The sequence below is a fragment of the Saccopteryx bilineata genome, chromosome 4 (genome assembly GCF_036850765.1).
Source record: "Saccopteryx bilineata isolate mSacBil1 chromosome 4, mSacBil1_pri_phased_curated, whole genome shotgun sequence".
Classification (NCBI taxonomy): Eukaryota; Metazoa; Chordata; class Mammalia; order Chiroptera; family Emballonuridae; genus Saccopteryx; species Saccopteryx bilineata.
In genome coordinates this window covers 31,030,894-31,102,982 of record NC_089493.1, presented here as the reverse complement: position 1 = coordinate 31,102,982, position 72,089 = coordinate 31,030,894, and the positions used below count along the sequence as shown (strand labels likewise).

Here is a 72,089-nt window from a genome sequence, read left to right as displayed (position 1 = left end):
TCTTACTCCCTATTTCCTTCAGGATTTGGTTATATATTTAGCCAATTTTTCACTCGACCATACCTTCGGGTGTATTGTGAAGCATCTGGAGGCTCCAAGTATAGGTTTTTCTGTTTCTGGTTGAAGATCTTGTTGAGTTTTGGGGGAGATTTATCGGTATCGCTTCCTACTCCGCCATTACTCTGACGTCATCTCCAATAATTTTATTTTTTTAATGGGGCGACATCAATAAATCAGGATACATATATTCAAAGATAACAAGTCCAGGTTATCTTGTTCAATTATGTTGCATACCCATCACCCAAAGTCCGATTGTCCTCTGTCACCTATCTAGTTTTCTTTATGTCCCTCCCCCTCCCCCTTTCCCTCTCCCTTTCCCCCCTAAGGGTTAGGGGTTCCCCCATAACCACCACACTCAATGTCTCTTAGTTTCACTTTTATGTCCCACCTACATATGGAATAATGCAGTTCCTGGTTTTTTCTGATTTATTTCACTTTGTATAATGTTATCAAGATCCCACCATTTTGCTGTAAATGATCCAATGTTATCATTTCTTATGGCTGAGTAGTATTCCATAGTGTATATGTGCCACATCTTCTTTATCCAGTTATCTATTGATGGGCTTTTTGGTTGTTTCCATGTCCTGGCCACTGTGAACAATGCTGCAATGAACATGGGGCTGCATGTGTCTTTACATATCAATGTTTCTGAAGAATGAGTGGGTTTTGAAGCCCAGTGTGTGTTTTTACTTGCCCACCAGGTGCAAGCTAGGATTAAAGATGATGTGTTTAGCTCCGTTGTTTCTTTACCGACTGTCCAAATCCAATGCGAACCTGCATGGGCCAGGCTGCTGTGATGGTGGCCCTGGCCACTGGCTTTACATTTGGCGTAGTCTGTGGCAGGATTCGATACAGATCGGCAAGAAGCCACTACCACCTTTGAGTGGTGGAATAGAGGACTGGCTGGTGTTATGGTTCCCCATGGCTGTCCTTTTGGGGAAGGACTGTAGGCTGGCTGACTTTTACAGCCATGCGTGAGGAAACCGAGAGCTCTATGGAAGAGGCTACCCGGGACCTGCAAACTGAGCAGCGGAAGGAGCTGGAGCAAACGTGGGAAAAACAGATGCTGACCCTGGAGCTGGATGAAGCGCTGGAGAAGGAGGCCGACCAGGTTTGTGAGATTCACCTGGAAATGGAACAGCTGCTGGAGGAGGATTCACAGGTTCGTGAGTTGCAGCTTGCCCTGGATGTTGTGGAGAGCCAGCAGTGGTGGGAGGCTGGGGCTGAGGCTGGAGCTGGAGCTGCAAGGTCTGCGGAGCAGAAGGTGGCAGCAGCCCGGGACTCGAGCCCGGCAGCGGCCCAGGACTTCAGCCCGGCAGCGGGAGCTGGTGTTTTCAGTTCCTCTTTGGAGGATGAGGAGAATCGGGCTGGAGTGGTGATCCGCAGTCTCCAGAAGGTGAGAGCCCAGCAGCAAGAAGTACTATGTTCCTGGTAAGTCTGCGATTTTGGGACATAGCAGTGAATGCCAACATGCTCTCCGGAGCAGAGATGGAAATGCTGACTGCCATTGCCACGTGCTCCTCTTTGGGACAGTGTAAGACCTGCCAGGACGGCAGGGATGAGGGGGGTGGCTGATGCCCCATGTGCGTGGACTGATTTCCTGGATGACGACCGGAGTGAGCACTGGCTCCTTTGTTGAATGGACTTACGGATTTTGGACAATGTGAAATACCCTGATGGGGGCGGGAGGTGGCTTTGCTGGAAGCACTCCCCTGCCCTGGGAAGTTTTTCCCATGGCTAGAAAGAAGGCCAAAGACATTTTGCGCTTTGGGCAAAGTGCTCAGAGACTGGTGAAGTGAGCTTTTGTGATTGTTGAAACTGTATGATTTGTGCTGTTGTAATTTGTGTAATGTGCCTAATTTTCTTGTACAGGGATGCCGGTGGTGTAGATTGTGGGCAGTAAAATGAGCATAGGGGTGGATTGTTGGGCAGATAAAATATATTATGCTCACTTTGTTAAAGATGGCGCTGCCCACACAGAAGCCGTCGCCCAGGTGATATTAATGTGTGTTGGGGGCAGGCAGGATCCTTGTAGCCTGGGGCTTGGTTTTAGGACTAAGCCTTTCCCACCCTTTTTTTTTTTTTTTCATTTTTCTGAAGCTGGAAACAGGGAGAGACAGTCAGACAGACTCCCGCATGCGCCCGACCGGGATCCACCCGGCACGCCCACCAGGGGCGACGCTCTGCCCACCAGGGGGCGATGCTCTGCCCATCCTGGGCGTCACCATGTTGCGACCAGAGCCACTCTAGTGCCTGAGGCAGAGGCCACAGAGCCATCCCCAGCGCCCGGGCCATCTTTGCTCCAATGGAGCCTTGGCTGCGGGAGGGGAAGAGAGAGACAGAGAGGAAGGCGCGCCGGAGGGGTGGAGAAGCAAATGGGCGCTTCTCCTGTGTGCCCTGGCCAGGAATCGAACCCGGGTCCTCCACACGCTAGGCCGACGCTCTACCGCTGAGCCAACCGGCCAGGGCTTTTCCCACCCTTTTTGATGTGGGGTGGTGCAATCCCATCATGCCTTAGCTAACTGACTTTGTATTAGAGACTTCCTTATTTTGTATATTGGATTAAAGGTTTTGATTTCTACTCGATAAAATGGGGGCAGAACGGAAGCTTGCTCTCTTTGTTCCTGAGATTAGCATTAGAGCAGAAGCAGAGAGGAGAGCAGAGAAAGGCCATGTGGAGGAGGCCAGGAGAAGCAGCCAAGATGGCAGAGTATTGAGTGAGAAGTCAGTTTGTGCAGGGAGAAGGAAGGAGATGGGGAACAGAGGTGAATAAGTCTGATGAGCTAGAAACCTTTGATTCTAGGAAACTCGGATAAGTCAGTAGCTTTGTGAGCACTGAATGTGAGTGGGTTTTGGAGCCCAGTGTGTGTTTTTACTTGCCCGCCTGGTGCAAGCTAGGATTAAAGATGATGGCCCACCAAAAAAGAACAACAACCAAAAAACCCACAGCCTCGACCCTGCTGCCTGAGTCAATAAGATCAAGGCCCCATCAGTTCCCAAGGCCAGCTCTCAGGACAGCATCAGGGACAACGTGGTCCTGCCCCTGAAAGCCTGCACCCTCTCTGCCGCTGATGCAGAGGCTGCGTAGCATGGGGAGGAAACATCCTTGGGAGCCTGCTACCCTCACTGTCCCAGCAGGTACAGCTGCCCTTCCTTAAGGGAAGAAAGGTCATGAATAAATTGTCACTAATCTTCAACAAGGTCAGGACAGGTTAGGAAGGGTGTCAACTACATTTCATCCTGACCCACTATTTCTGCCCCAGGAAAGACTGTACAGAGTCTGGGGTACCGGTTCCGGTCCTGGGAGCAGCAGTCTAGGAGCCCCGGACAGAGGCCCGGCTGTGGCTACAGTCAGCCACCCCACCGCCGCGTACCACAGCGGAAGCAAGCAAGCCTGAGGGGCTGCCACTCAGACACCTGAACTTTCCCACCCGAGGCTCAGGGTGCAGATGGGCACATGGCATCTACCTATCGTTTGGCTCTTGCCAGGCTGCTTTTTGGTGTGCTGGGATTTGGGTTAACCCTGGTGGCATGGTGTCAGGGTGATTAAACCTGAAGCCTAGCTTCTGTTCACCATGGTACTGTGCCACGTACCACCCAAAGGTATGCTGATTCTCTCTCCAAGGGAGAATTAAAAAATAACTTATCAAAAAAGTGGTTAAAATGGTAAATTTTATGTTGTGTACTTTTTATCACAATAAAAATAAAACCCGAAACCAGTGCCTGGGCTGCACACTCAGAAATTGTGACTCAGCTGGGGTTGCTGAGAGCTGGGCTGGTTTTTGAACAAGCTCTGCAGGTGAACCTGGTGTGCAACTCAGTTTGACTCCGGTTGTTGGCAGAGGGGGCGAGCAGAGGAGTGGTCTCTCTGAAGGCCTTCTGGAGGACACTTGGAATGTGCATCTCAATCTTCTGTGGGTTTTGCTACTCTGCAGATTCTGATCCAGTGGGTCTGGGGTGAGACCCAAGACTTTGCATTTCTAATGAGCTCCTAGGGGATACTAGTGCCGCTGGTCTGTGAACCACACCTCGAGTACTGAGGCTCTAGAGACCGATGGTGGCCTTGTCTGTGGCGGACAAAGGAGACATCTGAAAAGGAACAGGAGGACGTTTAAGATGATCGCGCAGACTCAGAGTTCAGTGACAAGGCAGGAGCTCAGCCGACGTGTGGCTCAGCCTCTGGGCACAGTTTACACAGGACAGTTTACACAGGCAGGCTGTGTTTCAGCGAAGGGTGTACTGAGGTTAGAGGGTAGCAACACAAAAAAAGTTGGCTCTGATGTGGCTGCCACTTGCCCACCTGGGGGTCCCCTGCACATCTTAAGAGGGCCTGATGGAGAGAGATGGGAGGAGCCAGTCGTGAGCCCTCCTCACAAGCTGCTTCCCCAGGTCTGTCTCTTACCTGGCAGCCCTGGGACCTTTGCTGAACCTCTGAACCCAGTCTTACCTGTGCCTCATGGGGTGCTGGGGAGCTCTATCGGACAAGGCTACTGCCCCCTAGCCCCAAGGAGTTGGGCCATTCATTTCCTTCATCGGGTAGACATCGAACAGCTCTGCCCTTGGTCACTTGTCTGAGATGCCGGTGCCTGGAGTTCCACAGGTCCTGAAAAGAAGGGTTCTTTTGGGAGGTAGGACCCATGTCCTGGAGCAGAAAGAGGAATGGCATTTGGGGGCTAACTGCTGAAAAACAGGGAGAGGGGTCCTCAAACTCGTCCTGGCTCCCCACCCGCTCCTGACATCAGAGGTCAGAGCTCAGGTTTCTGGTTTCCAGGCAGACTGCATTCGCTTCATACTCATTCGCACACTGAAGGCCATCGGCAGGAAAGGTCGGGCTTACCTGGTCCTCAAACCCTGTGCATCCAGGGAAGAAATGCCTGTCGCAGGCTGTGTCTCCCAGCATGAATCACCACTCAGGCAGGTTCGTATTAAGGCTGAGAATTCTACTGGATCTAAAAGAAAGTATATTTCTGGACCATGACCACACCAGGCTGAAGCCAGGAGAGCCAGCCCAAGATGTGACCCATTGGAGGAGCAGGCAGCCTGTGTTGTGTTTAGGGGTCTCCTCCCCACACCCAGTGAGCACTCCAAAGACTCACCTTCCTAGAAGGCTGTGCTGTAGGCTTTTGGAGGTCCTATCTCGACTGCTGCCCCAGCTGGGCAGACAGAAGTGTTGACATGTTTCCTGACTGCTGTCCAGATGGGCCGTCCATGTTCTTGTTTCATTTTTTAAAATTATTTTTGCCTGTTTATTTCTTGTTTTTCATTATTTTTTCTTTTTTTATTTTTATTTCTTTCTTCCTTTTCATTTTTCTTGCTTTTCCCCTTTATCATTTTTTATTTTCTTCTCCCTTTATTTCATTTTTCTCTTGTTTCTTTTATTCCACTTTTAATTGTCTTAGTTATAATTTTGTTTTTTCTTTATTTTTTATTTTTACTTTTTTATTTTTTTCTCACTTTTCCTGTTTTATTTCTTATTACTTCATTTTCTTCTTTTTTGACTTTTATTACCTTTTTTCCTTTAAAATTTATTTTCATCCTTTCTCATTATCTTTTTTCTTTTTTTCAGAGGTCTCTATTTTCCCTTTTTAATATTTTTCTTCCTTTTTTTCCTTTTTAGAAGAGAAGAGGGGTAAGGAGCAAGAAGCATCAACTCCCATATGTGCTTTGAACAAGCAAGTTCAGGGTTTTGAACCACCAATCCCAGTGTTCTAGTTCAATGCATTATCTGCTGCTCACCACACATCAGGCTGATCTGCCTTTTTTTTTTTTTTAGATTTTTTAAATTTATTTTTTAGAGAGAGGAAACAGAGAGACAGAGAGAGAGAGAGAGAGAAGGGGGGAGGAGCAGAAAGCATCAACTCCCATATGTGCCTTGACCAGGTGAGCCTGGGGTTTTGAACCAGTGACCTCAGCATTCCAGGTCAATGCTTTTACCCACTGCACCACCACAGGTCAGGCTGGTCTGCCTTTTTAATCTTCTTTCTAAGCTGGGATATGAGTAGCCCTGCCTGTCCTGTGTCCTTCAGAGAATGAAGGGGAGAGGGTATAGAGGTCTTGAGGACTCAGACTATCCAGATAGGCCTTCCTTTACTTTTTTCTTTTTTAATTTCTTTTTGTCCTTTTCTATTTGTTTCTTGTTTTTCCTGTGTTTTATTTATATGTTTCACTTTTTTTCTTTATTTTTTCCAGTTTTTTCTTTTTTCCTTTTATTACATTTTTCTTTTTTATCTTTTTTATTACTCTTTTCCATTTTAATCTTTTCTTTTTTCTTTCTTTTTCTCTTTTCATTTTTTGTTTCTTTATTTCTTTTCCACTTTTATTTCTTACTTTATTTCCTTGTTCCACTTCATATTCTTTCCACATTTTATTTCTTGTTTTTTATTTTTTCTCCTTTTATATTTTTATTCTTCCATTTCTTTTTTGCATTCCTTTTCCCTTTTTTATTGCTTTCTCATTTTTTATATATTTATCATATTCTTTTGTTTTTTCATTCAATTTTTTTCTTTTTTCTAATTTCTTTTTGATTTTTCTATTTTTGTTCCATGTTATACCTTTTGCTTTTTTATTCTATTCACTTTTTATCTTTTTCTCATTTTTTCTTTATAACTCATTTTTTCTTTATTTTCATTTTTATTTTTTCATTATTTTATTTTATTTTATTTCTTTTTCTATTTCTTTGTTACATATTATAAATTTTTCCCTTTTCATTTTTGTTTTCCACCTTTTTCTTTTTATACATTTTTTCTGTTTATTTCTTTTTTTGTTTATTCCCTTTATTCTTTTTATTTCTTCCTTTTATCTTCCATTTTTTCTTTGTCTCACTTTTAATTTTTTTATATTTTTCTTCTATATTATTTATTTTTCTTCTCACTTGTTTCTTTTTTAGTATTTTTATTTTTTCCTTTTTCCTTTTTCAATTTTTCTGTTCCATTTTATATTTTCTTTTCTAGTTTTTTCCTACTTTTTGTTTTTATTGACTTTTTTCATTTTTCTTTTTTTCTATTTTATCATTCTTTTCCCTTCATTTCTTGTTTTTTACATTTTAACTTAGTTTTTCCCTTTTATTTCTTTCTATTTTCCTATTATATTTTCCCCCTTCCTTTTTTCTTTTCTTTCATTATTTTATTTCCATCTTTTTCTTTTTCCTTTTAATTTTTTCACCTATTTTATTTAATTGTTTTTTCACTTTTAGAAGATGCCAGGAGGAACAGAAAACATCAACTCATATATGCCTTGAATATGCAAGGTCAGGATTTTGAACCACTAACCCAAGCATTTTAGTCTGATTTATTATCTACTGAACTGCAACAGCTCAGGTTAATCTGGCTCGTTAAACTTCTCTCTAGGTGTAAAAGCAAAGTACATGGCTGTTGTGTGATCTGCAGAGAAGAGAGGGAAGAGGGTGGGGAGGTCGTGAAACCTCAGACAGTCCTCACCACAGAGCCCTGACCTCCAGCTGTACTTTCTCGCACATCACCAGAAGCCTCTGGCTGCCACTAGAAAGGATGCAGGTATCAAATCCTGTGCATGCTGGTGAAGGGGTGCCTGTTGCAGGGTGTGTCTCCGAACACACAGTCACCCCACAAGCAATCATGTATTAAGGTTGAGAATTCTATTGGATACAAAGAAAGTATATTTCTGGGCCATGACCACACTAGGCTGTGGTCAGGGAGGCCAGTCTAGGATGTGCGCCATTGGAGGGGCAGGCAGCCCATGTTGTTTTTGAGTATTTAAAGGTCCCACTCCCCACAAGACTCACCTTCCTAGCAGAGCAGTCCTTCTTGCCACTTGTCCTGTGGGGAAGGGAGAAAGGAGGGAGTGGCTTAACCTCCAGCTGCACTTTCTGCCTTAAGCTCAGAAGCCTAGGGCTGCCCCCAGAAATATGCAGGAAGCTGATCCTCACTGGGCTATGCAGACGGCTAGTCCAGCCGCAGGCTCAACATCTACATGGCTGAGTCCAGCCCCTCAGAGACCAGGGCGACTTGCCCAGAGAGGTCCCTGCCCTCCCAACCTTCCAAGCTCAAAAACCTTCCAGCAGAACTTCAGCTTTCCTCCCACAGCCATGCCCCCATCCAGATAGTCTTTGCTTTGCTGGAGGGCCCCTCCAAACTATCTACTGGAGTAGCTGGTTTGGGGTGTGGGGTATGTCCCAAGCACAGGGCAAGGTCTCCTCTTCTGAATGAGGGGGACGGTGCCTGGCCACATAGAGTGCAAGGGGCCCGCAGGGGAAGATGCCCTGAGTTTACCGAGCCCAGCCACCACTTTGTAATGGAAGCTTGGAGAGCCTGGGGCCTAGCATAGATGCACAGGAGCTTATGTTTTCTTTGGCCTGTGCTCAGTCCCCAGAAAGGACATGCACTCAGTGGTTTGGGCCAGATCCCAAAAGGCTGAGAGCTGAATGTGAAAACGGGAATTCCCGGGACACTGGAGGGCCCACCCGGATTACCTGGAAATGATGTCTGCCAAGTTGTTATGCCTGTGCCCATCCTTCGAGTGGCAGATGTATTTTTTGGCTGGATCTATGCACATGGGCACAGGCTCCTGATTCTGGGCACCCCCTTTATTGTGACCTGTTGGTCAAATAAGTTTGTAAATATGATATATTTGTTTGTTCGCTTGTTATTTATATTGAGTGTGGGGGACAGGCTATAAGCAGGCCAGGTCATTGTAGCCTAAGGTTTAGTTTTAAGACTAAGCTTTTCCCCACACCCTTGACTGATTGTATGATCTGGGTAGTGCACTCCATTGAAGAATCCAATTATGCCTCAGATAAGATGTCTCGCCACACAATCAATCAATTAGCCAAGTTAAGAAATTAGGAATCTTTAATTAGCCAGCTACGCAGACCACATGGAAACTTAAGTTGTTCAAAATGCACACAGTTTGGGGTTAGGTTTTATAGATAGAATTACATACTGACTGAGGAATGGGGAGGGGAGAAAGCATAGCAGTAAAACAAAGCAGTGAAACAAGCTTTCTTACAATGTTTATCTATAGGGTTAATTCAGGGAGAAATATTCTGAGAACACCTGCTACTTTGCAAAGCTAGCCCAAGTCACAGTCTGGGAAACCAGCCTCAAGGCCAATAGAGAGTAATTTACTTTCAGAAAAAGTAAGTTCTGCTAAAAGTCTCTTTGTTTTAGAGAAAGTAAGTTTGCCGCCTGACCTGTGGTGGCGCAGTGGATAAAGCATCGACCTGGAAATGCTGAGGTCGCTGGTTTGAAAACCCTGGGCTTGCCTGGTCAAGGCACATATGGGAGTTGATGCTTCCAGCTCCTCCCCCCTTCTCTCTCTCTTTCTCTCTCCTCTCTCTCTCTCTCTCTCCCTCTCCTCTCTAAAATGAATAAATAAAAAGATAAAAAAAATAAATAAAGGTTTGTTTAAAAAAAAAAGTTTGCCAAAAATTATGTTACAAGCCTTTCTTTTCTACACTTCAGAATTACTTATTGCAAAGAATGCCTTCTGGCGAGGAGACCACACAGCTGCTTGGGACATCCCTCCGACTGGCTATTCCAACATGGCACATGTGCAACCCACACACTGCTTCTGGTGCATGAGGAGTGTAGAATTACGAGGAAGGGTTTGAAAAATTCTGTAGCAATTTGATGGAGGGCTTTCATGTCTGTCCTAATAAATTTGGGGTTTATATTGTGCACACCTTTATTATTATTATTATTGTATTTTTCTGAAGTGAGAAGCAGGGAGGCAGAAAAACAGACTCCCTCATGTGCCCAACCGGGATCCACCCAGCAGGCCCACCAGGGCGCAATGCTCTGCCCATCTGGGGCATTGCTCTGTTGCAACTGGAGCCATTCTAGCACCATGGAGCCATCTTCAGTGCCCGGGCCAACTTTGCTCTAATGGAGCCTTGGCTATGGTGAGAACACTTAAAATCTACTCTGGTAGCATTTCAAGTATACAATACAGTATAATTAACTATAGTCACCATTTTGTGCATTAGACCCCCAGAACTTACTCATATTGAAACTCAGAGTATATGCTTTCACCAACATCTCTCCATTTACCGTACTCCTCAGCCATGGCAATCACCATTCTACTCGAGGTTTTTGTGAGTTTGACTTTTTTTTTATTCCAATTATGAGAGAGTGAGTTCATCCAGTATTTGTCATTTTCTATCTGGCTTATTACACTTAGCGTAATGTCCTCCAGGTTCATCTGTGTTGTCACAAATAGCAGAAGACAGCTCACTTAAGAAATAAGAGATAGCCTGACCAGGCAGTGGCGCAGTGGATAGAGCGTCGGACTGGGATGCGGAAGTACCCAGGTTCGAGATCCCGAGGTCACCAGCTTGAGCGCGGGCTCATCTGGTTTGAGCAAAAGCTCACCAGCTTGGACCCAAGGTCGCTGGTTCGAGCAAGGGGTTACTCAGTCTGCTGAAGGCCCACAGTCAAGGCACATGTGAGAAAGCAATCAATGAACAACTAAGGTGTCGCAACGAGAAACTGATGATTGATGCTTCTCATTTCTCTCCGTTCCTGTATGTCTGTCCCTGTCTATCCCTCTCTCTGACTCTCTCTCTGTGTCTCTGTAAAAAACAAAAAAACAAAACAAAAATAAATAAATAAAAAAAGAAATAAGAGATAATACACTGGATCTGATATTGGAATAACAAGGCTTCTCTCAAGAGCAGTGTCTGATAAGGCTAATTACTGTTAAAGCATGAAATGGTATCAGTAGAGAGCAGAAACAACACATTCTAATTTTAAAGAGACTGCTGCCAGTGTATATAAAAGCTGCAAACAAAGATGCAGAGTATATCTTTAACCTGTTGTTAGCAATGGGACAGAATTTTCTTTTGGCAGTCTGAAAAAAAGAGGCTGCCTTTCTGAGGCCAACACTCCAGATTCATTTTGAGGGCAGCAGCACTGTAAATAGAAATGACTGAAAGGAAAATGGGCAGCAGAGTTAGCACACTAGTGGGGGAGCAGCAGGTAATGAGACAGCAAATGAAAACTGCAGTGTGACCTTTGGTAGGGGAGCCCAAAAGTGAGAAATTTGGCTTCAGTAATAGTAGCTTCTTGGTTGTGATGAATAGGAGATATTTAAGGGTTAGGAAATAGTTAATCTGCTTGCTCTTCTCCCTTAATGCTCCCTGGCCTTTGTTTTGAAATGCAGGCAAAAGTTTGCCTTTGTAGGAATGTCTGGGAAAGCTTACATTGGGGAGGGACCTGACAATGGTGGTAGTTTAAATCTCAATAGTTGTTTGTAAAAGCCTAGCCACAGGATTTACTGTGAAAAGTTAAGGCCTATGAATTAAAAACTTAGTTCACCATTATTAAATCTTTATCTGGTATCCTAAGAAAACAGGGAGTCTTTTCCCAGACAATTCCCAGAGGCAGATGGTCCCAGAGGCACAAGATCCTGGCTGTTCTTGGAAGACACCTGACCCTGGCTGTCTTGAAGATTTACCAAGGACACCAGATAGGACCGTGCTAATTGAGCCTATGTTACATCAGAATTTGCAGAGAAGACAGCCCTGAAATTGAACCCCAAACTCCTGCATATTTTTACATGACTAATTTCACGGACTTTGTTTGCCTCTTACAACATTACTAACACTCTAAAAACAGTCAGCATGAGGAGACTGTTAAGGCAGTTCTTTTGGACAGGAGTCCCCTCCCTACTCAAGTTGCTGCAATTTGAATTGAAGATGCTCTTTTACCTACTCAGTCCCTGTCTCTCATGAAATTGGAACTAAAAAAATGGGTGGCAGACAACATGGATCCCAGCTTGTTCTGGTAACACCTTCAGCAAGTGACTGAGTTTATCACTGAAATACATTCATTCGTTGAAGGCCTGCTAGCAACTCTTCTAGGGAATAAAGATAAAGCACTGAACATGGAGTGTGAGCAGATGGCACAGAAAATGCAAAGCTCTAAAGCAAATTTATTTGAGGAATAAAAAAAAGCCAGGGAATATGCACAGTAGTGAGAAGGGAAGGGGGTTGTGGAAGTAGATGAATGAGAGAGCTAGACAGAGGCCAGATCATGTGGAACCTAGTGAGCAATATTAAGGACTTTGACTTTTATTCTAAGTCAGATGGAATTGATCGCACAATTTCAAGCAGGTGCATGGCATGCTCTAATTCAGTGGTTCCCAACCTTTTTTGGGCCGCAGACCGGTTTAATGTTAGAAAATATTTTCACGGACCGGCCTTTAGGGTGGGACGGATAAATGTATCACGTAACCGAGACAAGTGTCAAGAGTGAGTCTTAGACGGATATAACAGAGGGAATCTGGTCATTTTTAGAAAATAAAACATTGTTCAGACTTAAATATAAATAAAACGGAAATAATGTAAGTTATTTATTCTTTCTCTGCGGACCAGTACCAAATGGGCACCGGTCCGCGACCCATGGGTAGGGGATCACTGCTCTAATTGACATTTTTTGCAAGATTCCCCTGACTTCTGTGGGAAGAATGGGTTAGGAGTGGGTAGTGGCAACAAGGCAAACTGTTAGGAAGGCTAACAGAAATCCAGGCAATAAATCCTGGTGATTTGGAATAAGATGGTAGTGGCAGAGATGGTCAGATACAGGCTATATACTTTTTGTATATAGAGACAACTGGACTTTTTGATGGGTTGTATGAGGGGTATGATAGAAAGAATATGATCAAGAATGGTTGTGAAGATTATCATTTGAACTGAGTAAATCAAGTGACCCAACGAAGGGGAAAGACTAAAGGAGGTGTAGGTTTGGAGGCATAGGGATTAGGAACTCTATTTTTATCACGATAATTTAAAGTATCTCTTAGGCATCCAAATCTTGAGATGATATGTAGACAACTGATTTATACAAGACTGATGCTAAGTGAAGAGATGAGGGCTGGAATATCAATGGCACTTATGGTCAGGGGGCTAAGTTAGATTTCTTGGGAAGAGAGTGTACATATGTAAAAGAATATAGCGTTACCAAAGGCTGCTAGAAGGTGAGATCACTGTAAATGCCTTGCTGATACCTGCTGTTATCAATGGTTAAGGTCTGCAGTACAACCTTCCTTAAGAACTTGGAAATTAAAAATCAGTACTGCTATCAGGGTTAAATTGTAAAACTAACAGGTAACAGGCCAAAGCAGACATGCAGTGCCACTTTGAAAATACAGAACGGTTCTAAAATCTGTGAGACATCACTGTGATCAGTGTGACAGGAGAAATTGTATCCTCATAGAACTCACATTTTGAAGCTCTAACCTCAAATGTTAACCATATTTGGAGATAAGGTCTTTATAGAGGTAAGTTAAAAAGAGGTCTTTGGGACAAGCCCTAAAGCAATATGACTGGTGTCCTCATAAAAAGAGGAAATCTGGACACAAGATATTCTGTGCATGCACAGAAGAAAAATCAGATAAACACAGAGGAAGGAGGCAGACATCTACAAGCCAACAGGGAGGCCTGAAAAGAAACCAATTCTGCCTACACTTTGATCCTGGACTTCTAGCCTCCAGAACCAGGAGAAATAAATTTTTGTTGTTTAAGCCACTCAGTCTGCAGTATTTGTTATGGAAACTCTAAAAACAGGTACAATCTGATTAAATGTAATAACACAGCAAGAAAAAATGTGTTGATCAGAAAGACGTTTAATCACTTATGGAAGTGCACACACAAAAATAGGCAACAGTCTGAAACCAAAGAGGTCAGTTACAGGGCAACAAGTTGGAACAGATGTCATATCAACAGCGAGGTGTTTTAAGACCTAAATGCAAGCACATCCATTAGTCATCAGAGACGCTAACAGAATAAAATATTGAAGTAGGAGGGGGTAAGAGTAAACAGGAGATCGGGGAGACAAAGTTAATAAAGGACATGAAATATGCAAAAACAGCCTGACCAGGTGGTGGCGCAGTGGATAGAGCGTCGAGACCCCAAGGTCGCCAGCTTGAGCGCGGGCTCATCTGGCTTGAGCCAAAAAAAAAGCTCACCAGCTTGGACCCAAGGTCGCTGGCTTGAGCAAGGGGTTACTCGGTCTGCTGAAGGCCCATGGTCAAGGCACATATGAGAAAGCAATCAATGCACAACTAAGGTGTCGCAACGAAAAACTAATGATTGATGCTTCTCATCTCTCTCTGTTCCTGTCTGTCTGTCCCTCTCTCTGACTCTCTCTCTGTCCCTGTAAAAAAAAAAAAAAGAAAAAAAAAGAAATATGCAAAAACAGAGCAAGTTATGAGTCAAGTACCTCAAGGTATGAGGCAGCTTCCAATAATCTTGTAAGTAGTAGACTGGAGAAACCAAGATTCATACTTTTCAAATACCTCAAGGTCATAAGGCCTTAAACAGAAAGGCTAGTTCAGACAGAAAGTGTAACTTTGTGTGTCAAAGTTCTAATGGCTTTCCAATCTCCATTCTCACCTTTTAACTTATAATAGTAACCCTGATTTTTCTTAGTTGGCACAGTTCCATTCTACTAACATATAACCTATCCTAGGCCTCCCTTATAGTTAAGTATAACCATAAGACCAGGTTTCTGGCTAATGAGATACAAAAGTATATGAAACTTCCCATGAGGTCTCCATAAAGGTAGGGAGTGAAATGTCACCCTTGCCTTTTTTTTTTTTTAAATGTTTACTGTATTGATTCTAGAGTAGAGGGGGGTCAGGGAGGGAGCGAGGAAAGAGAGGGAGAGAGAGACAGGAACATCGATCTGCGCCTCGATGTGCCTTGACCGGGAATCAAACCAGCAATTTCTGCTGCTTTGGAACAATGCTCTAACCAGCTGAGCCGTCCTGCTAGTGCTACCTTCTCTTCACTAGTTTACTGGAATGTGACAATCAGGTTCAACATTCTAAAACCCATTAAACCATTTTGAACCATGAAGCAAAGGCCACACTCAGGGAGGGGCTGGAGAGAGGACAGAAAGCTGGAAGGAACCTGGGCCCCAATGACTGAGGAGTCTTGATATCAGGCATGAACTATTGATTTCTAGACTTCTCTAATATGGGAGAAATAAACTTCCATCTTAGCCTGTTGCATATAGAATTAAGTGCATAGCTTTGCACTAGTGTTCCTCCGCAATGTTTCTAGCTGACTTTTTCAGTGTCATCACCTACCAACTCATTCTGCTTGTTTCACTCGTAGACTATTATTGTAAGGCTGGTGGTTGTGGCCATGCAAATTCGCATTGAATTCGGGCAGACGGTAAGGTAAAGGAACTTTGGAGCCAGAAAGCAGTAAGCCATACCAATTTATTGGAGGCTTGCAAAAACGTGCAAGCCAAAAGAAGAGGGAAAAACAAAGGACAACCTGTTTGGTTTTTTTTGCAGTGGAGGGCAAGGGATCAGGAAACCACACTTCGCAGAGGTGGGAGCATGATCTGCAGCCCATCATCCCTGAGGGGAAGCACTTATGTCCTTACAGTACTGCTGTCACATGCCCGGGTACTAATTGCACAAAGTTCTTGCAGCTGATAAACCAGCGAGCAAGCCTAACAGTGCTGCTTTCCCCACAACTATGTTGTATTTGCGATTCCCTAAATACCCCCAATGACTACCGATTCCATAATTTTTCTCAATTTGTTTCTCTGAACAGACATCCCTATATCCTGTTTTCTTCCTTCCTACATAGTACTGTTTCCTCATTGTTAAAAAACAAAACAAAATAACTATGGCCTTGGCCAGTTTGCTCAGTGGCTAGAGCATCTGCCCAGTGCATGGACATCCCAGGTTCAGTTCCCGGTCAGGGCACACAAGAGAAGTGACCATCTACTTCTCTCCTTTTTCTCCCCTCTTATCCCTTTTCCCCTCACATAGCCAGTGGTTCGATTGTTAGAGCATGGCCTGGGCACTGAGGATAGCTCTGATGGTCCCAGTGCGACAGTTTCAGGTGCTAAAAATAGCTTGGTTGATTCGAGCATTGGCCACTGACAGGGTTGCTGGGTGGATCCCTGTCAGGGCACATGCAGTAGTTTGTCTCATTAGCACCCCTCCTCTCTCTCTCTCTCTCTCTCTCTCTCTCTCTCTCTCTCACACACACACACACACAAAAAAAAAAAAGTAAAAGAAAAAAGATCCATTGATAAATGCGACAAGTTTTGAATGCCAACACAGAGCTAGGCACAGTTTAATAACACTATTATCTCATTTACTGTATCTGGTATCAAATAGCAAAGTTTAGGAAATCATCATCTATTTCAATAGCCTCACTAACACATTTAATCTATGGTGATATAGAAGATACAGTTTTATGCCAAAGTATCTTCCAAGTTGCTATAGGGCATCTATTTTCTTCTTAGATCCAGACATGAAATGTGACATTAGAATCAACGTAAAACCTGACCAGGTGGTGGTGCAGTGGATAGAGCGTCGGACTGGGATGCAGAGGATCCAGGTTCGAGACCCCGAGGTCGCCAGCTTAAGCGCGGACTCATCTGGTTTGAGCAAAGCTCACCAGCTTAGACCCAAGGTCGCTGGCTTGAGCAAGGGGTTACTTAGTCTGCTGTAGCCCCACGGTCAAGGTACATATGAGAAAGCAATCAATGAACAACTAAGGTGTCACAACGAAAAACTAATGATTGATGCTTCTCATCTCTCTCCGTTCCTGTCTGTCCCTATCTATCCCTCTCTCTCTCTGTAAAAAAAAAAAAAAAAAAGTAGAAAGGAAAATAAGATTCATATAGAAAGGAAAATAATCATTGCAAACACCTAATATGGCCTGGGAGTAAAATGCACATATATCTAGTAAAGATATTCATATTCAAATCAGCATTGCAGATATAGAATTAAAATAGAATTCAGTTTTGTGATTCCATTTGCCTATCTACAAGCTATGAAGGATCATCCCATTTTCCTGTGAGTGGTCAATAAATGTAATTACAGTAACCATAAAGTCCTTTTGTTTACTGTCTGTTAATGAATGACTCACAGCCCTCTCCCCTTCCCTTTTCACTCTGCAAAAAAACATTAACAGTAAGGATATTTAAAACAAAACCGTGTTTGCTAATAACTTAATTAGACACCGCAATGCTTTCTTAAATGTTATTACATTATCATCAAGTGCATCAGGTAAGATCAAGTGCTTTGTGGTCCATATATAAACTTCAACACCGGGCAAGAGTCTATGGCAGGTAAGAACTTGGTTCCAACCAGAATTCCTTAAAATGCCATCTTCCCTTTGTTCACAATTGCCCTTTTGAATGTAAATACTGGTCTCATATTTGCAGATAAGAGCAACAGCAAAAGGAGCTTACCCCAATATCATAAGCAGCTCTAAACCTATTCTCGCTGAGAGGCAGAAAGCTTCATAACTCAATCTTCTGCTTCTAGGTGATGTTAGAAAAATGCTTTATCATAAAGATCAACAAATACTCCGCCACTTCCTGATAATAAAATTTCAGTTTAGAGTTACTGTATCTTAACTTTGCATCTTCAGCACATAGCACACACTCATTTGCTGAATGAAGGGAAACCCTCATCTGTCCAAAGATCAATTTCGATGAAAGTGGAATAAAATCTTTATTGGCTCCACATGAAATTAAACAAACACCGCTCTCTACATACGTGACAGTTTAATGTTCTTGTGTTATTTCATTTCTTTAAATATCTTAAGTTGCTTATTTACACAATAAAAACAATGTCCAATGTCAAAAAACAACTTCTCTGGTTTAGAGCTATTGGAATTAGTCTCAGACGAACTCACTTAGTTGAATTTGGTATTAGCTCTTTGATTATTCTGTGGAATCTGCCAATTATGTTTGATGCTTGCAATGCCCTTAAGCAGCCTGGCAGTTCCTCTGGTCTTTATTTAAGACCCAGAGAGAGAAGATGGAAGTGGACTGAGATAAAAAGGATATTTTGTGTATGTTCACCTGGCAGATACATTCCAGACAGAGCAACTCTGCAACAAAGTCTGTGATCTGGGTTGTTAGCTCGCCTCTCTGAGCCTTGATTTTATCTCTAAAACAGATTCATCCTACAATCTTTCTGGTTCCTTTTGCTCCAATGTTCTACAGCTTGGTTCTAATTTCACAGATGCACAACCTGAAACACTAATATTTTGCTGGGGGTTGGGCAGTCCTTAGCAAATCAGAAGCCAGTGTTCCCTTTCTTACGCCACGACTATTCTTGGGGCAGAAGCTCACGGGAGCTGGACTCTGAAAAGGCCCAAGTGAAATCTTCACTTTTGGCTGGAGCAACGTGCCTGTATTTAACTTGAATGCTGCGTAGGTTTAAATGCCACAGAGGGATTTTTACTGCCACTGCACACTAGAACCACCTGTTGAACTTTCTATTATGGTGCCTGACTCCCACACCAAGAGACTCTATTGGCTTGGCCTATGTACAGCCCGGGCACCAGAATTTTTATAAACTCTGGGTAATTCAATTTTTGGCACAGAGAAGTGATTCTCAAACTACAGCTGAATTAGTCACCTGAAGGGATTAAGACACCAATTGCTGAGTGCCCAACTCAGTGTCTGATTTAGTAGGTCTGGGATAAAGCCCAAGAATTTGCTTTTCTAGCAAGTTCCCAGGTGATATTGATGCTCACTTTGAGAAGCAGAGATCTCACTTTGAGAACTGCCAGTGAGAAAATATTGCTGGTGGTTCCTGACATCCTGAGTTTAAATCCTGATTCTGTATGTAATCATAGGAAAGTAATTTTATTCTTTCCTTTAGTGTCTTTTTAATACTTAGATCCCAGAGCTGTGAGGCATGAAAATAACTGTGTTACCAAATCAGGGGTTATTACAGTACCTGGCACAGAATGCAGTAACAAATATTAACTTCCCTTTTCCATTATACATGGTTAGATGGTGTGATTAACTAAACCAATAGCATGGATTAAAAGTTAGCATGCAGGAAAAATAGATAACTGAAGCAAACAATGTCTTATTAAGATTATATGTATAATAGAGAATGATAAATGTAGAGAAATGTTTTAAGTACACGGTCTTTAAAATACATTCATTTTTAAAAAAACTTTGAACACAGTAATTTAGGTGGTAAGAATAATTAGATACAATCTATAAAAGTGACAGGAATATTAGTCAATTTATAAAGAGCATGGATTTTTTTAATGACCTCCAATGGATTCTGATAGCTCATCTCTGATAATTTAGTCTACTAGAGAATCAGAACTAAAAATAGTATACTTGCCTGAAACATTAATACATTGGTCTTTAAATGCTATTTAAATCCAGAGAAAACCTGAATTATTCAAGTGCATCAGAATCCCTATCATCAACCAAAGCAAAACGTCTACCAATGATGGGATAGGTGTTCTCTTTATTTACATATACCAACAAATAAAAAACTAAAAATAGCTCTCCTTCCTGCTTGTCATTTTGCTTCATTTTGTACTTAAGTCTCCAGTCCTTCCAAGGGTAAATGTCCAAACCCTGAGGTGGTCCTGGGAGCCAGCAGGCCCACTGTAGAAGCAGCTGCACACACCTCCAGATGCAGAGAGGGCCGGAGATTGCATCTCCCCCGTGGGGCGTGTTGAGGTGAGACCTGGAATACTGTCTGTTTTTCTGCAGAACGGCCAGGTGCAGTGCTCTAAGTAAGTCTCAAATGTACTGAACAGCTCAGGTTTAAAGACCGAAGTCACATCAGGATTGTTCAAAGCAAGTTTCTCCCTGCAGGAATAGTTGACCCAGAGGCAAAGTCTTACTGGGCTTTTTATTTTTAAAAGCCTTCCCTTTCTACTCTGGCCTCATGTCATCATGTGACAGACAGCTTTCTTTCCTGAACACCTAAAAAATAAAAATAATAATGCTGGCTGCACATCTTTTCTGCTATATTGTGCTGTGAATAGAACCATTTCTTTTATTGTTTTCAACTGTTAACCGGGTAATATATATCCTTTTAACTTCTCACCTACTTATGAATTCTCCTAATTAGGCTGTGAACTCTCAAGGGTCCTTAACTTGTCACCTTCATGGAATTTCCTCAAGTGTCTCAATTCTCAGTAACTGTCCCCTTTTGCTATCTGAAATATAAATTTGACATCAACTTAAAATGCGGCTAATTCAACTTTTAAGTGTGTAGTGCTCTCTTCCCAACTGGAACCAAAAACACAACACAAAACAAAACAAAAAACCTTTAGGATGAAGTCTATATGTATTTTACTTCTTTGTCAAAGTGCCTTAACAAAGCTGATGTCCAATCAACATTTGTAAATTACTTAATCATCCATACTAGACACAGCCGACTGCCTGAGGGAAAGTCCTTGTGCTTTTGTTGTCAAGATTATATGTATAAACCCTATAGTCTCTAGTTGGTATATCTGGAAGATGGAAATGATTTTCTTAAAAGCAGAGAAAATTAGCCTTGCTTCAGATCTCATTAGTGTTTTAAAACCAACCTCCAATACCACAGAAACAAGACGGTTCTCTCAATACTAATCTTAGTGTTCCCCAACATCCCTTCATCTGTATCTTCTCTCAAGGTTTCCCTATAGAACTTCCCTACCTCTAGAACAAACAAAACTCTTCTCCTTCCCTGCAAAATCGGTCACCCATGTAAAGCCAAAACCAGTGTTTACAGCCTTAGGAAAGAAAGTAGCAGTCCAAACCCTCCATTTAACTGAATCAAAGGCAAAGCTGATTTCACGCCCATCGTCTGGAGGAGCAGCAGTTTCTTCTCTCACACTTTGCCTGTTACTGGAGACCGGAAAGACTGGCTGACAGCTGACACGGACCATCTTGGAGGCAGTATCTTTTTCCTTTTTAGTGTTTTTTCCACTGGGTTGGTCTGGCCTCATCACAGCAGCTCTGACTACAATCATTCCGGCCGATCCTTTAACAGGACTGTGAGGTACCAAAAAGTCACGAGGGCAGACCAGAGACTGGTAAGATTTATCTTTAAATCTCAAAAGTGTTTTTTGAATAGATTGACTTGCGCAAAGCAGGATTATGGCATTTTACCTCAACTTCACCTTAACTACTCTGAGAAGCAATAAGAATTCAAGATGTTAAATTAGTTGCTTCAGTTTTCTTTCCATTTCCTTTTCTTTTTTGACTCAGATTGGGCATCCTGTAAGACTCAATTAAGATCATCCCTTATATCCAAAACCTAGAAACCAGAGTAGCTTCCTACCTCTTTAACTCTCCATAAGGTATCACTATTATGCTATCATGTATGTGTGTGTGTGTGTGTATATATGTACGTATTTATTTTAAAAAGTAAAAACGCTCTCATTCTATTTTGTTTGATACAGGCACCCACGTATCTACTTAGAAAGTAAATTAAGGCCACAAAAACTTCCCAAGGAAGATCATTAAAAAGAAAAAATCCTCTCTTCCTTACATCACACAGCTGGTCCCTGAGGCACGCCAGCTGGGTAAACAGGTGTCACCCATGGTGACGGAAGACCTTTCCCTCTTTGGGTCGTAGCTGAACTTCTATTGGCAGTCCTAGCAAAATATATAACTCTTCTTTTGTTGCAAGCAAGTCTTTTCTTCGGCTTTCCTTCAAACAATGCCTTTACTCTCCCATTAGAATATGAGGGCTTAGAGATTTTGAACAGCACAGTTCTGGTTGGGAAGCAGTCTCTTTAAATCACGTGTGAGCTATACCAAGAGATGGGAAGATATGGGAGAATGACAGGGGAAGGGAGGGTGAAAGGAAGAAATGTTATCTTCATCAGGAGCACTGAAGGAAGAAAGCAAGCTTTTCAAAGTTGTTGCCGGTATCTCATGAAGGCCCAGACTGCTACCATAGTGACGGCAAACAGTGGCACCAGCACCATAGCTATGGGGACACTGCCAGGTTCCCCTTCACCTCGATGTCCTATAGGCCCGTTTTGCACCTGTAACTGGAAGAGAAGAAAAATGTAAATTTTAGTGACCAATGTGTGTTTGCCAAAACTGAAATGTCAGGGTTGACACATTACCTCAGTCTACAGTCCCTAGACCAGTGTTTTTCAACCAGTGTGCCACAGCACACTAGTGTGCCGTGAGACATGGTCAGGTGTGCCATGGGGAAATTAAACATGGGTCCCCAAACTATGGCCCGTGTGCCCGATATGGCCCATGTAGGCTATTTATCCACCCGCCGCCAGCTACCAGCCGCCTCCATCTGAACATAAACATTCCCCTCACAATCCCTCCAGCTATCAGCAACAGGAAGAGTGGAGGCACAGGGAACACTCACTGACCAATCACCTTCTAGGATTCATCCTGACCACTAGCGATGAACCAATAGTAGGCCGCCTCTCATCCACACCCAGGAAGGTCATTGTGTGGCCGTGGCGAGTAGTTGAAGCTGCTACTCTTCCCCATGGTCCCAATTTCTAATCCTGGTCAGGACTGGAGGTAAATGTTGCCACCACTAGCTGAAGCCTCAGCCTCAGCTGGTTATTCTATCCTGATGGTGTATATAGATATTTGACCTTTTTCTTTTTAAAAGAGGCCCTGCAGAGGGTGATATACAATGCATCACAATGTTATCTATATTGTATATGGCCTCCTGAAGGGTCATCTTCTTAAAGAGCTCAAATCTCTATATACACCAAAACAGACAGAACCAAGGCCCCTGCACCCAGCTGACCATGGGATTTGAACCCACAACCTCAGGGAGAACTCTAGTATTTATCAGAATCCTTACCTAGAAAGCAAACTTCTCAATCTGACAGTAGAGATGCTCTGAGGACTTATGATGTTATACAAGTACCCAACATTTTCTAAAATTGATTTTGTCCAGTCTCTATATATAGAGAGTATTTGCCAAATTGATTTGAACCCACAACCTTGATGAAAGCTCCAGTATCTATTAGTGGGACTGTATATATGAGGGGATACATGGGACTGTATATATGAGGGGATACATGGGACTGTATATGAGGGGTTACATGGGACTGTATATATGAGGTTACATGGGACTGTATATGAGGGGATGTTATGTGGGACTGTATATATGAGGGATGTTACGTGGGACTGTATATATGAGGGATGTTATGGGACTGTATATATGAGGGGGTTATCCTTTTTTATTTAACTTCTTTTTTAATAAATGTAATTTATTTAAACTTTAAATAAATTCTAACAGTTAGAGTGTCATTTTGGTAGGTGGTGTGCCCCAGGATTTTGTAAATGTAAAAAATGTGCTGCGGCTCAAAAAAGGTTGAAAATCACTGCCCTAGATTACCCAAAACTGCAAACCCAAGAATTATCTAACAGAGGATGTCCTCTTTGTTTGTCTTCACTTGATACATCAATGTCACCCAATCTTTGGAAACAAAATAAGTCTGATGAGGAGGCATTTAACTTCGCTGTGCTACTGACCTAAAGGGACCCCATAGGTGGGTCAGATAACCTCTTTCCGCTTTTGTACTGCTTCCAACAAGCTATATGTGTACCACAGCAAGAAAATGAAGGCATGAGATAAAGTTTATTGGTCTTATAGGAAATCTGAAAATTACTGGATGGGATGGGGGGGGCGGGGAATATCCATCTTCCTAGAATGTTTACTTAGAAAGACTATCATTAGAGTGCAGTAAGAACAGATCTAAGCAATATTATTTAAATTACCTGTTATTTAAGCATAAATTGTAAAGTCATTATTTGGAAATACTTTCCAATCTCGAAAGGCACTCATTTCCTTCTAAGATGGGGCCATGTTCTTCACCCCCTATTTTGTAATACTGGACACAGATAAAGGTAAAACCTGTGTGGAATGCAAGTAAAAAGAACCAGCGGCAAATAAATAAGAAGAAATCACATCCAAGTATCAATTTAAGACAGAGTAAGTTTAAAGACACATTGAACTGGCCCTGGCCAGTTGGCTCAGCGGTAGAGCGTCAGCTCAGTGTGTGGAGGTCCCGGGTTCGATTACTGGTCAGGGCACACAGGAGAAATGCCCATTTACTTCTCTACCCCTCCCCCTCTCACTTCTCTCTCTCTCTTCTCCCCTCCTGTAGCCAAGGCTCAATTAGAGCAAGTTGGCCCCAGGTGCTGAGGATGGCTCTGTGGCCACCTCAGGTGCTAGAATGGTTCCTGTTGCAATGGAGCAATGCTCCAGACAGGCAGATTATCACCCCCTGGTGGGCTTGCTGGGTGGATCCCAGTTGGGGTGCATGCAGGAGTCTTTCTCTCTGCCTCCCTGCTTCTCACTAAAAAAAACAAAAACAAAAAACCTGTGTTGCAAATGCCCTCTGAAGCCCTTGCTATGGAAGGCATTGTCTATAGGTTTCCCTTCCCATCATTCAAACTGTAAGACTCTAGGAACTGAGGGGCAGGTACTGCCTTAACTGAATTCTGAATCCCCTTTGTTTTCTTGGAGCTCACCCTTGCGCATCGGAGCTTTGGGCAGGACAGTCATCACGCTGATAAGTAAACGGTTCATGGAAGTGATAGGGAAAAGCACATAGTGAGTGAGTATGAGAAAACCCACCATTTTTGTACTTAAGAGTTTCATCAACAAGAACGTTCAATGGCAGACATGCTTTCCTTCCCTACTAAAAAAAAAATGATGAAGTTGCATCCCCCCCCCCCATTTATTTTAATTTGGGTGTCAAGCTTTAAGGCACATTACCTTGCAGCTAGGACCTGGTTGCAAGAATACTGTCATGAATTTCCTTTCACGGTAAGCAGAGTTCCGAAAGACCCCTGCCAGACAAGCTCTTCAAAAGTGGGAGTGAAAGGAAATAAAGCCAAACACATCACTGAAGGTCACACCCCAGGATTATTCACCAGAATGGTACGAAAGTCTGGTGCCAGGCTGCTGGCTGCAGACGGCACAGCACCTACCCTGTGCTGCACTCTCAGGGACACAGCATAGCCTGCGTTACGAAAGAGGTTGACTGCATCCTGGTGTAGCAGGTTCTTTAGGTCTTGGCCATTTACCTGTCCAAACAGAAAGAAAAAACAGGAGAGGTAAATGTAAACCTTCTGAAGTCAAAGATTTACTTTCATGTGAGCAAACATTTAAAAACAAACTCCTACACAGCAAATTCCAAGGGTCAAGAGAATAGGTAAGTCATTTAGAATTCAGTGTGAATTTTCATTTTCAAAGCTATGTTTTCCTAGAACTAAGGTTCCATGGGCCCTATGAAGAACACCCAAGTTAAAAAAAAAAGTAGTCTCTCTTTCATGTTAGCTCTGATAGCATGTCTCATTTGGACACTTAGAATTCTTTGCTGCATTTGTATGACTTCTATGAGCATCAGCCTGGCTTCCAACAGCTATAACATGGTCTTCCAGGTTTACTTCTAATCCCTGGCATTGCCAGCTTCAACTCTAGAAATATAACTACTATATGAAACTCTCCCACAATTAATATTGATGCGCTACAAATCTACTAGCCCATTCTATTGGTCTTACGCTATTGTGAACAATTTCTCTTGATTCCATTGATGCTCCGCTCCTCCTCAAGTTTACTAAAAAACATGTTTCTGTGATGATACAAACTCCTGAAAAATGTTTTCGTGTAGGTCGGTCCTAGCACTTAGAGGTGAGAGATGTGAAAGACTACTGACATTGATATTTTTTTAATGCCATGCCACAATATCTATCCTATGCTGCACTCAGTGACAAGCATAGCCCACTTTATGCAAGATCTACATATCTTTTATACATGACAATGTCATCAACAGCAACAAAAATATCCAATACATAGATCACTTTGACTCACCAACTACTCTCTGCTCAGCTGAAGCTCAAGCCATTGACATATTCTTGACATATTCAACCCTCTTATCTTCCTTGTCACAATGTTCCTTCTAGAGGCTCAAAATAGTCCTTCCACTATCTCCTGCCAATAACCTTGGTGACTTCATCTACCAACAGTTTGGCCTTCCCAAATTAATAGTTTCTATCTCTATTCCACGTTAGTCATCAATTGGCAAAAGCCTTGGACTTCAACAATAGGCAGTGAATCCCAATCACCAACTCTTATCACCCCTTTTCAGTCTTCAGACCACTTCCTCTGTTTTGCAGGTCTTTCCTTAGTTATGAATGGAGTTCCTTTAGTTCTGGAACGAGTCTTTTCCTTTCCTAATTCCTTTTTACTTCTTTCTTAAGGTAAGCAAATAGTACTCAATGTCAGTTGTCTTTTGTTCTCTTAACATTTTTCCCATGTGATCTTTCACAATTTCAACTGTAATCTGTAAGAAAACTCCCAAATTTGCGTCCTTACTTCTACTTCTGAATTTGCCACTGGGTGTTGTACTTGAATATTCTGCTAGGCCCCAATTTAACACCTCAAAAACCTCTTCATTACTTCTCACAAAAGCAGACCATCCCACCTTCCTTATTGTCATTACTATCCCTTCAGACTAAAATTTTGAGAATATTTTTAAACTGTCTCATTTGTCAATTTCACATAGAGTATGTTGTCAAATCCTGTAATCTAATATAATGACATTCCTTATAAGCTATTATTTTCTATTACTTGTCTCTTTAGGCTGTGGATACTGTTTCGTTAATCACCTTCTCTCTGATCCTTCCCATTCTACCCTCTTCAAACACTATGTCTCCAGACTAATCTTTCTAAAGTAAAATTCTGTTTATATCACTTTATGGCTCAGAAACAAAAACAGAAGTAGAAGCAGGAGAGGAAAAAATGCATGCCTGATTTCTCATTCTGATATGCAAAACCCTCCAGGAAATGGCTGGAACCTACCTTCCCAATTTAATCTCTCATTATTCCCTTTCATATATTCTATGCTCTACTTAAATCACATTAAATTACTGACCCCGAGACAAAAAAACAAAAAAATTCTTACTTTCAACCTGTGCTTAAGCTATATCCACCATCTAAATATCCTTTCCTTATTTTTATGTTTTAGCGAGCGAGCGAGCAAGACAAAGGGAAAGAGATGAGAAGCATCAGTTCGCAGTTGTGTCACTTTAGTTGTTCATTGATTCTCATACATGCCTTGGACGGAGGCTCCAGCTGAGCCAGTGGCCCCTTGCTTAAGCCAGCGACTTTGGGCTTCAAGCCAGCGACCATGGGGTTATGTCTATGATCCCATGCTCAAGCCAGAGACCCTGTGCTCAAGCTCGCACTCAAGCCAGCAGCTTTGGGATTTTGAACCTGGGTCTTCAGCTTCTCAGGTAAAGGTTCTATCCATTGTGCCACCACCTGATCAGGCTGAATACCCTTGCCTTTTAAAAAAATTGCATTTACCTTCCAAGATTGATCTTAAATAGGATCAGTCCTGGTGCCCATAGTGTAGAAATGAATATAGAATTTTCTAACTGATGGTCTTTGATGTCATGCTACCAAGCTACATTCTGATCATGCCTCTCTCTCTCTCTCTCTTTGATTTGGGTAGGTATATCACAAAGACAGCACTTTGAAATTCCTCAGTTGAGTCCTTCTCAGTGACTCAATTTTTTTTTTTTTCATTTTTCTGAAGCTGGAAACAGGGAGAGACAGTCAGACAGACTCCCGCATGTGCCCGACCGGGATCCACCCGGCACGCCCACCAGGGGCCACGCTCTGCCCACCAGGGGGCGATGCTCTGCCCCTCCAGGGCGTCGCTCTGCTGCGACTAGAGCCACTCTAGCGCCTGAGGCAGAGGCCACAGAGCCATCCCCAGCGCCCGGGCCATCGCCATCTTTGCTCCAATGGAGCCTTGGCTGCAGGAGGGGAAGAGAGAGACAGAGAGGAAAGCGCGGCGGAGGGGTGGAGAAGCAAATGGGTGCTTCTCCTGTGTGCCCTGGCTGGGAATCAAACCCGGGTCCTCCGCACGCTAGGCCGACGCTCTACCGCTGAGCCAACCGGCCAGGGTCAGTGACTCAATTTTGTAGTTAATTGCTGGGGGAGCAATTAGGTGTGAAATTGCTGACTGTAGTGGGAATACTCACTTAACTAACTTTAACTTAGCTCATGTGATTACTGTATTTCTCATTTAGAAAAATAAGTGTTTATTTTCTCTCAGAGACAGACAAATAAGTTAATGATGCAGTCATGTTAACGAATGCCAAAAGCAATTTAGTTAACCTCAGAACCAAGTTTCATAGTAATACGAATGCAAACAAGAGAACTGTATGACATTCAATGGCAACAGCACTGAATTCAATATAATCTTTGACATGGTAGTCAGTAATAATTGCCAGGAATAACTGCACATTTATTACCATCTCTGGAGCTGTCTATTCATTTTACATGTATTAACTTATTCAGTCTTCAAAACAGTCCTGTAAGTTAGCAGCTCCCATTTTACTGATAAAATTAGAGAGGTTATGCAACTTGTACATGGGCATATATAACTGAAGCAGCAAAGCTAGGACTCAAGCTCAAAAGCCTGGCCTCAAAACTTTCACTCTGAAACACTGAACTATACAAATTTCCTCTGTATGCAAGTATTTTATTTCACTATCCATCACACTAATATTGTAAATTGAATTTTTATCGATTTTGTAGTTTCATTTATATCTATCAATAAATATGAACCACATTGAAAAATTTGAGTTGTATAAAAATATAAGGTTTATGTATTAATATCTTTTTTTTAGATTCTATTTATTCATTTTTCAGAGAGAGAGGCGAGAGAGAGGAAGAGAGAGAGAGAGAGAGAGAGAGAGAGAAGGGGGGAGGAGCAGGAAGCATCAACTCCCATACATGCCTAGACCAGGCAAGCCCAGGGTTTTGAACAGGCAACCTCAGTGTTCCAGGTCAATGCTTTATCCATTGTGCCATCACAGGTCAGCCTATATATTAATATCTTTTTTTTTTTGTATTTTTCTGAAGCTGGAAATGGGGAGAGACAGTCAGACAGACTCCCGCATGCGCCTGACCGGGATCCACCCGGCACGCCCACCAGGGGCAACGCTCTGCCCACCAGGGGGCGATGCTCTGCCCCTCCGGGGCGTCGCTCTGCCGCGACCAGAGCCACTCTAGCGCCTGGGGCAGAGGCCAAGGAGCCATCCCCAGCGCCCGGGCCATCTTTGCTCCAATGGAGCCTTGGCTGCGGGAGGGGAAGAGAGAGACAGAGAGGAAGGATGGGGGGGGGGGTGGAGAAGCAAATGGGCGCTTCTCCTATGTGCCCTGGCCGGGAATCGAACCCGGGTCCCCCGCATGCCAGGCCGACGCTCTACCGCTGAGCCAACCGGCCAGGGCTATATTAATATCTTAATTCATTTGTATATACTGAAGTTAACATTAAAATTTAAAAAGCAATTTAGTTAACTGCCACTTCATTAACAAGGCGTTTCTAGATGTGACTGAGAATCTCTGCACTATGTAACCATCTTAAAACTCAATCTAAAAGCTGCCTTTTATTATATCACTTTACATTCTACTGTAAATAACTTAGAGAAGTTGTATCTCAACTCATTTTTGTTTTTATTTTTATTTTATTTATTCATTTTTAGAGAGGAGAGAGACAGAGAGAGAGAAGGGGGGAGGAGCTGGAAGCATCAACTCCCATATGTGCCTTGACCAGACAAGCCCAGGGTTTCGAACCAGCGACCTCAGCATTTCTAGGTCGATGCTTTATCCACTGCGCCACCACAGGTCAGGCCAATCTCAACTCATTTTTAAAAAAAACTTTTCTCAACTCTCTTTACCTTTTCTTAGTTGAGATTTATTTTTATTTATTTATTTATTTTTGACAGAGACAGAGAGAGGGAGAGGGAAAGACAGCACAGGAGAGAGATAAGAAGCATCAATTCTTCGTTGCAGCTCCTTAGTTGTTTACTGATTGCTTTATCATATGTGCCTTGACCACGGGGGGCTACAGCAGAGCAAGTGACCCCTTGCTCAAGCCAGCACTTGGGCTCAAGCCAGCTACCCTGCGCTCAAGCTGGCGAGCCCACGCTCAAGTCAGTGACCTCAGGGTTTTGAACCTGGGTCCTCCGCATCCCAGTCCACCTGGTCAGGCTCTCAACTCATCTTCATAACCCCTATAATACCTGAATAGTGCAATGAATTACACTTGAGTATAATGAATATCATATGATTCATACACTCTGCAGAAGCCACTACTACACAAACCTGACTGTTGACAGTATCAAAATTACACAAAGCTGAAAGGTCTATACTCTATTAGCAGCTTTACCCACCAATGACTCAGTATGCATATAATATTGGTTCTCTCCTGAGACTCCTTCTTCTTATAGGGAAGCTACTGGTGACATCAGGCAAATGAAGGTGCTATTCAGGGCATGGGCAAATTATGCTAATATATGCCTTTTGACTCTCCTAGTTAAGTTTAAACGTCTTCTAATATAAGAGGACTTTTATTCTAATTGCTTTAGAAAATAAAACAAGAGGCCTTTAAGAAATACAAAGGGATTTTTTGTGTGTATGTGTGAGAGAGAGACAGAGAGAGGGACAAATAGGGACAGAAAGGGAGAGAGATGAGAAGCATCAGTTCTTCATTGCTGCACCTTAGCTGTTCAACAAATGCTTTCTCATATGTGCCTTGACTGGGAGGCTACAGCAGAGCGAGTGACCCCTTCCTCAAGCCAGTGACCTTGGGGTTTTGAACCTGGGTCGTGTCTCAGTCCAATGCTCTATCCAATGCGTCACCGCCTGGTCAGGCAAGGCAATTTCTTTTTTAAAGAACAATTTCTCATCCTTTGCCCAAGGTGAACCAGCTCCATAAAACAAATTTATGATATAGCCCCATAATACAAATTTATGATACTTTCTCTCTTGACATGTCACCTCTATTCGCCAAAAGACAAATCCGCTTTCTAATATTTAGCTCCTCTAAGTGTTTTTACAGATTTCAATTCATACTGATTAACCATCAAGTTCTTTAGGCTTTACCCCTAACTATACGTGACAGCCATTTTTTCCATCACCATCTTTACTAACACAGACCAGAGGAGAGAGTCTCACTGTGGTCCCACAATCAGCAGCATTAGCATTAACCTGGGAACATGTTAAAATGGAAAATTACTACATCTTATCCTAGTATTCCATGCTTTAACAAGTCCTCCTGGTGATTGTGAAGTTAGTTAGCTCTAACCTAAACTGCCTGAAACAGTCTTCTAACTGGTCTCTATTCCCAGTCTACTTACCCTATTTAATACATATTCTACTCATCTGAAGATTTCATCAGTGATTTTACATTTCCTGGGGTAGTGATTTAAAAAAAAATATGGCTGTGTTGACCCATTAGAGAAGATAGTAAAGGTAATCCAGTGGGTCAAAACCAGTATTTAATTTTCAAAAAGTGAAATTAGAAGAAAACACAACATATCAGAAAGCATTTGATATAGGAGAAATTAGTACTATTTTTTAAACTATGCTTGAGTTGCGTGTGTGCGTACATGTATGTGCATGCATATGTATTTCCTGTGACAGGTCATAACTGTAAAAGATATTTGCCTACAGCAGTGCTTCTCAAACTTGACTCGCATTCACCTAGGGATCTTGTTACGATGCAGGTCTGGGAAGGCCCCTGAGGCTCTGCATTCTAACAGGCTTCCAGGTGATGGGATCACGGTCTTGGACCTCACTCTTAGTACCAAGAGGTACTCAACTGAGAAATCTTAGAACCCTACTAAACTTGCTACTTCAGCTTCCGTAACTCATGGCATAGTGAGTTTTACTGAACTTGAGATTTGCAACATTACTAGAAAATTCTGCTAATTGTTCAGAGAATTGGGATGGTGGGGGTGGTCTAGGTGTTCTGATGGGAAAACATACAATATTTTGCTTTAACTATGGTTGTTAGCAGTCTTTAAAAATGAATTTCCTATTTCCTGCCTTGGGAAATGAGTAAATTAAGTTAAAAATAGTTTTCTTTGATGATGAATAATTTTGAATTGCCTCAGGACAATCTAACATTATCTCAGGATAATGTTACAGAAAGTCTATAACTATGTAGGATAATACAAAAGTAGATGTATAAGATGTAGAGAAAATCCTGGCCTGTGGTGGTGCAATGGATAAAGGGTCAGCATGGAATACAGAGGTCACCAGTTAAAAACCCTGGGCTTGCCTGGTCCAAGCACACAGGACAACCAGTCAATGAACAACTAAAGTAAACAATGATGAGTTGATACTTCTTTCTACCCTCCTTTAATTCCTCTCTCAGTAAAATCAATAAAATCTTTTTAAAACATGTAGAGAAAAAAAATGGGCTTAATTTATTAAGCACTGACCTCAGATTATACTCTGGATATTTTAATTATCAAACAAGATCCTGAAATGAGTTGCAATTTGGGGGAGGGAGAGTCTCTCTTTCTCTCTCTTTTATCAAAGTTAAAGGAAGAAAAAAAATTATCCAGTTCCAATTAATCAGGCCCAACCAAAAATGTGAATTATGCTATAATTCACTCACAGAGCAACCAACTTACGAGATGCTTACTCTGTGCTAGCTACAGGCCTAAATGCTGGGGTTACAGAGATGAGAAGACAGATTCTTCCCTAGAGGTATTTGTCTAAAGGACATGTTTCAATGTCTCTGCAGCTGATTGGATGAGGATTTCTGCCAGGGTTTTCCTACTGATTTCTAAGCCAGGGGAAGAAACAAGTCTTTCATTTTCTTTTCATTTTCCCCAGCACCCAGCACAGTGCTCTGCAGCCCATCAAGTACCATAGCTGATAGATGTTGATGATTACTCAACTCTTCCAGTCACCAAATTAGTAACTGTTTTTGAAGAGAATATGAAATGCAGCTGACTTAACGGCCCAACCTATGCCTTGCTTGTTATATAAGGGGTTTGGTCAAAATGGCACATTCACCTGGGCAGTATAATCCCCAGCTATATCACCCTGAGCTTCATAAAAATGTATAATTCACTGAGGACTGGCTATTCTTGACTACCCACCTCCCTTCATTTAGGCAGACAAGTAAGCTTACATTTTATTATTTATTTATTTATTTAAAATGCAATTTATTTTTTTAAATTTTTCTTTCTTTCTTTTTTTTTTTACAGAAACAGAGAGAGTCAGAGAGAGGGATAGACAGGGACAGACGGAAAGAAAAGGAGAGAGATGAGAAGCATCAATCATTAGTTTTTCGTTGCGCATTGTGACACCTTAGTTGTTCATTGATTGCTTTCTCATATGTGCCTTGACCATGGGCCTTCAGCAGACCGAATAACCCCTTGCTTGAGCCAGCGACCTTGGGTCCAAGCTGGTGAGCTTTTTGCTCAAACTAGATGAGACCGTGCTTAAGCTGGCAACCTCAGGGTCTCAAACCTGGGTCCTTTGCATCTCAGTCCGACGCTCTATCCACTGCGCCACCGCCTGGTCAGGCTATTTTATTTTTTAAATAAAATTTCCCCAGGTTCCCTGGTAACTATACAAATATTAAACCATCCTTACCATCACACACACAAAAAATGAACTTTGGGTGAGGAATTTCCAGGCCTCATCTCAACTTCAGGTTTGCTCCTCTATTGGTAATAATGTCTTTGTTTCATGATTGTCAGATGTAATAGGGCCTTAAATGTCATTTACATTCATTAAAGAAATTTCTTTTTTGTTTAAACCATCCACAGTGATCACAAAAAATTATATTTCACTTTTCATGAGAAAGGGAAAACTACATAATAAATTATGCAGTTAATTTTAGAATTTGAAACAAAGACAAAACATGGGTGTTTAGAGAGAAATGCAAAGATTAAAATAATGAATAATAACTCACAGAAATCTAAGTCATTTAATGATACTTCTATTATCAATAGTTACCCAAAATGGATATGTGGTAAGGAAGAGGCATATTCTTAGTTTGATTATCTAGTAAAAGTTAAAAGAAAGAGCTGGGGCATATTTTACAACATGGACCCATGTGAGGAGAATAGGAAATCACATAAAAAATAAAAGAAAATATAGGCTAATAAGGAATTTAGCATCACTTTACAGAGACTCCAAAGCCAATAATAAATGAGTATTTAAGTACATCAAAGGGATAAAATAAGTTAAGCACACATGTAAGTGTTTAATAGTTAAGTTCACTTAAGGATTGAGAAAGATGATGAAAAGAGACTTGACTTGGGGTGTTGAATACACAGTGCAATGTACAGATGATGTGCTATAGAATTTTGCACCTGAAACCTATGTAATTTTATTTTATTTATTTATTTATTTATTTATTTATTTATTTATTTATTTTTGTATTTTCCCAAAGTTAGAAGCGGGGAGGCAGTCAGACAGATTCCCACATGCACCTGACTGGGATCCATTCACATATCCACCAGGGGGCAATGCTCTGCCCATCTGGGGCATTGCTCTGTTGCAACCAGAGCCATTCTAGCACCTGAGGCAGAGGCCACAGAGCCATCCTCAGTGCCTGGGCCAACTTTGCTCCAACAGAGCCTTAGCTGCAGGAAGGGAAGAGAGAGACAGAGAGGAAGGAGAGGGGGAAGGGTGGAGAAGCAGATGGGTGCTGCTCCTGTGTGCCCTGGCCGGGAATCAAACCCAGGACTTCCACAAGCAGGGTCGATGCTCTACTACTGAGCCAAACAGCCAGGGTCTCCTATGTAATTTTATTAATCAATGTCACCCCAATAAATCCAATTTAAAAATAAAAAATAAAAATAATAAAAAAGACAGTGAGGGAACTGGATGGTGAGTGAGACAATAGTCACTATTTTTTAAGGAATGAGATCTAGAAAGAATTTTGGACCAACTCTTGGAAGGGAAACTAGAGTCAAAGTCTAGACCTAGATAGAACGTAGAGGATATGCTGGCCACTTTCACCTGTATATGCTCCATCTTTTTCTCTTGCTCTGTCTTCATCTCTCTCCATATTTGACTCACACTTTCCTCTCCTTTCACGTCTTTTCCTTAACTAGACAAAACATAAACTTTCTTTGTAATGTGTTCTATATATATTTACAATACTAAATGTCTTCTTTTTTGTAAATTTTTAAAATTTATTCATTTTAGAGAGGAGAGAAAGAGAATGAGGGAGGAGCAGGAAGCATCAACTCCCATATGTATCTTGACCAGGTAAGCCTGGGGTTTTGAATCGGTGACCTCAGCGTTACAGGTTGACACTTTATCCACTGTACCACCACAGGTCAGGCCTGTAATATTTCTTGTATTTTGATAAAAAGTAAAATCTTCTTTGCTATAAATCTTAAAGTCAAGTGAGCAGAGTTATTTAGACATCTACTTTTCTCCTCACTGACATTTATTACCTACCCTTTTAAAAAATTTGAGTGGCCTTCCAATCATTTCTTTCTCTCTGAGGCAATGGCTCATATAGAAACAGCTTGGCATATCAGTTCATGTCTAATAAATTCTCTCAATTGAGGTTTATGTCCTTTTCTTCCCCTTGTCTAACTCCACTCTTCATAGAAGAACTTTCAGTTTTTATATAAAACTGTACATATAATAAAATCTACTATTAATTCATGGCCCTGGTTGGTTGGCTTAGTGGTAGAGTGCCAGCCTGGCATATAAGTTCCAAGTTTGATTCCTGGTCAGGGCACACAGAAGTGATCATCTGTTTCTCCACCCCTCTCCCTCCCCCTTCTCTTTTTCTCTCTTTTCCCACAGCCATGGCTTGACTGGTTTGAGTGCATCGGCCCTGGGTGCTGAGGATGGCTCTGCTAAAAATAGCTCGGCTGTGAGCATGGCCCCGAATGGGCAGAGTATTGGCCCCAGATGGAGGTTGCCGAGTGGATCCCAGTTAGGGTGCATGTGGGAGTCTGTTTCTCTATCTCCCCTCCTTTCACATGGAAAAGAAAAAGAAATCTACTATTAATTCACCATGCAACTTTTTGTTTAGGACAACTAATCCTAGACCCCTATTTACTTTTAGAAGACAGTACAGTATACTGATTAAGAGTACAGGCTCCAAATTCAGACAGACCAAAGTTTTAGTCCTCTGCTATTACTACTTCTGTGACCCTTGGCAAGCTGCTTGACTGTATGTACCAACCCCATAGCTTTCTTAGCTGCAAAATAGGCATAATAATTATACCCATCTCAAAGGATTATTACAACATTAAATAAGTTTATAATTCTCAGCATATTGCTTAGCATAAAGAACTCAAAAACTTCTAACCATTCCCATTTTTCAATAATCTACCTTTAACCAAAGCTTTTCAAATAAGATGGCTCTCTTCTTAATCCCTATACTTTTCAAGTCCCTCTGTGTCAAAGTATTGGACTGCAGAGTTTCTAACTACATGCTATACCTTTATTTTAACCTGTCTTAAATTTTCCTTAATGTACCACTCAAATTGATGTCATATTTTTAGAATGTCTTTCTCCTTGGAGTTATAGAAAATTATCTGCTTAACTTCTCAATATTGTTTGAGATAAAAAATCTCAACAGATTAAGAAACAGGGTCTAGAATCTTAATGGACAGAAAAGAGGCAAAATGGTCAGTGAGAAGGACTAAAACGGGATATTACCATTCATGATACTTTATTTATATTCTGATCAGCCAATCTTGCTGGGTTTGCCTGAATTCAGTAACTTGTTTTATTTGTTAAATACATACTGAACACTGTGCCAGAACGTAAAAGGTTAAAATAAGATGTGGTCACTAACTTGAGGAACTTCCAGAAAATAATAAAATTAACAGTTACCATGTAGTAAGGGTCTTCCTAGAGATGTTAGCAGAGTGAAACGGGGGCACAATGGACAGATATCTAAATCAGGCTGCATTCCAATATTTTATCTTAATAATGGGTGAGAAAAGGCTCTAAGTCTAAAAAGAACACTTAAGTCCTACCTACCCCCTTTTTTTTTTTTTTTTTTGCCAATTTTGGTGTAAAGGAAGACATATCATGTTTTAATCTACAAAAAGGAAGTGATAAAGTATAATGGAAGAACAACAAAAATTGTGGATTTTAAGTGCCTCCCCCACCCAGCAGTCCCTGACCCTCCCTCTTCCATGCTTTTTGAACTTGGGTAAGTAACTTCACATTCTGGACTTACTTTTGCCTTGTCTATCAAGCAAGGTAATAGACTCCATATGTTATCAGTGGGCTGGGAAAGATCAAGGCACCTCCCATTAAACTCTACAATTTGGAAATTTCCTGATCCAAAAAGGCAGGGAGGACTCTTCCCAAGGAAGGGGCTAGCAGTAGAAAGTAGGGTCTAGGGAGCAAGGGGCAGTGAAGGAGGCCGAAGCCAGTTCTCACCGAGAGGATCTTATCACCCTCCTGGAGCCGCCCATCCTGGGCCGCAGCCCCATTCTGTTTGATGCGACTGACGTAGATGCCACTGTCGTTGGAGACATACTGCTGATCTGTCCCACCGACGATGTTGAAGCCCAGCCCTGAGAAAATCATGGAGGAGTTGTGAAGGAGATAGGAGTGAAGAAAAAGAAAGGATTAGAGAAGAGAAAGAGAGAGAGGAAAGGCCTAACGGAGAGGGGAGGCTGGTGAGTCAGACTGCTGATACAGCTGGTGAATAATCACGGGCAAGGTCAGTGAATACAGTATGACCAACAGAAGTCAAGAGTATCTAGAGTTGCCCACTCAGATCAGGTAGAACTAAAAATACAAACACAGTGATCAACATGGTTTGTTGACTATTAAAAAAAATGTCTAAGCTAACTCAGTGAAAGAATATGGTGATTCTTATAAGATGTGCTTCCGTTTACACTTGCTTCTGATTCTGTTGATGGCATTCAGTGGACCCAATTATCGACTTCCTGTTATTAATGTAACAGGGTTAGCCATGCTCATGAGAAGAAGCCACATTTTTAACTAATTAGCAAATAAACTATTCCTAAATTAATGGGAGAGCGATTCCTAATCAAACTTTCCCTTCCATACTTCTCCCAAACTTTGGAAGAGTTTGTGTTCGGTGATATTTTGGAAATGATATTAGGAATCTTATTATTATTTTTTTTTTGAGTTGAGGGGGCGGTAGTGTTAAGTGTTGGCAGGAACTGGTAAATAAAAGATAACTGATGCTTCATGACAGAGCTAAATTGCCAAATTCACTCTTCGTTCTTTGTCTGCCTCAGTGCAAACAACTTGGTACTTTGGTAAGTGATTGCTAAATTTTATTTGCAGTAGAAAACTGACTACTCAGTGATGAACAACTCCTCATTTCCCCTTCTCCCCAGCCCGTGGCAACTACCATTCTATTTTTTGCTTCTAGGAGTGACTAAGTTAAATGAACATAAAATTTCAGTTACCCAAGACGAGTTGAGTTCTAAATCTGATGTACAACATTGTGCTTATAAATAACAGTTTATTTTACACTTAAAAATATATTGAGAGTAGATACCATTTAAGTGTTAACACAATTAAATTAAACAACAAACAAACAGAAAAAAACGTGAGTTGTGGGAAGGATTTCAGTTTACTAAAACCACTGTTATAAAGGGATTTTACCTATGCATTAAAAAGAAAAGAAAAAGGCCCTGGCTGGATAACTCAGTTGGTTGCAGTATCGTCCTGATATGCCAGGTTGTGGGTTCGATCCCCAGGCCGGGTATGTACAAGAATCAACCAGTGAATGCATGAATTAGTGGAACAATTCATGTTTGTCTGATCCTCCCTTTCTCCAACTCCCTCTTCCTCTCTTTCTCTAAAATCAATACATTTTTTAAAAAGAAAGAAAGAAAGAAAAAAGTAACTTCCCTAGGGTTATCTTTGCATCAGGTACTGTAGAATTCAAGACAGTGCAAAGAAAAAGGATATAGTTTGGAAACAAAACATCAAAATCTGGTAGCACAATTGGAAGAACAGACATAATCACTAACCTACTACTAGCTACAATAGAAAGCAGATACTTAGAGACATATGTGGGTTTTCTAAAAGTTCTCACTGGTGGAGTAAGAGCCTACATGTAAAAAGCGTATTAATATAAGCACTAGAAAGTTAATCTGTGGTTTAAGGGAACACATGGCTGAAGAGAGAAGCAGCAGGACATATTTAACTGAAATAGCATAAGCTGTGCACAGAACATCTGCAGCTAGAGAATAAAAAGAAGGATTTAAGACGCATGAGAGCAAAAACTACTTTTGGAATATGACTTTCAGCTTCCTTAAAAGGTGGAGTATAAAAAATTTAAGTTACTACATGGTTTCTCTTAGAACACCTTTAATTTGTATTATAGTGGGTAGCAGGTATTGGAAAGGGGTGGTGGTAGTTTTTTGAGGTGAGATGGAAAGCCTACCTTATGGAAAGCTTTGAAATGACTTCAGAACTGTGACAGGTCTGAATTAAAAGAAAGGAATAAAAGTCCATTCCTCTACTAATAGAACAAAGCGAGACTGGAACTCAAACTTTAAGTATGTCTATGCCCGTGAACCATGCATTTCTCGTGAGTAATTTCTAGAGTGGTATTTGTAATAAGCAATGATCAGTCCAGCACATGTACCAACTGCAAGAAGTGAAAATAAAAGGGGAAGGACTATCCCAGTACATATCCGCTGATTATCAGCTGTGCCCTAGAATAATCCTCCAAAAACAGGATGGATCACATATCCATAGCAGTCTTGATATACACCTGTGATCAAAATATTTCCCTTCAATCAGAAAAGCATCTCAGCTTGAACCAATGTGGACACATTATTTATAAAGAATGATAGAAGAATGTTAATTGCAGCATGTTTTGTGAAAGTGTGGAACTGATGTTAATTTAGGTTTCCATCCTTTGGGGATTAGATAACTAATAAAATTAAAAGTTGGAAGCACTGAATAACCCTATATAAAGTAACAGAAATTTAAAATGTAATGCTGACAGTGAGGGCACATTATAGGAACAGACTGATGCCCCCCCCCCTAAAATCAGTAAATGAAAAAAATTAAAATGGAATGCTGATATTGCCAGGCTTGCCATGGCACAGTGGATAAATCCTTGACCTGGAATGCTGACGTTGTCGGTTTGAAGCCCTGGGCTTGCCCAGTCAAGGCACAGCAACAATCCATCAGTGAACTAAAGTGAAGCAGCTATGAGTTGATACTTCTTGCTCTTCCACTCCTTTCTCTCCTCTCTCTGTTAAATCAAGGAATAAAATCTTCTAAAAAAATGTAATGCTGATATTAATAGCACATATCTTTTGATAAATTAAAAACCCATGCAACAGACTGGCAATAGCCAGAGGGAATGGGGGGCTTGTTGGAGGTAGGAGGAGAGGGTCAAGTCGGTGAATAGGTGTGGAAAAGACTGCATGGAGCACGGGGGGCATGATGTGGCATGTTGACGGTGTTATAATGACTCGTTCACTTGAAACCATGTCAACACAATAAAGTAAAAAATAAATTTTAAAAAGCCCATGCACACAAAATACTATTACGTATTTACAAAAAAATGCATGCATATCTAAGGACACATGGAGAAATACCAGAGTGGGTAACTATATATTAGGGAAGGATTCAAGATGAGGTTAGAAATAAAGGGTACAATTAGACCCCCAAAAAGGATCTTGCATGTCCTGATGATGAAAAGGATCTTGCATGTACCGATGATGACCATGTTATAGAGTTAAAAGATATAATTAATTCAGTTATCAGCAACCACAATGGGAGTTATGGGAAGAGGGCAAAGAAAAATACCTAGACTCAACAGACTAAAAAAAAATTTTAAATGTGGTATGAACCAAAATATCTAAACTGGAGTCACTATTAGGGGACCTAAAATGGAATCAGGATGCCATTAAGAAAGTGAGGCCTATGTAGACTAGACAGACACATTTGTGCTTCAGCTCTCAAGTGGTTATTGCTGCTAAATCTGTTGCTAAACTCAGCTTAAGGCTGAGTCCTAACTCTCCTGGAACAACTGCTGCATGGACAATGTGGACTTGACCTTTTTCTTGCAGTTTGTGCCTCCCTTGTTTGCATATTAGAACTAACCAAGCCTTATTAACCCAGCCAGTAATCCTTCCTTTGCATTACATTTTGTGACTTTTGCCTTTATGAACCTTTTCTTTGTTCTCCCTGGGGCACAATTTAGGTTGCTACCTGAATCCCTGTATCCTGGGCTGCAGCTTCCTATAGTCTAGAATGAACTTTAGTTTATAGTGGTGAGATTAAAATGGGTTGCTTACTCTCGCTTAGAAGTCTCAAAGGTAGAACAAAGTAAATGTGGTGTAAGAATGACACCTTCTTCCCCACAGGACTGGGAGAGAAGAGTGTGTGTGTTTAAGAGCCTTGGAAAGTTAAACAAGAAATGCCTTCTTGTAGACTCCTCCTGTTACCAGGTCTGAATCTTGCACTTGTTTATGAGTAAGAGCAGTAATAGCAGCAGCAACACCTAATATTTAGTGAGCATTGATATGTTGTATACTTTACATATATTATCTCTCTTGATCTTTCCTACAAACACATGAAGTGGTTATTACATTTTCCAAATGAATTTAAAGGTGAGGCATAAAGAGATTAGCTAACTTTACAGAAGGTAAGTTAGCTCTTTGCCAAGCCAAGTCAAGGCACTAGTCCTGATGTTTGATTCCAAAGTGTGAGTTTCAAACCATTTTGCTATACTGTATCTTTGTAGAAAATACGAACAACTGTCTTAGAAAAAAGTCTTTGGGCTGCCTCTGAATAAGAAATGTTGGGATAACTGTTGTAGAACAATCCCCAAGGGTAATATATTACAGGTGAAGAGTTGGTCATTCTGGAGCAGGGTTCGGGAACCTATGGCTCACAAGCCAGATGTGGCTCTATTGATGGCTGCATCTGGCTCGCAGACAAGGCTTTAATAAAAAAATAATAATGTTAAAAATATAAAACATTCTCATGTATTACAATCCATTCATTTCCTACCGCTCATGTTCATGGTTGCGGGTGGCTGGAGCCAATCACAGCTGTCCTCCGGGACAACACCAAATTTTTATTGGATAATGCATAATGTACTCGGGCTCTCACGGAATTACATTTTAAAATATGTGGCATTCATGGCTCTCTCAGCCAAAAAGGTTCCCGACTCCTGTTCTGAGTGTCACCTTAGTCAGGGTCCTTATTACTTACTTTCAGGCCAGAAAAAGAAAAATCATTCCTTTCATTCAGATTCCTGTCTATTAAATCTAAGTTATAAAAGACCAGTGTTTAACAATCTGTTGATCTAGAAGTGATAATTCTGAACATAATTAAAATGAAACAAAATAGTCCATTAACACCAATGATAACAGCCACTTGTTGAGTTATGAACAACAAATTGACAAACGCTCTACTTCCCCCTATTTATCTGCAAGCTTTTCTACCCCAAGATATTCTTATAATTCCGCCTAGACATCAATCCAACTCTACTGAACACAACCTACTATTTATTTTGTTGTAAAATAAACATAACATAAAATTAAACTGTATTGGACACACAACTTGCTGTTTGCTTAGTAGTAAAATATATGTATCATAAAATTTAACATTTTGCCCTGGCCGGTTGGCTCAGTGGTAGAGCGTCAGCCTGGCATGCAGGAGTCCTGGGTTCGATTCCCGGCCAGGGCACACAGGAGAAGCGCCCATCTGCTTCTCCACCCCTTCCCCTCTCCTTCCTCTCTGTCTCTCTCTTCCCCTCCCACAGCCAAGGCTCCATTGGAGCAAAGTTTGCCCGGGTGCTGAGGATGGCTCTGTGGCCTCTGCCTCAGGCACTAGAATGGCTCTGATTGCTGCAGAGCGAAGCCCCAAGATGGGCAGAGCATCGCCCCCTGGTGGGCGTGCCAGGTGGATCCTGGTCGGGTGCATGTGGGAGTCTGTCTGACTGCCTCCCCGTTTCCAGCTTCAGAAAAATACAAAAAAAAAAAAAAATTAACATTTTAACTTAGTTAATGCCACTTAGTTAATGTCATTAAGTACACTCGTAATGTTGTACAACCATCACCACTATACATATCCGGAACTTTTTATCATACCAAATTCTGACAATCCAGAATGAAAATGCTCAATGACTCACTTGATAATTCAGTCGAGATCCACTTAGGACATACGTCATATATAGGGTTGAACTACCCCTGAACTGAATGTTACTTCAGAACCATCCCAGAAAAGCTTCCAAAGAGGCCTTAAAGAAATCAAACTCACCTGAAAGTTACTTAACTGCCTGCCAAAACAAAGCTCAACAATGTAGCATTAATAATGTACAAAAACAAAATGCAGATACTCAATGTAATATTCACAGAATCCAAAATTTAATTAAAAATTAACTGCAAAGAAGTAAGAAAACATGACCCATCATCAAGAGAAAAACCACTCAATAGAAATAGACCAGAAAAAATAGAGGATGGCAGGTGAGGATGTTTAAAAGGTCATTATAACTAGATGAAAATAATTAAAGTCAAACATAATGAGAAAATGGAAGATTTTTTTCAAGTCCTTAATCCATTTGAATTGCTTTTGTATATGGTGTAAGATGGCAGTTCAGTTTCATTCTTCTGTATTTGGCTGTCCAGCTTCTCCAACATGATTTATTAAAGAGACTATCCTTTTCCCATTCTATATTCTTAGCATCTTTGTAATAAATTGACTATAGATGCCTGAGTTTACTTCTGGACTCTGTATTGTGCTGCACTGATCTATATATGAAAATAGAAGAATCTATAAAAAATATTTAAAAAATCCATCTGAAATGAAAAATACACCAAATGTGATTAACATCAAACAATACCATAAAAGAAAAGATCAGTGGCCCTGACTGGTGGCTCAGTGGATAGAACACCTGCCCCACATATGAATGTCCTGGGTTCGATTCCTGGTCAGAGCACATAGGAGAAGTGACCATCTGCTTCTCCCACCCCTCACTCTCCTCCTTCTTTCCTTCTTTTCCCAAGCCAGTGGCTCAATTCATTTGGTTGTCGCCTCACGCACTGAGGATAGCTCCACTGGAGCACATCAGACTCAGGCACGAAAAATAGCTCTGTACTCAAGCATCAGCCCCAGATGGGGTTGCCAGGTAGCTCCAGGTTGGGGCACATGTGCGAGTCTGCCTCACTGTCTTCCCTCCACTCATCTAAAAAAGAAAAAAGAAAAGAAAGAATAAAAAGGAACTACAGAAAAAATGAATTCAGTAAAGTAGTAGATTACAAAATAAATATCCAGAAGTCAGCTGCATTTTTATACACCAATAAAGAACTATCAGAAAGGGAAACTGAGAAAACAATCCCATTTACAGTTGCAGTAAAAAAAGTAATCTGGGAATAAATTTAACCAAAGATGTAAAAGACCTGTACTTGACTTGATCAGTGGTGGCACAGTGGGTAGAGCATTGGACTGGGATGCGAAGGACCCAGGTTTGAAACCCCGAAGTCACTGGCTTGAGCCTAAAGGTCACTGGCTTGGGCAAGGGGTCACTCGCTCTGCTGTAATCCACTGGTCAAGGCACATATGAGAAAGCAGTCAATGAACAACTAAGGAGACACAATGAAGAACTGATGCTTTTCATCTCTCTCTCTCCCCTGTCTGTATCCCTATCTGTCTCTCTCTCTGTCTCTGTCACACACACACAAACACACAAACGACCTGTACTTGGAAAACTATAAGATACTGAAGAAAGAAACTGAAGAAGATACAAACAAGTGGAAACATACACAGGGTTCATGGATAAGAAGAATTAACATCATTAAAATGTCCATACTACCCAAAGCAATTTACAGATTCAGTGCAATTCCTATCAAGATTCCAATGGTGTATTTCACAAAACTAGAACAAATATTCCAAAAATGTATATGGAACCACAAAAGACCCTGAGTAGCCACAGCAAACTTGAAAAAGAAGGGCGAGTTGGAGAAGTCACACTACCTGATATCAAACTATGTATACTACAAGTCCGCAGTAACCAAAACAGCTTGTTACTGACATAAAAACAGACATATAGATCAATGGAACAAAACAGAGAGCTCAGAAATAAACACATACTTTTATGGGTTGTGAAGACCCTCCTAGTGAAAGCCAGTATTGAGCTCTGGCTCTCATGAGAACCTGCAAGCAGCACTAGCTCCCCTGTTTTGGGCAACTGGCATGGGTACCATCTCCCCTGCATACCTGGGTTAGTTTAGCCTTGGTTCCAAGGCGCTCCTAGCTCAGGCACCCAGAAGACCGCCTTGTAGGGCACGGGCTAGCTAACACAACAAGTTGACATCACCACACTGATGCAACAGTTGATGTAATATTGGCTCTATACCACTACTATCCCTAAGCCCTTTATCTACCTGTACCAACGCTGCTAGACAAAACAAAACAAACAAAAACCATCAGAATTCAAAATAAACACTGAAAAAACAAAAAACTCATCAAAAACAAAAATAACAGCAACAATAAAAACATCAAAAACAACAACAACAACAACAAAAAAAAACAACAAAAATAAAACAATAAAATATTTAAAAATGTACCATGCTGCTCCTTGTTCTTTTCTTCACATTGGGGATCTCACCACCTAAATCATCCCTTGTGGAGCAGGTATACTTCAACATGGGTCAATTAATATTTGACAAAGGAGGTAAAAACATACCCTAGAGTAAAAACAGTCTATTCTATTCAATAAATGGTATTGGGAATACTGGACCGATATGTGCAAAAAATGAGACCGGACCATCTTAAACCATACAAAAGAATATACTCAAATGGATTAAAGACTTAAATGTTAGATTTAAACCATAGGAATCCTATAAGAAAAGATAGGCAGTAAAATTTCATACATTTCTTGTAGCAACCTTTTTTCTGATATATCTCCTTGGGCCAGGGAAACAAAAGAAAAAAATGAACAAATGGGACTACATCGAACTAAGGCTTTTAGCACGGTAATAGAAAGCATCAACAAAATGAAAAGAAATCCCACTGAGTGAGAGAACACAGTCACCAATGATACATCTGATAAGGGGTTAATGTCCAAAATTTATAAAGAACTTCTAAAACTCACCAAAAAAACTCCAATTGAATTAAAAGATGGGCCAAGATCCTGAATAGATACTTCTCCAAAGAGAACACATCGATGGCCAATGGACATATGCAAAGATGCTCAGTGTCACTAATCATGAGAGAAATGCAAGTTAAAACCTCAATGAGATATCACCTCACACTTGTTAGAATGGCTAGCATCAATAAACTCACAAACAACAAATGTTAGCAAGGAGGTGGAGAAAATGGAACCCTCCTGAATTGTTGGGAATGCAGACTGGTGCAGCCACTGTATAAAAAGCAGTATAGAGTTACCTCAAAAAAAATTAAAAACAGAACTGCCTTATGACCCAGCAATTCCATTCCTACAAATATATCCAAAAACCCTGAAGCACTAACTGAAAGAATATATGTACCCCTATGTTCACTGCAGCATTATTCACAATAGCCAAGATTTGGAATCAGCCCAAGTGGCCAAGTGTATAAAAAAGCTGTGGTACATTTGCATAATATGTAGAATACTACTTGGCTGTAAAAAAGAAGGAAATCCTATTCTTTTGCAACAGCATGGATGAACCTAGAGAGCATTATGCTAAGTAAAATAAGCCAGTCAGAGAAAGTACCATATCATTTCACTCATATAAGAAATCTAATGAACAAAATAAACTAATAAACAAAAGAGAAATACTCACAAATACAGAGAACAGACCGACAGCTGTCAGAGGGGAGAGGGTTTGGGGGACTGAGTGAAAAGATAAAGGGATTAAGCAATAAAAACAAAAACAACTCACACACACAACAATATGGTGATTACCAGAGAGAAAGCGGAATGGAAGAGATAGAAGAGGAAATAGAAGTGATAAATGATGATGGAAGGAGACTTGACTTGGGGTGGTGAACACAATACAACATTCAGGATATGGGGCCCTGGCAGGTTGGCTCAGTGGTAGAGCATCAGCCCAGCATGTGGAAGTCCCGGATTTGATTCCCAGCCAGGGCACACAGAAGAAGTGCCCATCTGCTTCTCCACCCTTCCTCTTCTCCTTTCTTTCTATCTCTCTCTTCCCCTCCCTCAGCCATGGCTCCATTGGAGCAAAGTTGGCCTGGGCGCTGAGGATGGCTCCATGGCTTCCACTTCAAGCACTAGAATGGCTCCAATTGCAGTGGAGCAATGCCCCAGATGGGCAGAGCATCACCCCTCTAGCGGGTATGCCAGATGGATCTGGGCCGGGCACATGTGGGAGTCTGTCTGACTGCCTCTCTGCTTCTAACTTCTAACTTCAGAAAAATACACACACACACACACACACACACACACACAGAATATGTATTATATAGAATTGTACACCTGAAACCTATATAATTTTATTAACCAGTGTCACCCCAATAAATTAAATAAAATTAAAAAAAGAAACCACAATCAGATGTGTGAAATTAGCAAGTGGTTTAATATACATGTTACTAGAGTTCCAGAAGAAGAAAAAGAAAAACAGTAAATAATTTGAACAAACAACTGGCTCAAATTTGATGAAAAGAATAAACAAATAGGTCCAAGAAGCTCAACAAACTCCAATCAGGATAAACACAAAAGAAACCAGCAGCAAGGCATATCATAATCATATTGCTCAAAACCAGGTATAAAGAGAAAAATCTTAAAAGTAGTGAGAGCATAAAAGTTTCGAAACATTACAGCCAAGAAATAAATAAAGATAAGAATGACAAGAGACTTCTGGAAAACTGCAAGTCAGAAAAGAAAACTACAAGTAAACTTAGAATTCTTAAAATGCTAAAAGAAAACCAGTGAATATAGCCTTCAAAAAATAAAGCAACATAAACACTTTTTTAGAAAAACAAAAGCTGGGAGAATTTATTGCAAGCAGATCTATACCATGACAAATGTTAAAGAAGATTCTTCAGGCAAAAGAAAAATAATACTGAATGGAAACTTGGATCTATGTGAAGAAATGAATACCACCAGGAATCATAAATGAATGAGTAAATACAAATTAAAATTAAAGCCTGACCAGGTGGTGACTCAGGGGATAGAGCACTGACCTAGGACACCGAAGACCCAGGTTTGAAATCCCAAGGTCACTAGCTCGAGCATGGGCTCATCTGGCTTGAACACAGAGTTGCCAAAACAAACAAAAATACAAATTAAAATAAAAAATATGGACACATATACTAGGCAGCTGGATTGGCCCTATAAGTATCATAAAAAGTAGACTTCAGAATAAGGAATATTACTTACAAGGAATAAAAAAGAACATTTGCTAACGAAAAAGGATTCAACATGAGGACATTAAAACACTAAGCATGAATATATTCAATAACAGAACCTGAATATCAATGAAGCAAACTACAAGAAAAGGGCATCAAAAATGACAGTTGCAGATTTCAACACCTCTCAGTAATTGATAGAAGAGGTAAACAGAAAAATCAGTAAAAATACAGAATGCTTGAACAATACTAAGAACCAACTTGACTTAATTTTCCTTCTACAGCAGTGGTCCCCAACCCCTGGGCTGCGGACCGGTACCGTTCCGCAGAGAAAGAATAAATAACCTACATTATTTCTGTTTTATTTATATTTAAGTCTGAGTAATGTTTTATTTTTAAAAAATGACCAGATTCCCTCTGTTACATCCATCTAAGACTCACTCTTGATGCTTGTCTCAGTCACATGATACATTTATCCGTCCCACCCTAAAGGCCGGTCCGTGAAAATATTTTCTGACATTAAACCGGTCCGTGGCCCAAAAAAGGTTGGGGACCACTGTGCTACAGAACACCACACTCAACTCTAGAAGAAACCTTCTTTCTAGTGCACAGGTAATGTTCACAAAGATTGACTGCAGGCTGATCCATAAAGTAAGTCTCAGTAAATTTCCCCCTTTCCCCCTTTCCCCCTTCCCTCCTTCCCTCCTTCCCTCCTTCCCTCCTTCCCTCCTTCCTTCCTTCCTTCCTTCCTTCCTTCCTTCCTTCCTTCCTTCCTTCCTTCCTTCCTTCCTTCCTTCCTTCCTCCCTCCCTCCCTCCCTCCCTCCCTCCCTCCCTTCCTTCCTTCCCTCCCCTTCCTTCCTTTCCCTCCCTCCCTCCCTCCCTCCCTCCCTCCCTCCCTCCCTCCCTCCCTCCCTCCCTCCCTCCCTCCCTCCTTCCTTCCTCCCTCCCTCCCTCCCTCCCTCTCTCTCTCTCTCTCTCTTTCTTCTTTGTATTTTTCCAAAGTAAGAAGCGAGGGGGAAGCAGACAGACAGACTCCCGCATGCTCTCGACTGGGACCCACCCGGCATGCCCACCAGGGGGCGAAGCTCGGTCCCTCTGGGGCGTTGCTCTGCTGCAATTGGAGCCATTCTAGCACCTGAGGCAGAGGCCACAGAGCCATCCTCAGCGCCCGGGCAAACTCTGCTCCAATGGAGTCGTGGCTGCGGGAGAGGAAGAGAGAGACAGAGAGGAAAGGGGGAGGGGTGGAGAAGCAGATGGGCCCTTTTCCTGTGTGCCCTGGCTGGGAATCGAACCCGGGACTCCCACACATCGGGCCTATGCTCTACGGCTGAGCCAACTGGCCAGGGCCAAATTTCTTTTTCTTTTTAATTTTACTTTTAGGTGAGAGGAGGGGAGATAGTAAGGCAGACCCGTACATGCACTCCAACTGGGATCCACCTGGCAACCCTGCCATCTGGGGCAGATGCTCAAGTACCGAGCCATCTTTAGTGCCTGTGGCTGACTCACTTGGACCAACCAAGCTATCCTAGCACCAGGGCCACGTTTGAACCAACTGATCCACTGGCTGTAGGAGAGGAAGAGGGAGAGAAGGGAGAGAAGGGGGAGAAGGGAGAGAAGGGGGAGAAGGGGGAGAAGGGGAGAGAAACAGATGGTTGCTTCTCCTGTGTGCCCTGACCGGTAATTGAACCTGGGACATCCACACACTAGGCTGCTGCTCTATTCATGGAGCCACCAGCCAGGACTGATAAATTTCAAGACAGAATTGAATGAGAAACCAGCAAATATTACTCTTGGTCTTATTGGGCTACCATAACAAAAATACCACAGACTGGATTGTTAAACAACAAAAATTCTGTTCTGGTAGATTGGGAAGCCCAAGATCCAAGTACCAGGCAAGGTAAGTTTCACTCTCAGGCCTCTTCTCTTGATTTGTAGGAGGCCACCATCTTGCTGTGTGTTCACATGATTTCTTGGTGCATATGGGTCTCTTCCTATAAGGACAGTGATTCTATAGGATCAGGGCCTCACTCTTACAACTTCAATGAAGCCCAATTACTTTTGTAAAGGCACTATCTCCAAATACTGTCACAATAGGGATTAGGGCTTAAACATATGAATTTGGGAAGACAATAAGAAATCCCTACACAATAAAAAAAATCCCTAAATGTTTAGAAAACAACCTATTAAAGATAAAATTATAAGGGAAAACAGAAATGGTTTTAGTTAAAAGACAACAAAACCATAATATATTAAAAACTGTGGGATGCAGCTGAAGGAACATTTAGAGAAAAATTTATAGTTTTAAATTCTCACGATAGAAAAGAAATAAGAAAGCAAAATAAATCAATTATCTAAATTTCTATCGGAAGAAATTAGAAGAGTAAATTAACCACAAAGGGAGTAGAAGGTAGGAAATAGTAAAATAAGCACAGAATCAATAAATAGAAAAAAAGTTAATGGAGCAGAAAGATGGTTCTTTAAAAGGATTAATAAAGTTGAAGTACTGCTAGCAAGACTAATCTAAAAAAATAGAATTTACAAATGACCAACATCAGAAATACAAAATGAATTTTCACTAGAATGGCTAAAATAAAGATGCTTCATTATAATTCCCTGTTTAATTATTCTTTACTCTATTTCAACAATTAGTTTCAATTAAGCTATAAATAGCCATGCACAGGTAGATGTTTGTTCATTTTTTAATTTTTGTACTCCTCTGCCCATAGAGTACCTAGTAGGTAGACAAACCTTAATTGGTGTCAAGTGACTGTTAATGCCATATGAAATAACATGTAGGCCAGGAATTCTAACATTTCTATTTCTGCAGAAATCTAGCAAGGTTAAAAAAGTCTGTGAGCCTCAATGAGCAGCCTTTTTAATAGTCAAAAAAAGGTAAAGAAGAGGAAGCCCAATGTCCTTAAAACTCTTATGATACAGGTTACTGTACCTTTCCTAAATGACCCAACTCTTGCCCCACTAAGATCTATCCTACACAACAGCAGTAATGATAGGCACTATTTAAGCCCCATAAATTAAGTGAATTACCTTTTGGTAAAATGCTTAAAACACTGCCTAGTACAGAGTCAACACTATAAAAGTATTTATAAGACAAAACAAAAACCATTTAATTTTTCCAACCCTGTGAGTGGGTTCTATTAATACTCTCATCTTTTAGCTTAAAAAAAAATTAACACATAGAGAAGTGATGTAACTTGCCCAAGGTCACAGAGCTAATAATTCAGGCCTTCTGTCTCTTAATTACTATGCTCTGCTGCTCACTGCAATTATATTAAAATCCAGTTCTACTTTGTATCCATAGTGCCTAGCATAGAAACTTACCTTGTTGTCCTTGCTTAATAAAGATGTGTAGACTAAAAGAATGATTTGAGTAAATTCAAATGAATGAATCCAGAGATGAAATGAGTAGGCATTTGTTGACCTAAAAAGTATTGTATATTATTCCCTGGAGACCCAAAGATGAAAGATGTCCCTTGTCATTTTGGTACCTTTCCCAAAAGACAGTAACAAATGTGCATTGACAAATAGAAAGTGGAAAACTCTGACCCTGGCCAGTTGGCTCAATTGCCTGAGAGCATTGCCCCAAAACAATGTTGTGGGTTCAAACCCGGGTCAGTGCACACATAGGAAGCAACCAATGAATGCATGACTGAGTGGACCAACAAATGAATGCTTCCCTTCCCCCTTCCCCCTTTCCCTCCCTCTCTCAGTCTCTCTAAAAATAAAGGATTAAGCCCTGGCCAGATAGCTCAGCTGGTTAAGTATCCCCCAGGAGCTCAGCGGTTGCTGGTTCGATTCCCTGGTCAGGGCACATGCAGGAGCAGCTCCATGTTTCTGCCTCTCTCTCCCTGCTTTCCACTCTCTGAGAGAGAGAGAGAGAGAGAGAGAGAGAGAGAGAGAGAGAGAGGAAAAATCTTTCACCTTAAAGAAACAGAAAGATGGTGCAACAGTAAAAAATGTATTATAGCCATGGCCAATCCCTTCCCAATCCAGTGCAACTGATGGGGCTAACAAAGAATGATCTATCAAAGCTGTTTCAGGCAGTACCTGCCAGGATGTACATCAGAGCTCCTTCTTCTCCCAGACTTCTCTTTCAAATATCTGGTAGGCATTCTTACTCTCATTCCAGAAGCCCTTGTTCAAGCACAAAGGAAAGGCCTGGCCTCTACTATAATACGTCTACATTTGCTCCCTCGCTTTTGAAACGTTTCAATCTCTTTATTTTTGCCTATTACAATCTGAACCCTCTCTATTGTCCTCTTTTCTTTCTTTAAATTCTTTTTAAAATTTTTATTTCTTGATTTTAGAGAGAGAGGAAGGGAAAGACAAAAACACTGATCTATTCCTGTATGTGCCCTGGCCAGAGACTGAACCCATAACATTAGCATTATCAGGAAGATGCTCCAACCAACCAAACTATCTGGCCAGGGGTCCACCGCCCTCTTTTCACTTTCTCTTACTTTATCTCTTCTCGCCCAACATATGGCAAACTGGACAATGTATACTTATTGCATGAATATACTTCACTTTTGTACAAGGGGAGAATGACATTATCGAATTTGTTTCTAAATTCATAAAGGCATTTAATATTTTCTTGTCTTTTGCCTGAAATGGCTGACTCTGACTCGTCAAGGAACACAGCAGATCTGATGAAGATCCATAGCCTTTCATCAGCTACTTCTTGAAGGTGCTTAAACGGATGCCTATCATAAATATCCTCCTACTGAACTGCAATGTTCTTAAAAACAGGAATCATTAAAACCATTTTTATTCTAGTATCCATGATTTCTAACCATAATGTAGTAAACATGACTCATAATGTACGGTAAGTATGATTTTCCTCATATTAATATATAGTAACGAGCTACTTTGCTGATTAGTCACATGACTTTAGAAATGTTTCTAAAGTTGAGCATCTATCAGTTTACCTTTCTACTTCTTCAAAGTAATTCCTAGATATTTAACACTTTTTAATCATTCTTAAAGATTATCTTGAAAAAACATCTTAAGGTGGACCCTTGAAGCCCTCTTTAGAGACTTGTACCATATACTGTTCTATGTGGTTTCCCATCTGTTCTATCTCCCGGTTACTGGTATCTTAGTTTCCTATCCATTCTAACACATTATATCCAAACTCCTTCTTTCAGTTTAAATTGTATTTACTGGAGAACCCTGTTTATGACTGGTTCAATCTCCTTACCAATGTGCCCAGTCATTTTTTTTTTTTTTTTTTTTGTATTTTTCTGAAGCTGGAAACGAGGAGAGACAGTCAGACAGACTCCCACACGCGCCCGACCGGGATCCACCCGGCACGCCCACCAGGGGCAACGCTCTGCCCACCAGGGGGCGATGCTCTGCCCCTCCGGGGCTTCGCTCTGTTGCGACCCGAGCCACTCTAGCACCTGGGGCAAAGGCCAAGGAGCCATCCCCAGCGCCCGGGCCATCTTTGCACCAATGGAGCCTCGGCTGCGGGAGGGGAAGAGAGAGAGAGAGAGGCAGGAGAGGGGGTGGAGAAGCAGATGGGCGCTTCTCCTGTGTGCCCTGGCCGGGAATCGAACCCGGGACTTCTGCACGCCAGGCCGATGCTCTACCACTGAGCCAACCGGCCAGGGCGCCAGTCATTTCTTATACATTTGCTGACCACTTAGTGTCATGTACCAGGCATGAAGTTAGGAAACAAGGGATGAAATATACATCCTTTCAGCCTTGGCCAGTTGGCTCAGTGGTAGAGCACTGGCCCGGTGTGTGGGTTCGATTCCCGGCCAGGGCACACAGGAGAGGTGCCCATCTGCTTCTCCACCCTTCCTCCTCTTCTTTCTCTCTATCTCTCTCTTCCCCTCCCGCAGCCAAGATTCCACTGCAGAAAGTTGACCTGGGCGCTAAGGATGGCTCCATGGCCTCTGTCTCAGGCGCTAGAATAGCTCCGGTTGCAACAAAGCACTGCCCCAGATGAACAGAGCATCGCCCCCTAGTGGGCTTGCTGGGTGGATCCTGGCCAGGTGCATGCGGGAGTCTGTCTCTCTGCCTTCCTGCTTCTCACTTCAGAAAAATACCAAAATAAAACAACCAACCCAAAACCGAAATATACATCCTTTGAATCAGAAGAGCTCAGAGTAAAGTAGAGAGAGGAGGAGACATAAGTAAGTAACAAATATAAACAGTAAGATAGGGACATGCACAGAGTCCTGTGGTAACAAAAAAGCATAAAAATAAAACTTTTTTTTTTTAAATTAAGTGTGAGGTGGGGAAGCAGAGACAGACTCCCACATACTCCCTGACCAGGATCCACCCAGGAAGCCCCCCAACTGGGGGATGCTCTGCCCATCTGGGGCTACTGCTTCATTGCTCAGCAGCCAAGCTATTTCAGTGCCTGAGGCTCAAGGCCATGTAGCCATCCTCAGTGCTCAGGGCCAACTTTGCTCGAACCATTAGAGCCATGGCTGTGGGAGGGGATGATAGAGATAGAGTGGGGAGAGGTGGAGAAGCAGATAGTTGCTTCTCCTGTGTGCCCTGACCAGCAATTGAACCTGAAACTTCTACATGCCAGGCCAATGCTCTACCGCTGAGCCAACATGCCAGGGTAAAACTTTCTATGATGATTCAGAGACTCAATTTAAAAAAATGTTTTTTTTAGCAAGAAAGAGACAGATAGGGAGAGGGACAGGTAAGGACAGACAGGCAGGAAGGGAAGATGAGAAGCATCAATTCTTTGTTGTGGCTCCTTAGTTGTTCATTAATCACTTTCTCATACGTGCCTTGACTGGGGGGTTATAGTAGAGTGAGTGACCTCTTGCTCAAGCCAGCAATCTTGGGCTCAAGCCAGAGACCTTGGGCTTCAAGCCAGTGAGCATGGGGTCATGTCTATGATCCCCCGCTCAAGCTAGCAACCCTGCGCTCAAGCCAGGCAACCTTGGGGTTTCAAACCTGGGTCCTCTGCGTCCCAGTCCGACACTCTATCCACTGTGCCACCACCACCTGGTCAGGTGAGACTCGATTTTTAAGTCACACAGACCTGGATCCATTCTTAACTCTGCCACTCAAAGATTTATGCGAGGTGAGAGTCAAGGTTTTCTCATTTGTAAAATGGAATAACTATTTCATCTGTTCCTTGTTGGGAGCAGATGAGACAAAGTGCTTAGTGGAGCAATACATGATAGGTTCTCAATAAGAGGTGTATGGTATTCACAGAAAGAGGAATATTCAGCCTGGGTCAGGAAGGCTTCCTAGAGGCAGTGACTCTTGAATGGAGTCTTAACCAATAAATAGGAAGGGGAAGGAATCAATATGAAACCTTAAAAAAATGTTAAGTTTCCATAGTAGCACTGAGAACTTCTCATAATCCAGTTTTTACCTATCTTAGCAACTTTGTGATCCTTAACTCTCCTTCTAGCCAGGCTGGTTTACTCACTGAGTTCAGAATATGCTTAATGTATTTTCTTTTCTCTATTACTGCTTAGGCCATATGCTTCCCTGTTCCTCACTAGCCTAACGCCCATCCATAAAACCAACATAATTCTACCTTCTTGTAATTGATCAGTCTGGCCCTTATCGGTGCTCCATTCTTTGAACTTTTCCATCAGAGTCAGATGGACACACTCCCCTACATACTTCCTTTGCCCACCCTTTACATACATGCGGTCTTAATCCATCACCATCTGTATACCTCTGCACTGACATTTAACTTTTTACACGAGAATGTCATGTCTCCAGGAAAATGTAGTTTCTATGAGGGCTAGACTTCACACAATCAAGAGAAAATACAGCAAGGATATAGCATTTCAGTCTCCTATCTATTTGGTACATGAAGGAATAGATCAGAAAACTGTTAGCAACAGTCTCAGGGTTAAACACATGACAAAGCACATGACAGGTCTGTAGAGGCTTAAATGCTTGGACTTAATGAGGTTTCTTGTTTTTAGGTTCTCACCTTGACATGTCCTCAGCTCTATCAACAGCAACCTATAAAAACTTTCCACTGTGGACTGGGTCAGTCATTTAGGATGCCTCAAATCCTTCTGGGAATAAGGCATGAAATAACAAAATAAAGGTCAGGAGAAAGGCTGGCAGTCAGCTCCTGAGACATAGCTACTATACTGGGAAGCAGCACATGAAATAGTATCAACACACCTGGGTTCAATTCCTGGATCTTGAAGCTCACTGGCTTGAGAACTTGGGCAAAACTTACCTCTCTGAGAAACAATTTCCTCATCTAATAATGTGGATTAACCATTTACCACTCAGGGATGCTGTGAAAATTAAATGAGTTGATACATATATAATTTACCACAGTGCCAGGAAGAGAATACTTGCTTAATTATTATTAAAACCTTATACCAAGCCGTTTATCCTCTGCAACTCCTTCAAAGAGAATAAAAAGGAAAGATTTTTCTTCCTTCTTTAAAAATGTATCAGGAGCAACTTGCTGAAACCCTCTGAGGCCTCAGTTATAAACAAGTATATAGGGCTAAATCACAATAACTGCTTGTAAGAGCTCAGTCACAGAAGTTTCTGTAAGGAGTTAAGGCAGTACAGATAACTAGAAGCTTAGTTCACAAATCTTAATTTTTACTTTGTTTCCTAAAGAATACAGGGAGGCCTTCCTGTAGAAGCAGGGACTTTGTCTTGCAGATGGTTCCCAGAGGTGCTGCCAGACCCCAGCCTCTCTGGGGCAACATCAACGATGCCAGATAAATTGGTGCTAGTGTCAGAACATTCCATGGAGGCATCCTTGCAAGCTGGACTCCCACCTCTCACACACTAACTACCACATGACTAACTATGTGCTCTATAATGAATTATATATATAAAAAACTGGCCAGTAAGCCGAGACTGTTAAGGCAGTTTTTCAGACCTGAGTCCCCAGTCTTGTCAAGTTGCTGGCAATTTGAATTAAAGATGCACCTTTTTTTTTTTAAGTGAGAGGAGGGAAGATAAAGAGACAGACTTCTGCATGTGCCTCTACTGGGATCCAGCCAGCAACCCCACCTGAGACCAATGCTCCAATCAACCGAGCTACTTTTAGCACCTGAAGCTGACATGCTCAGAGCAACCAAGCTATCCTCAGCACTGTGAGTGATGATTGAACCAATCGTGCCACTGGCTGCAGGAGGAAAAAAGAAAGAGAAGGGGGAGGGGAGGAGGGAAGAGGGAGAGGGAGAAAAAGGGAGGGGGAGAAAGAGGAAGAGAAGGGGAGGATGAGAGAAAAAAGGAGGAGAAGAAAGGGGAGAGGGAGAGAAAATAGAGAGGGAGAGGAAGGGGGAGGGAGTGGGAGAGAAAGAAGGAGTGGAGAGGGAGAGGGAGATGGAGGGGAGAGAGAAATGGAGGGGAGAGGGAAGGAAGAGAGAAAGAGGGGAGAGGGAGCAGAGAGAGGAGAGTGAGAGGAGAGTGAGAGTGAGAGGGAGAGGGAGAGGGAGAGGGAGGGGAGAGGAAGATGGAGGGGAGGGGAGAAAGAGGGGAGAGGGAGAAGGAGAGGAGAGTGAGAGGGAGGGAAGAGGGAAGGAAGAGAGAAAGAGGGGAGAGGAGAGTGAGAGGAGAGGGAGAGTGAGAGGGAGAGGGAGAGGGAGAGTGAGAGGGAGAGGGAGATGGAGGGGAGGGGAGAGGGAGAAAGAGGGGAGAGGGAGCAGAGAGAGGAGAGTGAGAGGAGAGTGAGAGTGAGAGGGAGAGGGAGAGGGAGAGGGAGAGTGAGAGGGAGAGGGAGAGGGAGATGGAGGGGAGGGGAGATGGAGGGGAGGGGAGAGGGAGAAAGAGGGGAGAGGGAGCAGAGAGAGGAGAGTGAGAGGAGAGTGAGAGGAGAGTGAGAGGGAGATGGAGGGGAGAAGGAGAAGGAGAGGAGAGTGAGAGGGAGGGAAGAGGGAAGGAAGAGAGAAAGAGGGGAGAAGGAGCAGAGAGAGGAGAGTGAGAGGAGAGGGAGAGGGAGAGGGAGAGGGAGGGGAGAGGGAGAGGGAGAGGGAGAGGAAGGGGAGAGGGAAATGGAGGGGAGGGGAGAGGGAGGGGAGAGGGAGAAAGAGGGGAGAGGGAGCAGAGAGAGGAGAGTGAGAGGAGAGGGAGAGGGAGATGGAGGGGAAAGGGAGATGGAGGGGAGAGGGAGAAGGAGAGGAGAGTGAGAGGAGAGGGAGAAGAGAGGGAGGGGAGAGGGAGAGGAGAGGGGGGAGGTGAAGGGGGAGAGGAAGGGAGAGAAAAGCAGATGGTCCCTTTCCTTGTGTGCCCTGACCAGGAATCAAATTGAGGATGTCCATACGCTGGGCCTATGCCCAATGCACTGAACCAGCCAACAAGGGCCAAAAGACACTCTTATAACAACTCAGTCCTTGTCGCTCATAAACTGGTTAAAAGGGTGACTGGTAACACGAATCCCAATTTGTTCCAGTAATACAAGGAGTCTTAATCCTAATACCTAATGTATAGTAGAGTTATCTTTACGGCCAATCTCTAACTGTTGTAGTGAAAAAAAGCTATATTAGATTATTGTCATTATTCTAAAGAGTGAGTATTTCCAACATTAAGAATGCCCAATTTGAGCCTGGTCTGTGGTGGTGCAGTGGATAGAGAGTAGGACTGGAACGCAGATCACCCAGGTTCAAAACCCTGAGGTCACCGGCTTGAGTACAGGGTCGCTAGCTTGAGCCCAAAGGTCGCTGGTTTGAAGCCCAAGTTCATTGGCTTAAGCCCAGGGTCACTGGCTTGAGCAAGGGGTCACTTGCTCTGCTGTAGCCGCCCCCCTCAAGGCACATGAGAAAGTAATCAATAAACAACTAAGGTGCCGCAAGGAAGAATTGACGCTTCTCATCTCTCTCCCTGTCTGTCTGTCCCTATCTGTCCCTCTCTCTGACTCTCTCTCTGTCTCTGTCAAAAAGAGAGAAGAAACAAAGATCTCTATGGGACTACCAAAATCACTAGAAGTTCCTAGTGGTGATAACTGTTCCTGTTCTGTCTATCTTCATGATGACACAGTGAAGAAAAGCTGAGTGAAGACTGTGAGATTTCTTAGGAGTACCACATACTAGGTAACTAGCTCTGGGAGGTGATAAACAGAAACTTGCTATCTTTTCTTGTTAACTGAACCACCAAAACTTCAAATGAGTGTTTGAAGTTAAGTTCAATCCAAAATTTGTGGCTCTACTCTCTTATGTTTATCAACTTATATGAATAAAGTATGAACATGCTTAGGAAAATTCAAGTCTCCTGGTGAATAAATCCATTTATTTTGAATACATGCACATATAATACTGAAATTAAACCACTTTGGTGTATTACCTAGATATAATCAGTTCCTTTAAGTTTGTCCTAATTCCAAAAAGTCAGAAAAAAATGCTAACATTAGGAACTTTAAGTCTGTAAGAGCAACACGAAATTTCAGTGAATGGTGAGCTAAACATTAAGCAACACTGCTAGGCAAATACCAAAAAAGGATGAAGTGATACTATATGGAGCTCCAAAAATATTCAGTGACTGCAACATGCAAAATAATATGAGACTTCTGCTCTGCTCTAGTCAGGAGATCCTGGAAATACTGTTGGATGCCACGGCCAAAGGACTGTGTCAAAGTACGTTCAATTCCTAAGAGACGAGAATCAAATCTCAAACCATGTCACAAGAGAGCGAATGTGATAACTAGGAATATTTAGGCTACGGAAGGAAGACACAAAACAGGAGCAGAACAACTAGATGCCTTTAAATATTTGCAGGGCAATCAGGAAATGAATGACCACTGTTTTAATGGGCCTTAGGAGAAGAACAAGTACCAATGGATGAAAATCAGAAAAACTGATTTTGGTTTAATAATAATTTTCCACGTGAACTTCAAAAGTCAAAAAACATTAAAGATAAGAGGAGAAATTTATGTAAAATAAGAAAAGTGTACCTAAGGGACTTGGGCATAAGAGCCTTTGATAAAGTTTAGGAGTTCATATGGGACATGACACTAAACCATGCAGATTAGGAATGAATTATATTCTGATAAGTAAAGTCAACTTCCAATATTTTATAACAAGAAAGTAGGCAAAATATGAAGATTCTGAAAGCAATAGTTTATGGAGAATAACCTATGTGTGGTCAAGCTATTGCAAAATTCCAGGTGAGAAAAGATGGACTGTTCTAGGTTGTGGTGATGGGAATAGAAAGAAGTGGAAGGTTTACAGAAACATTTCAGAGATAGAGCTCATGGTACCTGATGATTTACAGGAGACTCTTGGAATAACAGTATCCAGTGGGATTCACTGTATTATTCTGGAGGTTCATCTATTAACAATAACAATAGTAATAGCAAATACTTATATAGTGCTTACCACGTGTCAGAAAATTTACTAAATGTTTTACACAGTTTAATTTCATTCTCATAATGCTACAAAATGTATTCTATTATCACGCACATTTTATGAAAGAGAAACTAAGGTTTACATAGACAACCGCTGGTCAGAGAATAAATATCAAAGTACTTGTAGGAAAAGTAGATACCAGGTTTGGATCTAATAATACCAAACCTAAAGCTCTGAATAGATACACTAGACAGGTGTAAAGAAAATGCAACAAAATTCAAGGCAGGCAGAATATAGTAATGGTAGCAAACCAGTGAGTGAAGAGCCATCAGGGGGAAGAGGACTGTAGGGCTACTGAAGGATTTGGTGGTATCAGAATCAGGGAATCACTATCCCTGTCAAAAAAAAAAAGAAAGTTGTTGGCACTGCAGAAGTATGATGCTCTTGCTTTAAAAAAAAAAAAAAAGAAAAATTGGCTCAGCGTTAGAGCGTCGGCCCGGTGTGTGGAAGTCCCAGGTTCGATTCCCAGCCAGGGCACACAGGAGAAGCGCCCATGTGCTTCTCCACCCTTCCCCCTCTCCTTTTTCTCTATCTCTGTCTCTCTCTTCCCCTCCCGCAGCCGAGGCTCCATTGGAACAAAGTTGGCCCTGGGCACTGAGGATGGCTCTGTGGCCTCTGCCTCAGGCGCTAGAATGGCTCTGGTTGCAACAGAACAGCACCCCAGATGGGTAGAGTGTAGCCCCCTGGTGGGCGTGCCGGGTGGGTCCCGGTCAGGCGCACGCGGGAGTCTGTCTGCCTCCCGCTTCTCACCTAGGAAAAATACAAAAAATAAAAAAAGGAAAAAACCCAAATAATAAAATACACTGAATCCAAACACCTAGAGATGAAACCAAGTAATTAACTGTTTTTGTTGTTGTTGTTGTTAAGCAAAACCCAAACACTCGGGAGTAATTTTGAGGCAGAACTCTTTCTGCTTTAAAATTCTAGTCGACACTAAATGAATTTCCCAGAAATAAAAGGGGGGAAGGAGGGCTATTAGCACCAAGAAAACGGCTGTGCATTTATGGTCTACCGTTTATGCTCCCAGTTTTATTAACAGTCTCATAGTAACAGGCACAGTCCAGGCAATGGAAGGGTGTGTTGTTCATGGGGTGCTGACTAAAAGGCAGGTTTCCCCAGGGTATTCTGGTACCACTAGCAGAAAGAAACCCGTCCTGACTATAATACATGTGGCAATTCAACTACAAAAAAAAAAAAAGTTGATAGATCCCTAGATCCATGTCTGGCTAACAATAGATGCCAATATATTTATTCATCTACGTGCTCAAAAACAATTGCAGGAAACCTCTAGGTTGAGGCCTGCCTGCTCCGAGGACAAAAGGATCCCGCTCAGCAGAAGAGGTGTCTGCTCCGCAAGTACACCTCAAGTGTCCTACTCCCAGAGATGACCTGCTCCGCACATACCTGAGGGTCCTCTGGTGAGATTAATCTCTTCCTCAGTCACTAAATAATCCACTCTTCCGTTCATGTTTTACTGCCTGTCTGGTTTCCACCTGGCCAACTAAGGCTCACGCAGGTGAAGGTGAATCAACCTCCCCGCGGCGCCCAAAACACACTTTCGGTTTCAGCAGCCCTTGGACCGGAAGCGGAAGCCGAGAGCGCTGGTGGCGCCGGGAATGCTGGGAATCGTGGTTCGCCTGCGGGCGCGCTGTGTAATCTAAATTGGTTCTTGCACCCTCATCGCCCAGTGGGAGGCGAGCGAGGAACGAGTGACTGTCGCGGCTGCGGGACGGAGGGATAGGAAAGATGAGAGGTGTAAGTGAATTCGTATTGTCGAGAAAAAATTAAAAATAGTATCTCCTGCCAGGAAATCTCCACAAATATTAAAAAATAAATAAAAAAAATAGAAAACTCTTTTATTCAGGAAGCTTAAAACCAGACTGGCGCGGTGTGTCAGGCAGCCCGCTAATGCGATTGCAAAGACAGAAGAACCCTTACTCTTTTCTGTAGCCACGCAGATATGTGTATTTTCATGTAAGAGGACCGTACAACAGCATTTGCTAAACATGCTTTGGTGAGTCACCCTTTGGGTTGTCATCTGTGTTAGTTAATTGCCATTGTCCAAAGTAAAAAAATAAAACTTTTCTCTGTGACAAGCAGGTACTCACAACTTGGAGCAAGGCGCCTCCATTACATACATACAAAAGGGACAGTGGAAGAATTCAGGATGACAAATTTCTCAAGGAAAATCCTTTAAGAAAAGGGAAGTGGGATATAGGTCTCTTCCTTTTAGTACCTGGAAAAATTCGATCTTTAAAAAAGAAAAATCCTAACAGTAACACCAGTGGATGAACTAGCTGTGGCTTCAGCCAGCCTTCCTGACGCTGGAGATAGAATTTCAACCCGGGGCTTGAAGGAACCTTCCCGGGTCAAAGACTCATAATTGAAATGTGGGAAACAACCTGGAGTTAGACCACAGAAATTGATGGGGACTCGAGGACTAAAAAGTGCAATTCCAATTAAGGCATTCGAATTCAGATTAACTAATTAAAACAACTACTGTGTTTACCAAACAAAACAAGAAAAAGGCAGATTCCTCAGGAGGCCTTTTATTTGCTAATCCGAGATAATGCCAGAGTAGTGGAAAAGAACACAGGAGTTAATGTCAGAAAGCTTGATCTCCAGTTTCAAGTTTGCCTTCCTCCAGTTATCTAGTTTTGAGCAGGTAACAAGTTATCTCCTGTGTTTCCCCCATCTGAGAAAAGGGCATAATGATAGACCTTTAAAAGGTTGAAAGAATCGGCCCTGTAGAGCGTCGGCCTGGCGTGCGGGGGACCAGGGTTCAATTCCCGGCCAGGGCACATAGGAGAAGTGCCCATTTGCTTCTCCACCCCCACTTCCTCTCTGTCTCTCTCTTCCCCTCCCGCAGCCAAGGCTCCATTGGAGCAGGGATGGCCCGGGCGCTGGGGATGGCTCCTTGGCCTCTACCCCAGGCGCTAGAGTGGCTCTGGTCGCAACTAGCGAAGCCCCAGAGGGGCAGAGCATCAACCCCTGGTGGGCAGAGCTTCGCCCCTGGTGGGCGTGCCGGGTGGATCCTGGTTGGGCGCATGCGGGAGTCTGTCTGACTGTCTCTCCCCGTTTCCAGCTTCAGAAAAATTAAAAAAAAAAAAATTAAAAAAAAAAAAAAAGGTTGAAAGAATCACCTGACCAGACAGTGGCACAGTGGATAGAACATCGGACTGGGACTCAGGGGACCCAGGTTTGAAACACTGAGGTCGCTGGCTGGCTTGAGCATGGGTTTATCTGGTTTGAGCAAGGCTCATCAGCTTGAGCCCAAGGTGGCTGGCTTGAGCAAGGGGTCACTGGTCTGCTGTAGCCCCCACCCAGCCACCCCCATCATGGCACATATGAGAAAGCAGTCAATGAACAACTAAGGTGCTGCAATGAAGAATTGAAGCTTCTCATCTCTCCTTTCCTGTCTGTCTGTCCCTATTTATCCCTCTAACTGTCACAATATATATGTACATATATATACATATATAAGAGGTTGAAAGGATTAAATAAGATGAAATTTAAAAAAATTAAAATTAGTGGTTTATTTTATTAAAAATTAATAGGCATGTAAGCATAATTACAATATAAAATATTACACATGTTTTTATTATGCATTTATCATATTATACTATATTATTGTTGCAATGAATAAAATGTTACTTTTATTTACAATATTGTTTTCCTCAAGTTTTGTCCTCCTTTTCATTCTAAAAAAGTTGGTCACCATATGTGACCCAAAAGTTAAATTGTCCTCTATCACCTTTTATTTAGTTTTCTTTATGCCCCTCCCCTCCCACTACTGCCTACCTCTCCAACCTTCCCCACCCCTTGGTATCTACTGCACTCTTATCTATGTCCATGAGTCTCAATTTTGTGTCCCACCTATGTATGGAATCATACAGTTCTTAGTTTTTTTTCTGATTTGCTTATTTCACTCAGTATAATGTTATCAAGTTTCATCCACATTGTCGTAAATGATCCGATGTCATCATTTCTTATGGCTGAGTAGTATTCCATAATGTATATGTACCACATCTCCTTTATCCAATCTTCTGTTGAAGGGCTTTTTGGTTGTTTCCATGTCTTGGCCACCGTGAACAATATTGCGATGAACATGGGGCTGCATGTGTCTTTACGTACCAATGTTTTGAGTTTTGGGGGTATATACCCACTAGAGGGATTGCTGGGATATATGGTAGTTCTTAATTTTTTGAGGAACCACCATACTTTCTTCCATAATGGTTGTACTACTTTACATTTTCACCAACAATGAATGAGGGCTTTCTCATTTTTTTTTTTTTTAGGTGAGAGGAGAGGAGATAGTGAGGGAGACTGCCGTATGTACCCCAACGGGGATCCACCCAGCAACCCCGTCTTGGGTTGATGCTTGACAGCATATAGGCCTGTTTTCTTATCCATTCAGCTACCCTATGTCTTTTGATTGGAGCATTTAATCCATTTACATTTAAGGTTATTATTGATATGTAGTTGTTTATTGCCATTTTTTTCTTTAAATCTGTATTCCTCTTTTACTATATATATATTCCCCCCCTTTTTTGTTCTGTCTACAGCAGGCCCCTTAACATTTCTTGCAGCATTGGTTTGGTTGTGATGAATATCTTGAGGTTTTTGTTTTTTTTTGTCTGGGATTTATTTTTCCTTCAATTTTAAATGATAGTCTTGCTGGATAAAGAAGTCTTGGTTATAGGTTTTTGTTCTGCATTACTTTGAATATTTCTTGCCAATTCCTTCTGGCCTCAAGTGTTTCTGCTGAGAAGTTGGATGTCATCCTTATAGGTGTTCCTTTGTAGGTGATTGACTGTTTTTCTCTTACAACTTTTAATATTCTTTGGAGTTTTGATTATTATATGTCTTGGTGTGGGTCTCTATGGGTTCTTTTTTAACAGGGTTCTCTCTGCTTCTTAAACTTGTGTGATGCTTTCCTGTTTCAATTTAGGGAAATTTTCAGCTAAAATTTCTTCAAAGAGCTTTTCTAGTCCTTGTTCTTCCTCTTCTCCTTCAGGAACCCCTATTATGCAGATTGCCGGGGTCCAGCCCCGGGGGGGGATCCAGGGGTCCCACAGGAGGAGACGGCGTCGGCAAAAATGGAGTGAGAGAGCCGAATTCTTTTCTTTCTCTTTATTCTCTGGTTAGCATTTACTGCCAGGCATCTCTGCCAAATGCTAGTATAGCTTCCTTTTTATACACGCACACTGAGTTACAATCACATGGTGTTAATTATTGCTTTTGTTTCACTATGTTTGCATGTTTCCAGATAACAGTTAATTTATATCTATGAGTCACAAACCAGGTAGCAAATCATTCAAAATACAAAATAACTTGGATAGCGATAACAACATCAGTAAAAGCTTTTAGAGTATTAGTACTAATAGTTAACTAACTTTACTGCTGTTGTGAGTTAAGGGGCAGAGAGAGATTTAGCAGACGACTAACAATGGACCACCGCTTGCTCAGGTAAATGGCCTTGAGTTTATGCAGTGTCCTACTTTTTCTCACAAGATTCTAAAAGGCTTGCCTCTAAAGAAATTAACATAACATTAAGAATAGCTTTCATCTAAAGATATGCAGAGTGCACTTGCAAGATAGCCCAGCAGCAACACAAGACATTCCATGGATTTCTCTACATTTTTAAATCTCATGAGAACATCTCATTGAGAAAGCCTAGCAATTGCCTTTAGTCAAAAGACAATTCTCTTAGTAAAACATTCTTTTCTTGCTGACTACGCTCTCATCCTAGGCCACACAATGGGCCATTTTACTATACCTTACCTAAGATACTATTGTCTAATCAAATATTACTTATTTATTATATTTAAACACTAGTTAAGTTCTAACTCTATTCTTCTCAGAATATACCACTATTTGCAGATCAAATAAGCAAGAAGAAAGGAATGTTTCTCTACTCTATCACATGAAAAGGCTAGGGAGGAAAAATGTTGAATTAAGTGAAGGCCGAGAGGTGCTCTGTGCACAGCCACTGCCTCCTACCCATTCACAAGTCACAATCTATTCTTTCTAACATGATTAAGAAGGAATTCTCCTACAAACTTAACCCTTTACGAGGGATATCATAGCCAGCCTCTTATGTCTATGAGCCCAGTTCAAGGGGCTTACAGGCTTTTCTGTGGAACTCACATGCTCTGTCTCATTTCCAAAGAAATCACTACGAATCTACAGGGAAAGCACGGTACTATTATCCCTGTGCCACAAATAATAGCACACATCCAGAAAAGGGGGGATATAAGGCCAGATTAATTCAAAAAGTCAAAGGGGGAAGTATCATTGTGCCTTTCCTTTGTGGTGACTTTGTCACCCCGCAGCCATTGGTCTTCACTGCAGTGACTTTGTCACCCCACAGCCATTGGTCTTCTCTGCTGTGACTTTGTCAATCAGCAGTTTTTGATCTTCTTCTGCTGTGACCTTGTCAGCCAGCAGTTGTGGGTCTTCTCCTGCTGTGACCTTGTCAGCCAGCAGTTGTTGATCGGCTCCCGACAGCAGATATTGTTTCTCTTCATGTTGTCACAGAACTCTCTTAGAGTTTCCTCAGATTTTTTAATCCTCTTTTCTTTTTGCTTTTTTGCTTTTGCGCATCTTGTCCTCTAACTTGCTGATCTGATCTTCTGCTTCATCCAAATTGCTTTTAATTCCTTCTAGTGTAGTCTTCATTTCTGATATCGTGTTTGTCATTTATGTGTGGTTCTTGTTTATGATTTTTGTGTCCTTTTTGATGCTTACAATTTCTTTATTGAGATGTTCATTAAGTCCATCCATTGTAGCTTTGAGATCCTTAAGCATCCTAACAATCATTATTTTATACTCTACATCCAGTAATTTGATTATTTCCAATTCATCCAGGACTTTTTCTGATCATTTATCTTGTTGAAGCATATGACTTATGCTTCTCTGCCTTCTCATTTTTCTCTGTTTTCCAGTTGTGGTCTCGTTGCATAGAAGAGCCGCTTTGAAGTCTTGATTTTTTTGTTTTGTTCTCAGTTTTCCTAACTTGGTGGTAATCTTGTTTACTGATCTCAGCAGGGGGCTTATTTGAAAGTGTATCCAGGAATGCGGTAGGTGTAACCTCTGAGACTCTGCCAGCTTCTTTCTGGGGGTGCTTTCTTGGCTTCAGTAGGGGGAGGTGTATCTCAGATCTCCATGGAGACCTGAGTTACTGCCTCTCTTCCTCCCTTCCTGTTTTTAGCTATGTCTTTTTGCACTGATTGGAGCTGGAGACTTTCTGGAGGTGGGTCACCAGGAACCACTTTAGGCTTGTGCTGTGTGGAGCGGCAGCCAGGTGGGTTTCTCAAGATGGAGAGGGCTGGCCAACGAGTTGTAGGTCCTTATCCCCCAAACTGGAATTCCAACCTAGAACCCTGGAGCCCAGAAGGGGCTTACAGACTATATTTGGCTGAGAAAAAAGCCTAGACACGGTCTGAGAGAAGGATGCAGAACTCTCAAACCCAGGCTCCATCGTAAAGGAACTGCACAGAGAGCCTCGCTCACAGCCACTTTCCTGCAGCTCCAGAAGGACACCCTAACCCCTGGTTCTGTCACTCCCCAAATTTAAAGTGAGCACTTTTCCTGGGAATAGCATCACCAGCAAAGGAAAGAAAGAGCCCCATCCACCAGAGGCTCCCCTACCCTAGCTAGAATGAAGGCACTTAGAGCCAGGCACCAGGTTAGGGACATAAACAGGGAGTGCAGTGGTCTAAGCTACATCACCCCCCGCACTGCTGAGTGCTCGTCCAGGGCAAGTAGGTCGGAGGCGGAAAGGTGCAGCTGCGGAAATTTAGCGAGGACCCACAAGCTGGCCCGCAGAGCCAGCTGCTGCTGTGGGAAGTCCGGGCTCACACAGAGTCCTGTTTGCTAAGTAGGCAAGCCCTTAGTTGGGGCAGAGGCCTGAGCATGTGCGAAGGGGGTACACGCAGGTGTGCATGAGCCTGCCAGCAAGGGTGGAAGTTGTGGTGGCCACGGCTGGGATCCGGGCCAGTGCGCAAACTTGCCCGGAGTGGGGCATGCCCTCAGTGGAGATCTGAGTGGGCGAGTATGGTCCTCCGTGATGACTACCAAAGTCTGAGTCATCGCGCAGACCTCTGGAGATGAGGCAGCCCTGGAAGTGGTTTGAGCGGGTGTGTAGGGCCCCACTCATGGGGGTGAGGGCATGGGCAGATGCCCAAGCCCATGAGCAGGGGCGCCTGCTGTGCACACCAGCTCTTGGGGACAGCGGAGACTGGGTGGCCACGGAAGCAGTCCAAATGGGCACGCGGGCACACACGAGTCCATCCAGGGCAGCAGCAGTCATGGAGGTGGGCTGGAACCAGCAGCACCTGAGCCCAAATACCCTAGGAAGCAACAGTGGCACTGACCTGGTAGACAGACCACACAACATCTGGATAACCTGTAGCTCCCAAAAGGTGGATAAGAACCAGTCATAGACAGTGACCCCCCACTGATCTTTGCCAGGCCCCAGCCAGGGAGGTCCAGGGCAACAGACAAAATGGGAAGACAGAAGGGCAATCCAAATGATTCAACAAGAGAAACCCCCAGAAAATGAACTGAGTGAGATGGATATAAGTAAACTACAGTAGGCAGAGTTTAAAATAATGATTATTAGAGTGCTGAAAGATCTTAGAACAACAATAGATGGACATAGTGAGCACATAAATAAAGAGATAACAAGCATCAAAAAGGACATTGAAATAATAAATAACCAGACAGAAATGACAAATACAATATCAGAAATGAAGACTACACTAGAAGCGATTAAAAGGAGGCTGGATGAAGCAGAGGATCAAATCAGCGATTTAGAACAGTGGTCCCCAACCCCTGGGCTGCGGACCAGTACCAGTCCGTGGACCATTTGGTACCGGTCCACAGAGAAAGAATAAATAACTTACATTATTCTGTTTTATTTATATTTAAGTCTTAATGATGTTTTATTTTTTAAAAATGACCAGATTCCCTCTGTTACATCTAAGACTCACTCCTGACACTTGTCTCAGTCATGTGATACATTGCACTAAAATTAAACCCATAAACTAGCAAAATGAGTGAAAAACAAAATTCCATCGAAATTTTTTTTGTGAAGTGGAAAAGGGCCAGTGAGGAGACAGAAGAAGAACCTACGACCTTGAAGAAAAAGAAGGCTTCATTTAACAGACAATACCAGGAGTCCTACTTGAAGTATAGATTTGTCGCAACTGGTGATTCTTGCGCATGAAGGCTGCTCTGCATAATATGTGGCGACCAGCTAAGTAATGAGGCAATGAAGCCTTCAAAACTGCTTTGCCACTTGGAGACCAAGCACCCTACTTTAAAAGACAAGCCTTCTGAGTATTTCAAAAGAAAAAAGCATGAACAAGAAGGACAGAAACAATTACTGGTGGCCACTACATCAATAAATGTGAGTGCACTGAAAGCATCATACTTGGTGGCTAATCATATTGCTAAGGCTAAGAAGCCACTCACCATTGGTGAAGAATTGATCCTTCCAGCCACTAAAGACATTTGTCATGAACTTCTAGGAGAGGCTGCGGTTAAAAAGATAGCACAGATGCCTCTTTCGGCTACTACTGTCACACGGCGCATTGAGGAAATAGCAGAGGACATTGAATCACAATTGTTGCAAAGGATTAATAAATCACTGTGGTACACTCTCCAGGTTGATGAATCTACAGATATTGACAACAAGGCAATGCTACTTGTTTGCGTGCATTATCTTTATCAAGAGGATGTGCATGAGGATATGTTATGTGCACTCTCATTGCCAACCAAAACCACAGCTGCAGAACTATTTAAATCACTGGATGACTATATATCAGGAAAACTGAAATGGTCTTTTTGTGTCAGCATATGCACAGATGGAGCTGCTGCCATGACCAGAAGGATATCTGGTTTAACTGCTCGGATTAAGGAGGTTGCACCTGAATGCAAGTCTACGCATTGTGTCATTCACAGGGAAATTCTGGCTAGCTGAAATATACCACCAGAACTTAACAGCATATTGAATGATGTCGTTAAAGTTATTAACCATATCAAAAGCACACACCCTTCACTCACACTTGTTCGAGCAGCTTTGTGAGAAAATGAATGTGGAGCACAGACAACTTCTCTTATACACAGAAATAAGATGGTTATCCCGAGGAGGTCCCTGGCCAGAGTGTTTGAATTACAAGAGCCGCTGCAGAGATTTCTCTCAGAAAAAAAAGTCACCGCTGACAGCACATTTCAGTGACGAGAAATGGGTCGCAAAACTCGCTTGTGTGACATATTTAACCTCCTCAATGAACTCAATTGGTCACTTCAGGGGGAAATGACAACTGTCTTCAAGTTGGCAGATAAAGTAGCTGCATTTAAAGCCAAACTGGATTTGTGGGGACAACGTGTGAACAGGGGTATATTTGACATGTTTCAAACATTTGTGGGAATTTTGGAAGAGACTGAATCCAAGCCTTCATTGTCCCAGCTGGTGCATGATCACCTGTATTTGCTTTTAAAAGAGTTTGAACGCTACTTCCCAACCACAAAAGACCCAAAAATTGCAAAGGAATGGATCTGTGATCCATTTGTCAACAAACCAGGTGAATCCAGTGTGTCCATGCAAGAAGAGGATCAACTACTGGAGATTGCAAATGATGGAGGCCTTAAAAATATGTTCAAGACTACAACTCTGCTGGTGTTCTGGATTAAAGTCATGGCAGAATACCCTGAGATCGCCACAAAAGTACTAAAAACCCTGTTGCTATTTCTGATATCCTATTTGTGTGAAGCTGGATTTTCTGCAGTGACCGCAACCAAAACAAAATTACAAAATAGACTGGACATAAGCAACACACTTCGGGTGTCATTGTTTCCCATTACCCCTAGATGGGACCATCTTGTTGCACAGAAACAAGCTCAGGGCTCCCACTGATTTAGCGTTATGGTTGTTGAGAGGCTACTATCTCTCATTCTATATAAACATTATAATAAATAACCCTTAACTTACAATATTCATAACAATGGTGAGTTGTATTTTTGTGCACTTTATATTTGTTTTTGTGTTGTATCTTATTTTTAAGGCATGTTTAAACATTACCATAATGACTGGAAAGTATTTGGAGGCAGAAAGGATGTTACTCATGTTATGTTGTTGGTGCGATGTTAAGAGGACACTTCTAATAAAGTTGCATATGAGTACATAGTGGATTCATGTTTATTTTTATTGTTGTAGGTTCATGATTGGTAGTGAGCCTGAACCTATCATATTACATATTAATGTCAGACATGAAACATTGTCAGAATAACAAATTTAAATACAGCCTGAATAATAAGGACATGCTCGTTCCTCCTTTAACATAGCCCAATAAATATCGTAAGTTCAACAATTATATTTAAAAATACCACAGTTTTTATGCCAGTAGCATAATATTATTTTGTGCATTTATCTGTCCCACCCTAAAGGCCAGTCTGTGAAATTATTTTTGACATTAAACCAGTCTGTGGCCCAAAAAAGTTTGGGGACCACTGATTTAGAAGACAAGATAAACAAAAACACAGAAGTGGAGCAGCAAAAAGAAAAGAGGTAGAAAAATCTGAGGAAACTCTAAGAGAGCTCTGTGACAATCTAAAGAGAAAAAACATCTTCATCATAGGAGTTCCTGAAGAAGAAAAGAAAGAGCAAGGGATAGAAACCTTGTTCAATCAAATCATAGCTGAAAACTTCCCTAAATTGATGCAGGAAAAAGTCACAGAAGTTCAAGAAGCACAGAGAATTCCATTAAAGAGAAAACCCAAAGAAATCTACACCAAGACACATCTAATTAAAATACCAAAGCTAAGAGATAAAGAGAAAATATTAAAAGCTGCTAGAG

At 41.9% G+C, this 72,089-nt stretch overlaps 1 protein-coding gene across 1 annotated transcript; it reads right to left on the bottom strand.

Annotated features, from left to right (window-relative positions):
• Positions 1-14,607: 14,607 nt before the first annotated feature.
• On the bottom strand, positions 14,608-61,792 carry SYNJ2BP (synaptojanin 2 binding protein). Its single transcript, XM_066277640.1, has 4 exons — positions 61,630-61,792; positions 37,024-37,160; positions 24,759-24,854; positions 14,608-21,826 (listed from the first exon to the last, which is right to left on the bottom strand). Exons 1-4 carry the CDS (start codon positions 61,691-61,693, stop codon positions 21,686-21,688), a joined length of 438 nt encoding a protein of 145 aa, XP_066133737.1. The 5' UTR covers positions 61,694-61,792; the 3' UTR covers positions 14,608-21,685.
• Positions 61,793-72,089: the final 10,297 nt, after the last annotated feature.

Excerpts from the sequence above, each read along its gene's own strand:
- SYNJ2BP (XM_066277640.1), bottom strand. The coding sequence starts at position 61,693 with ATGAACGGAAGAGTGGATTATTTAGTGACTGAGGAAGAGATTAATCTC. Across the intron at positions 37,161-61,629 it reads TCTCACCAGAGGACCCTCAG|GGCTGGGCTTCAACATCGTC; the intron begins GTATGTGCGGAG and ends TGATTTTCTCAG. Across the intron at positions 21,827-24,758 it reads CCCTGAGAGTGCAGCACAGG|TTACAGGTGCAAAACGGGCC; the intron begins GTAGGTGCTGTG and ends CTTCTCTTCCAG.